This window comes from Coptis chinensis, chromosome 7 (assembly GCF_015680905.1).
Source record: "Coptis chinensis isolate HL-2020 chromosome 7, ASM1568090v1, whole genome shotgun sequence".
NCBI lineage: Eukaryota > Viridiplantae > Streptophyta > Magnoliopsida > Ranunculales > Ranunculaceae > Coptis > Coptis chinensis.
In genome coordinates, this window is record NC_141462.1 from 91,252,322 (window position 1) to 91,324,410 (window position 72,089).

At 36.8% G+C, this 72,089-nt stretch overlaps 7 protein-coding genes, 1 long non-coding RNA gene and 2 pseudogenes across 11 annotated transcripts in view; 5 read left to right on the forward strand and 5 right to left on the reverse strand.

Annotated features, from left to right (window-relative positions):
* The first annotated feature begins 4,535 nt into the window (after positions 1 to 4,535).
* LOC147489915 (ethylene-overproduction protein 1-like) lies at positions 4,536 to 10,924 on the forward strand (annotated as a pseudogene). Its single transcript, XR_015202873.1, has 4 exons — positions 4,536 to 6,414; positions 8,359 to 8,650; positions 8,737 to 9,046; positions 10,296 to 10,924. The product of XR_015202873.1 is annotated as an ethylene-overproduction protein 1-like (transcript).
* A 3,270-nt stretch (positions 10,925 to 14,194) lies between these two features.
* On the reverse strand, positions 14,195 to 21,625 carry LOC147489916 (uncharacterized). The gene is given in 5 exon segments (XM_086574769.1): positions 14,195 to 14,448; positions 17,093 to 17,582; positions 17,584 to 17,601; positions 20,283 to 20,768; positions 21,093 to 21,625. Coding segments are annotated over 5 exon segments (1,689 nt in total). The 5' UTR covers positions 21,534 to 21,625.
* A 105-nt stretch (positions 21,626 to 21,730) lies between these two features.
* LOC147489917 (uncharacterized) lies at positions 21,731 to 24,433 on the forward strand. The gene is made up of 3 exons (XR_015202874.1): positions 21,731 to 22,001; positions 22,531 to 22,977; positions 23,142 to 24,433. It is a non-coding gene; the product is annotated as an uncharacterized LOC147489917 (long non-coding RNA).
* Positions 24,434 to 32,451: 8,018 nt separating this feature from the next.
* On the forward strand, positions 32,452 to 36,029 carry LOC147489918 (importin subunit beta-1-like). The gene is given in 5 exon segments (XM_086572076.1): positions 32,452 to 32,592; positions 33,172 to 34,725; positions 34,727 to 35,604; positions 35,694 to 35,811; positions 35,814 to 36,029. Coding segments are annotated over 4 exon segments (2,622 nt in total). The 5' UTR covers positions 32,452 to 32,592; positions 33,172 to 33,186; the 3' UTR covers positions 35,901 to 36,029.
* A 972-nt stretch (positions 36,030 to 37,001) lies between these two features.
* LOC147489919 (uncharacterized) lies at positions 37,002 to 40,327 on the forward strand. 2 transcript variants are annotated; one of them, XM_086571368.1, is made up of 5 exons: positions 37,002 to 37,235; positions 37,317 to 37,461; positions 37,545 to 37,702; positions 38,685 to 38,769; positions 38,860 to 40,327. In XM_086571368.1, exons 1-5 carry the CDS (start codon positions 37,144 to 37,146, stop codon positions 40,069 to 40,071), a joined length of 1,692 nt encoding a protein of 563 aa, XP_086427494.1. In that variant the 5' UTR covers positions 37,002 to 37,143; the 3' UTR covers positions 40,072 to 40,327. The 2 variants fall into 2 exon arrangements, with proteins under 2 accessions (XP_086427494.1, XP_086427495.1); XM_086571369.1 differs by having other exon boundaries at positions 38,866 to 40,327.
* A 1,180-nt stretch (positions 40,328 to 41,507) lies between these two features.
* On the reverse strand, positions 41,508 to 42,289 carry LOC147489920 (non-classical arabinogalactan protein 30-like). The gene has a single exon (XM_086572515.1). It carries the CDS (start codon positions 42,161 to 42,163, stop codon positions 41,642 to 41,644), a length of 522 nt encoding a protein of 173 aa, XP_086428641.1. The 5' UTR covers positions 42,164 to 42,289; the 3' UTR covers positions 41,508 to 41,641.
* An 8,267-nt stretch (positions 42,290 to 50,556) lies between these two features.
* On the reverse strand, positions 50,557 to 51,363 carry LOC147489921 (non-classical arabinogalactan protein 30-like). The gene has a single exon (XM_086572405.1). The coding sequence runs from the start codon at positions 51,168 to 51,170 to the stop codon at positions 50,658 to 50,660; it is 513 nt and encodes a 170-aa protein (XP_086428531.1). The 5' UTR covers positions 51,171 to 51,363; the 3' UTR covers positions 50,557 to 50,657.
* A 943-nt stretch (positions 51,364 to 52,306) lies between these two features.
* On the reverse strand, positions 52,307 to 58,268 carry LOC147489922 (protein MALE DISCOVERER 2-like). Its single transcript, XM_086571979.1, is given in 11 exon segments — positions 52,307 to 53,032; positions 53,034 to 53,070; positions 53,531 to 53,663; positions 53,749 to 53,939; positions 55,045 to 55,168; positions 55,171 to 55,642; positions 56,551 to 56,691; positions 56,785 to 56,928; positions 57,142 to 57,213; positions 57,831 to 57,969; positions 58,050 to 58,268. Coding segments are annotated over 11 exon segments (2,094 nt in total). The 5' UTR covers positions 58,132 to 58,268; the 3' UTR covers positions 52,307 to 52,473.
* Positions 58,269 to 68,305: 10,037 nt separating this feature from the next.
* LOC147489923 (3'-5' exonuclease-like) lies at positions 68,306 to 69,235 on the forward strand. Its single transcript, XM_086572997.1, has one exon. It carries the CDS (start codon positions 68,355 to 68,357, stop codon positions 68,964 to 68,966), a length of 612 nt encoding a protein of 203 aa, XP_086429123.1. The 5' UTR covers positions 68,306 to 68,354; the 3' UTR covers positions 68,967 to 69,235.
* A 1,508-nt stretch (positions 69,236 to 70,743) lies between these two features.
* LOC147489924 (L-type lectin-domain containing receptor kinase SIT2 pseudogene) overlaps positions 70,744 to 72,089 on the reverse strand; it is a 2,278-nt pseudogene continuing 932 nt past the window's right edge. The window contains exon 1 of the transcript XR_015202511.1: positions 70,744 to 72,089. This exon is cut by the window's right edge and continues 932 nt beyond it. The product of XR_015202511.1 is annotated as an L-type lectin-domain containing receptor kinase SIT2 pseudogene (transcript).

Below are 72,089 nucleotides of genomic sequence, written 5' to 3' on the forward strand. Positions count from 1 at the left end.
AACAGTTATAAATCAACATGAATTGCTCGAAATTGGCTTGAATAATCAAATTCTTACCAAGTCAGCCACAAAATCACTCCTAGCTTGCTGCTCCACCAAAATCGCAGCTCTCCTTCTCCAAACCGAGCTACTGCCGAAGTGTACAACCAACCCATTCAAATATCTTTCATCCAATACCACTAAAACGAGTTTAAACTAATCGTTTGAAACCAAATTACTCACCTTTCGTAAAAACACGACGCAATTCAAATAATTTTTCGACTCCACCACTGTTTCACTCCACTCCAGCTCGTCCAACTGCTATTGCCGACCTTCAACACCCCTAATACAATCCATTTCAGCATCACAACCTCAAGAAATCGAAATTGAAGCAAATTAACTCACCGGCAAACAAGGTACGTGCACGACTTAATTCCAATAATTTTTGAATTCCCAGCTTGGTTGAGTGTTGTTAAGGTTTTCACGCTTAAGTTTTTGAGTGGAATCGATTGAGACGATTCACTCACCGCAAATGGGCGATTTACGCGTCGGAATGCTTCGAATTTCCAAGAGATTTCAATCCTCTCACTTCATTCTAGTGTTTCTAGGTTTGAGGCAAGTATTGAAGTAAAATCGATGGGGAATTGAGAGGATTAGGGTCTCTCTCTAGGGTTTTGAAAGTGCGAATTGGGAAGAAGAAGAGGAAGTTTTCTGTTTTCGCGATTTTGGTTTTGCCCGATTTTTTATTTTTTCAATTTCGCGATTTCGCCGATACTTTTGGGCCCAAGCTATCGATTCAATTGGACTTAAGGTCCTAATACGCCTAACCACCACTTTCGTTTGACGCCGCATTCCGTAATTATTTTTCCGCTCATCCCGGCTAAATTTGATCTTCTATATTCTATCTCTCCGCAGGCTATAATAATAACTCCATGCGTGTAAGCCGTTGCTTCGTGCCAAGACGCAGAAAACCGCTAACCGCCATTTTTGGTCAAATTTTCGCCTATGGTCGCCTACCTAACGTGACTTATGAGTCGGAGTCAAGTTTCGGTAAATTACGTACCTTTGAAATATAAACCCGACGACCAAATTACATAACAACCCTGGATTTGATATGAAATTTACAAAAATACCCTTAATAATAATTCAGGACTTTACATCCTACCCTCCTTAAAAAGAAAATTTAGTCCCCTCGAAATTAAATCATACCTTAGTTCTCGAACAATTCGGATATTGTTGCGTCTCATCTCGGCTTCTTTCTCCCATGTTGCTTCCTCCACGTTGTGATTTCTCCATAAGACCTTTTACCAATGGAATGACCTTTGACCTCGATCTTCTTCTCTCGCATCTAGAATCTGAACTGGTCCTTCCGGATAGGTAATGTCTTCTTCCAACTCCAACGATTCCAAATCAACAATATGTAGTGGATCCGGCTCATACTTGCGTAGCATCGAGATATGGAACACGTTATGAACACGTGATAGCCTTTCTGGTAACTCGAGCTTATAAGCTAGCTCAGAGATCTTCTGAATAATCAGGAATGGTCCCACATATCTAGGTGCAAGTTTCCCTTTCATCCCGAACCTCTGAATGCCCTTCTTCGGAGATACTTTCAGAAATACTCACGCTTCATAAAATTCCAAGGGCGTCTACGCCTATCTCAGATAGCTTTTCTCGACGACTCGGGCTCGTGAGCAACCGATTCCGTATCACACTCGATCTTCGGTGGTGTCACTAACCATCTCGGCCCTAACATAATACTATCTCCGGTTTCAGTCCAACAGAGAGGTGTTCTGCAAGGTCTGCCATACAACGCTTCAAACGGAGCCATACCAATACTAGATTGGTAACTGTTATTGTAGGCAAACTCAGCCAATGCCAAATGAGTCTTCCAACTACCCCCAAAATCAAGCACGCAAGCCAAGCATATCCTCTATGATTTGATGACTCTTTTCCGATTGCCCATCGGTCTCATGGATGAAATGCTGTACTGAATTTCAGTTTGGTCCCCAATTCCCTTTGAAGACTTCTCCAAAATGAACCGGTAAATTGAGTACCTCTATCTGAAATTATAGATAATGGTGCCCCATGCAACCTCAGTACATCTGACATGTAGATTCTACTTAGCTTTTCAGTAAGTAGTAAGTAGTCTTAATTGTATGAAATGGAGACTTGGTCGGGCCTATCAACAATGACCCATATAGAATCCAATCCTGTGGTCTGGGGTAACCGGGATACAAAATCCATGGTTATATTCTCCCACTTCCATTCGAATCTCCAGAGGTTTAAGAAGACCGGTGGTCTATGGTGTTCGGCTTTCACTGTTGGCATGTGGCACACTTCTTAACATATTCCGCGAATGTGTCGCTTCATGCCCGCCACCAAAACCGACGACGCAGATCTCTCAGACATTTTGGTACCACCGGGATGAATGGTATACTTCGATCTATGTGCCTCCTTCAAGATACTATTCGCAAAGAAGTGATCAAAAGGCACCCAAATTCTTCCTTCAATCTGATGCTTCCATCTCCGGATTTTTCCCAATCAACATCCTCAAAAGATTATCCACATATCCTCGGTACCTAGGTCCATCCCTCGATGTATTCTCGAGCATCCACAATCTCCTGAAACCAAGGTGTTTTCTGCCACATCGTCATCCGTGCTAAATAACAGCACTTATGAGGATCTCCACCTCCATTTCCGTGATCAAAACCATAAGCGGCCAGACTCCGGCAATTGCCACTTCTTCATCATCATCCGAGCACGGACATGTTCTCGCTTCCTACTTTCTAATGCATCTGCGAACTACATTTGCTTTACCGGATGGTATTGCAATGTGAATGTATAGTCCTCCATGTACTCAACCCATCTCCTCTCGCCTCATATTCAAATCTTTTCATGAGAACAAGTACTTGAGACTCTTTGTGATCGAGAATATCTCAAACTTCTCACCATACACATAATGCCTCCATATCTTTAGAGCATGGATAATCGCGCTAACTCCAAGTCATGAGTAGGATAATTCTTCTCATGGGCATTCAATTGTCTAGACGCGATACGCTATCACTTGGCCTTCTTGCATTAAGACACATCCTAACCCGTGTTAGAGAGGCGCCAAGATAAATCACATAACTCTTTCTCCGGATCCGAATAGTCAAAACCGGCGCTTGTTATCAATCGCGTCTTTAGCTCTTGAAAGTTTTTTCGCGATGCCTCCGGCCCATTCAAACTTCACATCCTTTCGCGGTCAATCTAGTTAAGGACGATGCTATGCTAGAGAATCCTTTTCTACAAAACGACGGTAATAACCTCGCCAATCCCAAGAAGATGTGGTCTATATTCTATACCATACAAACTTACATAGCCCAATGAGCATGTTCTAATTAGGTGGAATTTGGTGGATTAGTCAAGTTTGATAGAGTAAAACCAGGATTTTTGTTGGTCCTGGGCTAACATGTTAGATAAAGTAGTCAGGACTTGGTTTGTAAAATCAAAACCCGATTCTGTTTTGGTTTGGTTTGGATTAGAATATCAAAACCTAAAACCCAAAGTCCGTAGATAATGTAATCTTTCTATTCTTGTAAAAAATAAGGTTTAGAATATCTATTTTAGAGAAAATAATGTAATCAACAAGGTTATTTTCTCTTTCAAACAATCAAATCTCTTTGATTTTATTAGAAAATTTTAATTTCAATATTTTTTACCTCCTAATTTCCAAAAAAAACCTAAAAAATTTGACCAACCTGACATAATCCGACTCAACCCGAATTGGTCAGACTAGAATTTGCTAAAAGTTAAAATATTTGAAACTCAAATTGGACTCGGATTATGGCCCGAGTTCCACCCCTGGTTCTAATCGAGTCTTAAAATTGACTTGAATATATCGTTTTGATAAATTCCAAAATATCACGGCATGCATCGGACTTTGGTCTAAGATTCCAAAGAATCCAACAGCACAAGATTAGGTGGGACCAAGACAAGAAGAAAAAAAATGATTAACATTTGAGATAAACCATTCTGAATCAGAGATGGTAATAATTGGAGCCAACTCGTTTCAATTTAGGACTAAACAACCGAAAAAAAATGAGAGCTGTTATGGCCAAGCCGTGAAAACTCATTCCGTCTTCCACGCCTCCCTCTCTCTCTCAGGCAGAGCAAAAAGAGAAAAAAAAAAAAAAAAAGAAGATAGTAAAATGTAGAGAGAGAGAACAACAACAACATAAACAAAAACAAAAACAAAACTCTTGCCACCACTTCCCATTCTCTGGTTGGCCGCCAATAACCCATTTATTACAAAAAAGAGAGAAAAAAAAAACTTTTTTTTTTTTTTTTTCGTCAACGTTTTAATTTTTGGTGGTGGTGGAGGTGTTTGCAGGTCAGGTCTAGTGATACATACAATAATACAAGGAAAGATTTTGAAGATGCAGCACAACATATTCACAACGATGAGGAGTTTAAAACTAGTCGATGGTTGTAAAGGCACGCAAATATACGCTTTTAAATACACCCTCCTCCACCACCACAACATCACCACAAACAACAATCCAATATAAACGATGACAATATTAATAAAATCATTAACAACCGAGTCAACTCACTACGATCCAAATCAAACCAATTCAACTCTGTTTTCTGAAAACCTTCTCCCTTATGGTCTGCCCGTTTCTGATCTAATTGAACCACCTATTGAGCCTTTATCTTAAATCTTTAAGTTTCATTGAGACTTTATCTGAAATATCACGTCGTCTCGAAACTGCCAAAGAAATCGACAAGTCGGAGATTTATATGGAGCAGGCATCGTTGTTTCGAGGTTTATCGGACCCGAAATTGCTTCGAGGGGTCTTCGCTCGGCGAGGCAACATTCTATTGATGTACATTCTAAAATTGTTTTATCAGCTTGGCTTAGATTTGAGAGGAGAGAAGATGAATTGGTTGGTTCGAGTTCTATGGATTGTGGTGGTGGTCGGGTTATTGAATGTCCTAAAGCTAGTTTTATAAATGGGTATGATCCCGAATCCGTTTATGATCCTTGCCCCGTGTCGACAGAGTGTAAGACTTTTGATCAGGAAGAAGAGGAGGAGGAGGAGGAATGTTCGACGTCGGATGAGGATGAGGATGGGGATGGGGATGGGGATTTATTTTTGTATTGGGATGAGGAGGTTAGGTGTTATAGGTGTAAGATTGCCTCCCTTTTCGATACCATTAAAGACAATGTTGTATGGTGGTGGGTTTGAGTCGTGGAGGAGAAGATTAATTTTACTCATAATGAGATATCGGTTAATGGGATGAGAGGGGTTGAGGTTTTTTAGTCGGACGAAGAAATTAGATTCGTTTCGGCTGATGTTGTATTGGAGTTGTTATATTTTGCGAATAAGTTTTTGTTGTGAGGAAATGAAAATTGCTTGTGATTTACATTTGTCGTCGTTAGTTTGTAATCTTGAAGATGCATTGGTACTTGTTGAATACGGATTGGAGGAAATGGCTTATTTATTGGTGGCGTCTTGTTTACAGATTTTTCTAAGAGAGTTACCAAGGTCGCTGTACAATTCGATGTGATGAGATTGTTTTGTGGGCCGGAGGCAAAAGAGAGATTGAAGAAAGTGGGGCATGCTTCATTTACATTGTATTACTTTTTGAGTCAAGTGGCAATGGAAGAGGATATGAAATCGAATACTACAGTTATGTTATTGGAGAGATTGGGAGAGTGTGCGGGTCAGAGGGGGTGGCAGAAGCAGCTTGCATTGCACCAATTGGGTTGTGTGATGCTTGAGAGGAAGGAGTACAAGGATGCCCAGCATTGGTTTGAGGTCGGTGGAGGCAGGGCATTCTTATTCTTTGGTTGGCATTGCTCGCCCAAATACAAGAGGGGTCACAAATATTTTGCATATAAGCAGACTAACTCTCTCTATTTTCGAGTATAAACCAATCGGGTTGGATGTACCAAGAGCGGGGTCATTGTACTGTAATGGGAAAGAGAAGATAATGGATTTGAACACTGCTACTGAATTGATCCCACTCTTTCTTATCCATACAAATATAGAGCTGTTGCTCTGGTGGATGAAACCAGATTAAGCCAGCCATTTTCGAGATCAATAAAATCATTGGATTCAAGGTCTCCCAGACTGCCTTGAATTATGAAAGCTTGGTGCTCTATCCTCATTGAGGATTATGACGGGCTCTGAGAGACATCAGAGCATTATTGACTTTGGACCCAAATTACATGATGTACCATGGGAAGGTGCATGGGGAGTACTTAGTTGAGCTCCTACGCTGAAAACATGTTCAGCAATGGAGTCAGGTTGATTGCTGGATGCAACTCTATGACCGATGGTCTTCAGTTGATGATATTGGTTCTCTGGCTGTTGTACACCAAATGTTGGCTTAATGACCCGGTAGGAGTCTTCTGAGATTTCGGCAATCCCTCCTCCTTTTACGGTAAGTATCATCAGTGTACATTATTCTGCTATTATGTTTTCCTCGTGAATTTTGAATACTATTTCTAGGCTGCTTTAAATTTTGGTGGACTTCAAAGTTTAGCTATTCATTTTATTTTCAGGATGACACAGTCTCTGATATTTTCTGTGGGAAACGTGTTCCAACCTGCTTATGCTGTTAAAAGTCTGGTCATAAACTTTCCCAAGAACTTACCTAGACATAGTTGATGATAATTAACTCTACCCTTTAACTTTTTTTTATCATTTTCCCCGTTTAGTACGATTAAAGCATCCATTTGGTCATCTGTGTTTTTAAATTCCTTGCTTCCTCCATTCCAGAATGTGTTTGTCATGTAGCCTTACAGTTTATATGGCATGCTTGTTTTGTCCATTATTGTTGGAATACCTTCTAATTCAAACACCTACGTATATGCTTTTATCTCTCACTTTTGAGCCTCAACGATCCCAAGTGTGTGGAGCCTCAATTGTCCCAAGTGCTTTGTCTTCCACCCAGCTCATTCTGGCCCTTAGACTCATGCGGCTTTCAGAACAGTGTTACTTTGTTTGTTCTTCTTTCCCTGTCCAAATTAAAAACAAGTGCTCTGCCACCTTTATTTAACTCCTTGTATTTGTTCAAGACACTTCTGTTAATGCACTATGCACTTGTACATATAATAATATATCTAACCTCCCCATCTCTCATTTTATGATACAAGTATAAAAATTGATGTCTTATGATCAGATAGAAGCAATCGAAAAGATAGAGTGTGTGTTTTCCAAAACTCCCATGATTGAAACAACTATTAATTCTAAATGCACTTTCACATTTTACTGCGTATTTTCCTCTTAGCATGAATGAGTTGACTCTGTGATATCAATTGCATCTCTTCTTTTAACCACCCTCCTTATGGAAAATAACTGCCATGCCATTGTTAGATGTGTTCAAGTTTGGAGGAGTCGAAGAAGAATAGTTGTTACTCCAACCAAATCTACATTTCATGAAAACTGCATCCCCCCCCCCACCCCACCCCCGCTCTTCTTAATTTTGATTGTACAGCAAGTGGATTTTTATTTCTCACGCCAGCTCAAATGATAGCAAAGCAGCAATTGAGCATGAGCCTCTACTCCCTTGAGGGGCAAGCGAGAAATCTCTAATGTGTATTGCCCCTGTATTATAACGAAGTGGGTCCCACTCATTCCCAAAATTGTTCCCTCTGGTGACGTACAGTGCTTCAAACAAACTTTTGTAACTCCTGACAGATTTGTGTGTAAATAACTTTGAAGGCCCATAATCTTTTACCCAGCTCAAAGGTTAAAGTTGAGCAAAGAACATAGTTAAGTGATTCGAGCGAAACTCGAATTCGGTTTTCAAAAACCGAAATTCCGGTTTTGATAGAGTCGAAATATTCGAAATATAGAATGAATTCAAAATTCGAATTTGATAGAGTCAAATTTAATGGATTTCGGTTTTGGATTTATCGGAATTTCGAAAATTCGAAATCCCAAACTATGGCAAAGAATAAAGTAAAGACATTTCTCTTTCTAGCTCAAGGACTGCTGGTCTTTTATGTTTTTGCACAGCCTCTTAAGACAATTCCATTGATTTTGGCTGCATGAGTTATAGTTTGTGTTGCAAGTTGACTCGATGCTAAAAAACTTGACCTAGTTTTTTTTTTTTTGGTTCATTGTGCTTGTAATTGTTGGTTATCCAATGGTTCTTTTTATTGTATGATTCTAGCTTTTCTTGTTAGCTTACGAAATTATTAGATATCTTCTCCACTTGAACATATATCAGACTTCAGTATTCCTATGGTTGAGTTTTAATGTTAATTTATTAGAACTATATCATTATTCAAAGAATTTGTTTGAACTTTGATAGTTGCTACTTAGTAGTTTTTTTTTCACTTTAGGTAAACTTATTACATGTTCGAACTGCCTTATGTAGGTTGAATTGTCAAAAGGCTGCAACGCGTAGTTTTGCGGCTGGCTCGAATCATTCTAGTTCAGAGCACGAAAGGCTTGTATATGAAGGGTGGATTTTGTATGATACTGGCCATCGGGAAGAAGCACTAGCTAAGGCTGAGGAGTCTATTTCAATTCAGAGATCATTTGAAGCTTTTTTTCTTAAAGCATATGCTTTAGCAGATACAAGCCTGGACTCTGAGTCTTCATCTTATGTCATCCAACTTTTAGAGGAAGCTCTTAGATGCCCTTCTGATGGTCTTAGAAAAGGACAAGTAAGTTTTACCTATCTGTTTATTATGGAGGAGTGCTACATTGGTCCTGGCAGAGTTGTTTTATTTGTGTGCATGTAATTTTTCAGGCATTAAATAATCTAGGAAGTGTATACGCAGACTGCGATAAGCTGGATCTTGCCGCAGACTGCTATGTGAATGCCCTTAATATCAGGCACACAAGAGCACATCAGGGTCTGGCACGTGTGTACCATCTCAAGAATCAGAGGAAAGCTGCTTATGATGAGATGGCAAAATTGATAGATAAGGCACGAAACAATGCGTCGGCCTATGAGAAACGTTCGGAGTACTGTGATCGTGACATGGCCAGAAGTGACCTTAGCATGGCAACACAATTAGATCCACTAAGGACTTACCCCTACAGATACAGGGCTGCTGGTAAGCTCAGTGGTTATTCCTTATTAATTATTGTTTCTCTGGAATTTTGGTCAATGAGAAATTGAGGACTAATTGGTCATAACCATGTGATTGTTCTTCCATGCATAAAGTGTTTGTAGTGGTGCATTTGTTATTGTGACCACAGGGTAGATTCTGTTTACAGCCCTTGAAACGTGACCAATATGCTAGTACACATGGTGTAATACCTGTTTGCTACCCCAATTGCATCACACGCCACTAACATAGTATAATAGTGTTTATTCTAATGACACAATGGAAATGCAATGTTCATATTGTTGTTTCTTAATCATTAATCAATACAAATTACTTGAGTTTAAGGAATATCAGAGAAAAAATAAATAATGAAATAACTACTCCCAACCAACTAGGATCAAAAGCTATATAGATAATATTAGCGTTATTATTTGAGGTCTCAGGACTTGCATCCCTCTTGTGATTCATTTTCGCCTATGGGATTTTTGCATCTTAACAACTGTGCATTCTTATGGATGATCTTTCTACTTCTTCATTCGCAACCAAAGAATGGCAAATGGAGCCAATTTCCATGTATTATACTTGTGTAAAAAAAGGTTTCATTTATCTTTCATGTCGTCATCAAGCCAATTTCCATAGTAAGAAACTGCCTTTGAGTTGTTAATTAGAAATGAGTTTAGAAACACACTCTTCATCTATTTGAAAGATGCATCATCTAGTTCTCTGTGGAAATATTCATTTTTTTTTGAAAGGTGATATGATTTCTGGTCTATATCATATGCCTTGAGCTGATGTGAGAAATAATTACAAAAAGTAACTTCGGCTAGTGAAAGACATATACCTAACTCCTTGATTTCATGGTCTCTTGAATTGTACTTATGCTATGGCAGGAGATGTGGAAAAGATGCATTCAACTGAAAGCTTAAATGGGTTAATATTAAATATAGATTTTTGGAAAAGAAAAATAGTTAAAGTAAGCTTCACATATGTTTAATGCATGTTGTGTTGAATGCTTGTTTCAAGTGAGGAATGTATTGTTTATTAGGTGGAAATGAGGAACTGATACTTACGATCTAGTCTTATCTATTTGTGTCTGTCCCATTTACATATGCTCTGTTCCTCTAGAATTAAGTTTATCATCACCTTCTCACTTGTAAGTGTGCAATCATGATTAATTACCCTTCTAGCAATATAATTTGTTTACCAGTGGCACAATTGAAACTTGCACTAACTAGCAGTGGTTGGGTCTCGACAGTCCTGATGGATGACCACAAAGAAGCTGAAGCAATAGCAGAGCTCTCAAAGGCCATTGCTTTCAAGCCAGACCTGCAGCTGCTCCATCTTCGAGCTGCATTTTACGACTCAATGGGTGATTCCCTTTCAACTCTCCGAGATTGCGAGGCAGCGCTCTGTCTTGATCCCAACCATGCGGACACACTAGAGCTGTATAAAAAAGCACAGGATCGAGCTAATGAACCACTACACATTAAGAGAAGTATTCTGTAGTCTGTATCAGTTTAATGTGACAAAGCTACTGCTGCCATTTTTGGATGCTGGTGAAGCCAAAACTGTCACCTCAAGCATACCTCTCAGGTCTGGGAATCAGGACTTTGTTTTATGAGAGTCCAGATGCTGAATGATCTGACCAAGAGAAAGGATAAACAGCAGACTAAGAAAATATTGAAGAAATTGAAGCAGGAGAGTACTATGTATATATTTACAATCGGCTTATGAAATTGATTAAGTTATAGTGTGCAGTTTCTGCTGCAGTCTGTTGAGAGAGCAAACCAGAGTTGAATGGAACTTTATAAAAGCAGAAAATTTGTACAAATCACAATTTGCGATTGTTTCTTCCATTTGCTTATTTGAAAGGTCTCTTTATTATATCCTTTGAACTGTTCTTTCCTTCTTTCCTGTAAGGTTCCACCCTTAAAGTTTTCCCTTATTAAGACAAGTTCACTCGGTAGCTTCCTATGATTGGAGTCGAAGTATGATTTTTCGCTCCCAATTTGTGTGGGAAAAAAAATAGCTCTTTTGCATTATCTGTCGATTATCCTGATCTGGGGATCATACTTGCAATGCTTTCTCCTCTTCATGTACATATGAATTAGATTGTAACTAGATGTTTCACCCTATTATTCTACGAAATAAGCAGTAGATGGGGGATAAGGAGCTTTACAGGATTGACCATCACCAGCTATTGTCAGGTTGTACACTAAGCAGTGCTTAGTAAGCACCAGTATTATCTATATCTTTGCAAACAAACTGACGAACTAGAGTAGTTCTACACTTCTACCCACTGTAGGAGGTAGAGAATGAACAAGAACATGTCACGCAGGGGTGGGGCTTGTGAATTAAAAACTCTTCTAGCTGCACCTGAGGATTACACTTGTAATTTTCGAGTTGAACTCCTTTATGGTGATTCGGGGCTTGTTTCGGTCGTTAATGAAAGTGATGACCATCTTGTTACATGGACGTGACATGGCTGCGTAGGTGGACCATAGCAAATGCAAGTCTTTCTAGTGTATGGAAATAATGTGGATGCTTATGTAGAAAGACATACGCCAGCTAGAGCCTATAATGGCTCCCTCTACGATTACCTATTGGGGAGCTGGTGAATGGGGATGGTAGCTTTCAGGCCGAATAATTGTACTAAAAGAATACTGATGCTCATTTTCGGTTTTGAAAAGCATAGGAGTAGGAAAATGATGAAGGGAACACATATATACACATAAGTGCAGAGAGAGGTCCTCTGGACAGCACACGACAGTAGCTAAAAGAGACAAATAAGTTCATAGTTCTATGACTTCTATCCAATACGGGGCACTTCGAAAACAATTCCATCTTCGTTAAGGAGAACATGCACCCTATCGTATAGGAGAACATGTTTGAAGTACACCTGCTCCTGACGTGACAATGACAACATTAACCTTAGGGTTCTCTCTCTCAATAGTTTCTGCGGCGATATCCCCGGGCTGGCACCCCATCGAGTTCTGGCCATGCACTCTTAGGGTTGTTCATAACCAATTGCCACAGTAAGAATTTCACGGCCATAGTTGCCTTAAAACTGAAAACTTGAGATGATCGATCATAAGTTCTTAACAAATAGACATGACTAATGACTTACCCTTACCATCATGGCACCATATAGTGATTACTCTTGTAAAATCCATATTCACTTCTTTGCTTTCGGATCCAAGAGCTTTAAGTGGATGCTTCTTTACATAATACTTGTGCTAGAACTCATTATTTGTTTGTTTACCTGCAATATAAAATTGAAGTCTAAGAGCATTTATAGGTGGTGGTAGTATACTTTTCAAATTTGAATAAAAAGTTTGGAGAATATGGTCGCAAATTTCGACCAATTCTAGATGGTCGCAAATATCGACCGCAAAATTGAATGTAGGGTCACCACGCGCGCTATTAGTAATGTCGCGCGCCAGTACCATTGTCACGCGTAGAGCAGAGAATCGGGTCGGGTTTGACCCAAATCCGACCCGACCCGAATCTGAATAGTTCGGGTTCGGGTCGATTTTCATATCTATTTATTTATTCGGATCGGGTTCGGATATATTTTTTGGGTTTTTTTTTGCATTTTTAGTGTTATCCGATCGGGTTGGTCGGATTCGGATATAATATTTCAGTGTTATCTGACCCGAACCCAACCCGTTCCCGGGCCTAATTGCGCGCCATCAGTACCGTCGCGCACCATCGAGTAAAACGTCCGGAATTTCACAAATTGCTTCATTCTCACCTAACACTCCAAAAATATCTCCACAACTATGACTTCTTCTTCATCATTGCAAAAAACTAGCCAACATACCGACGTTGCCGAATCAACTCAACAATTCTGTTATTTTGATACACTCGATCAAGAGAGGTGCCAAATTTGCACCTCAAGAAAACACATTGCGTTGTCATGCAAGTATATGAACAAAAGGTGTCCCAAAACACTAATGCTCATACATAGAAGTTGTAACGAAGATGGTGAAGAAGTAAGATTTTTGAAATGCATGTATGATATATGTCCTGGTATGGAATATATATATATGGCAACAGTTTGTTGATATGCACGTGCTGTGGCGAGGATGATCATTGGTATAGGTATTGCCCCTATGCACATATATCATGCTCAAATGGTTGTGATGGTGTTAGAGAGCTGAAAAAGTTTGCGAACCTTAAAGGAAAAAGTTTTGATCTATTGAAGTGTTTAGTGTGTGGAAAATGTGAGTGGTTAGGTGTTGTAATGGAAAAGATTAAGACTGGTTAGAGTGCTCTAATGTGAGTGGTTAATGTTAATCATTTTATTTTCTATGACTATGTAACTTAATATGTTTTTTTAATATGAATAAATTTTTATTTTATATAAATATATGTTAGTTTAAATTAAAATATATATATAATAAAATAGAAATTAATTAAGATTGTTTATTGATGATTAAGAATAAATATGCATCTACGAAATTAAATTAAATTATAACAATCAACGTCGGTCACCCCTAATCCTCCATAGATGCTCGACAAGGTCGCTTTTAAGTCTATTATGCATAGTCTTTGATTGAACTCGTAGAGTCCCCTCAATGTAGTATTCCCGAGTAGGTGGGATCTGTGGTTGCCCTTTTAGATCAGGAATGTACCCCTCATTTCATAATTTTTATTCTTAGCTCCGATTATCATATTGTGCAATATGATACATGCTCTCATAACAGTACCCATTGTCTCCACATGCCATAATTTGCAAGGTTTTGCCAAAATCTCAAATTTAGCTTGCAAAACCCCAAAAGCTCTTTCAATATCTTTCCTTGCAGCTTCTTGCATCGTTGCGAAGCACTTCGTCTTTAGAGCATTAGGGTTTGAAATTATTTGTATAAATGTCGCATAGTCAGGAAAGATACCATCAACTAAATAATAACCCATATTATAAGCTATGCTGATTTACATCAAAATAAATAGGTGGAGAAGTACCATTGATCACGTGATCAAATACCGGCGAGTTGTCCAACACGTTGATGTCATTGTGTGACCCTGGCATCCTAAAGAAAGAATGTCATATCTACGTGTCTTCGCTTGCGGGCAGTTCGGAATAATAATATAGTTAGTTTTAATCCGACCATCGTAAGCACATTGCCATCCAATTGGACAATTATGTCATTCCTAATGCATACAATCAATGTTTCCCAACATACTCAGCCATCCACGTATGACAGAATGTACAAGCAAGCGTTCTATATCTACAATATTTGGCCTTCGCAAGTAGGCTGAACCGTACAATTTGATAATTGCATCACATAAATGCCTCAATGCCTGGTTTCCAGTTTGCTCAGAAATGTATAATTGATTGTCAAGTTGATCAGCCACCGTACCATAACCAAGAATACGCAAAGCTGCAGCCACCTTGATTAGAGGATCTATACCAAGTTTACCAGCATTGTTAAATTTAGGCTGAAAGTACTTAAAACGAGTCTGAATATCGTTGAAGATGTGAAGAAATAAAGATTTTTTCATACGAAAGCGCCGTTTGAAATCCTATTTCGGAAAGACAGGACAATCGACGAAGTAGTTGGCCTTCAAGAGTTCCAAAGTCAGAGCATAATTTCTATGTTTCACTTTTCGACCCTTCTTTGGACCACCATGTGGTGCCTTCGGAGCATGTACTTGTGCATGTGTAAGTACAGCCAAATGGTGTTCATAAGGGAAATAGCGTTAACAAATTCTTCATCAAGACTATCTATCGAGTCTTCCGCTATAGAAGATGAAGATGAAGATGAAGATTGAAGGGAAAAAATCTCATACACTTCATGATCCATTTTTTGACAATGTGTGTGTGTTGTTTGTTAAGGATTGATGTGAAATGGTTGAGTTGTTTAATAAAAATATTTGAGTTGAGTGTATATAAAATGAATAAGGAAATGAGTATAGATATAGGATGTAGAATTCCGGCCGTTTTTTTTTCGTTGGAGCACGCGACATTGGTAATGGTGCGCGGCATTAAGAGTGGCGCATGACAGTACGACTGGCACGCAGCGCTGGTCAAAGTCAAAAAATAATAATGAAACGACATTTGCAATGGCGCGCAACAGTACCAATGTCGCTCCGCATCCGCATCCAAATTACCAAATTTGCGAACAATAATGCGAACAAGCAAGTGATGCGATCGAATTTGAGACCACCTAGAAATGGAATTCCGAGAAATTTCGAAAATTTTCTTCAAATTTGAAGAATTTAACATGTTATACTACCACTTAGGGATGCTCTAAGGTTCATCATCATCACCCTCTAATGACAAGTTGAGTTAAGATATGTATATTTATTTATTGTTAATGAAGCTGAACTTTGAACAATTCTATGACTCTGGCTCTGGGTCTCTCCTTCAAATGCAAATCAAATCCAAAATCAATAAACTTCAGATGATTGACTAGCTAAGAAAATTCAGATGATTGACTCTCGGGTTGACGGGACAGAGTACACATACCACGAAATAGAGAAGTATTTCGCTAGGAAAACCCTAGTATATTTGTTGTCTTGGATCTTTATATACGTGCATCCAACCTTCTAGGGTGCTTCACTCTCGAAAATTCTTCATAAAATGACTACGACTCGTTATTATTTGGAGAAAATGAATTGCAGAATCAATAACGGAAACATTGTTAAGAGAGTTAATGGAGAGAATTTTAGTGGAGAAGAAACATACGCTTTGTCCATCTAGAATTATAGATATTTAAAGTTGTTTCCTCCTGGTTAGCCTAAAGTTTTGCTGTTTCAACTCTTTAGTCAGTTTACCTGCGATGCTCCTTAAACTGGCAATAAATCCTAATACGAAAAAACACTCTGATAATATGAAGTAAACTTTCACTCTAAGATGGGTTATCTGTCTACTTATAATAAAAATGAGTACTGTGTGCAATCATGGTCATCAGAATAGACTCAGCAAGATTTCCAGCATCTAAAACAACATGCTCTCAAAGAACTACATGTTTCCTAAATCCCCAAAATAATTGTTCAAGTCATGGATGCCCTGAATAGATAATCACAAAATGATTGAACAAACAAATGTGATTTATGGAATCCCTGTTTTTACTGGAAAACTTAACGGAGAACTTTGATGCAACCAAGAAAGAGCTATAACGGAGATGAGAAGCTAAACTGTATGCCGGTCTTGCCGCGGTCATGCTCAAATTGTTTCCGTATGTAGCAGTAGTTAATCTGAAAACATAATCAAATTTAAATCAGGAACAGTTAAGGAATTCTGACAAGTTTTTGTAATAAACCAAGAACATAAATCACTCTCATCTATTTGGCATTACTGAAAACATAATCAAATTTAAATCAGGAACAGTTAAGGAATTCTGACAAGTTTTTGTCATAAACCAAGAAGATAAATCACTCTCATCTATTTGGCATTACAGAAACCGATATTCAAGGTTAAAAAATAAAAACGCATTGAGGCTTAATCCTCAAGGCACACCTAACGAATTTTAAGCGTTTAGCACCAAGAGGCTTAAGCCTACACGTCTTTACATATTTTTAATATTTCATTCTTTTTTCAATTTTTTGATGGCTCATAATTTCTTTAAAGACTACAAACTCCCTATTATCTTATGGTTTGAGCATCAAAACACCTCATTCTATCATAAATTACAACTTCCATCATCCAACCTCATCTTTCCTCATTCTCATTTTTTTTTAAGGGTTAACGAGTATTACCCCCCACTAGATGAGCCAATTAGGATTCTCCCCACCCACACTAGATAGCCCTAAAAAAACACGGTCAACCCAAGTTGACTTTTTTTTTGTGTGTACTTGGGGGGGAAAAAGACCCTACTTTCCTCATCTAGTGGGGGGGGAATCCTAATTGGCTCATCTAGTAGGGGGGTAATACTAGTTAACCCTTTTTTTAAATGAGGTTTAAGCCTCAGGCATCACAGAGGGCATAGCGCCTTGAGGCTTAGATACATTCTTTAAAACACTGCCGCTATCTGATGGGATTCTTCCAGACAACAAGTTCACCTTCAGGGTGATCATAACATGAAAATACTAGGATAAATTACTGACCTCCATTGAAAAAATTGAAGGGAATAATTATCCCAGCACCAATGGAACTCCGGAATGACTCTCCAAATTTCCTAAACGAGAAGTTTTGAAACTCGTTTTCTGTCAGTTTGGTGAGATTTCCAGTAGAAGCAAATATATGTCCATGAACTCCAGCATCTCTCAACACCTTCAAAGGAAGATTGAACGACAGGTCTGCAAAAGCACTACAAGCAAGGTCTCCACCAAGGACATCCCTTCCTGTACATTTAGCCGAATTTCCTGATATATCAATCATCGCCCTTCTTTGTTCAGTAGGACCTACTCCTCGAGACTTGAACCCCAACAATGTCGTTAGGCCACCCAAAGTGCACACTGGAGAAGAATTGCCACCAAGGAAGAATCTCTCAGATATAGGCGAAGGCAAGTTCATAAATCCTCTTCCCCATGGAAGAATAGCACCCACAGATACCCCAAAGTTCAATGCAGCATTATAAAATCCCAGAGGAAAAGCAAAGCTTAAGATCGAACTCCTGCTCAAAATGAATAAAAAGAAGGGAACTCAGTAATTTATAAAAGAGGTAGAACTGGTTCTTTTGTACTATTCTGATAAAAATACATAACTAACTACATACATACACATACAATTAATTGAGTACCACCTGTAGCGAAGTGCAACTAAAAAGATGAACTTAACTTAAAACCAAAAATGACGGAATAATAAACAGGGATCCAAGATTATAACAGCATGAAAACACTTTCAGGATAAACAATAAAGATGACAAGCTACATAATTGGCATGTATGGGTCAATCACATAAAATGAATTAATCGTTAGTAATTCAAAAACATCAGAATTTGGCACTTCAGCCACCCGCCCAGTCTTCATTCCTAGGACAACATACAAAAAATGCTACCACCAGGATTCCTGGAATGTAACAGAAGATAACAGATGGAGATTCCAGTTGTACTAGTGGCTGCATTCCTAACATTTATTCTATTTTCTTCCAACTCAATTTATGCTCTCGAGATTTCCAATACAGACTGCAACAATAACAAATTGCTTATTCTTTTCTGGTGTAAATAATAACAAATTGTTGCCATATTTTCCCTGCTCCCTCACTAAGCAGTCAGAGGCTTAGTGATTCAGTCAAACACATATTTGCCTGGAATTAGGCGCAAATGATCAACCCGAGCCAAAATCACCTAAATTTATTTTTTGTTTTTTTATGACACTTTTTCACTTCTCATCTAAGCATCTCTTAATCTTGTTAAAAACTGTTGTGCCCTATAAACCATTATTGAACAAGATCTCACTTAGACAAAATTGTTCAAATTGTTCAGCCCAGGCACTGCCCCTATACCACCGTTAGGGGGGGCTCAGATAAGGTCCGTGCCCCAAGGCTCAATGTGGCCATCTGCATAAGGCTCCACATATCTCCAAACGATCTCCTACTTGGAGACAGGAAATCTGAAACTAAACTAATTACCTAAGAACTTAATGCATTCAATTCTATAGTCTTCAAGCAAGAAAAGCAATTCAAGTTGAGCATGTCTTCAAGCTGATTAGTTGTGTATACATATTAAGTAGGTCATAATGTGATATACATCAAAACTTTCTGTTTTTCGAGATTAAATATTGTGGGAAAAAGGGCAGAATATTCGTATTAGCAGCCGGGGCATGGCTATGCAACCTAATCTAGCCATTGCATGCGCCTGCGATGACATAGAAGCTCCCTCATTACAAGATTTATATTTGCTCTCGATTTTCCTTTTTCCTATTCATTGTATTTCCTAGTAAACCATGGATAAAGGGATGCCAATTTAGCATGAAACCTGACCGGGTAAAAGCCAAAGCTAATGCAAATCATTAGAATTGGATCGTGGACAGATCCATTGATGCCAGAGCTTAAGGACGCCCAAGTTCGATTTTAACACGAAATACTATAATTGGGGACTATCGATAGGCTCTGGCTTGACGCCTATATATCGCCTGTGCATGTGACTACATATCAAGGACATGTGCTAGGCAATTGCTCACGTTCTAGGCCCAGCCCTAGCACCTAGCCATTTCCTGCACAGGTAACTACATAGCTCCCTCACACATAATCTATATTTCAGTTCTCTTTTCCTTTTTGATATTTTTATTTCTTGATAAATCAGCGACTTAGGGATGGTAATTCAACCCAAAACCTGACCAATTCAGAGCCCAACACGAGTCATTTCTATTGCAGATCAAGCTTAAAAACACACACAAGTCTGATAATAACCCCAAAATGTACAGCTGGTAGGACTTTAACGGTATTAGCGACACGTGGGACTATAGGATACACAATTTTGATTTACATGTGCACCATGTACGAGCCCAATGAGATAATAAACTAAAAAGCCCAAGTGCTTAGCGAAGGTGTACATATATTTGTATTACTTTTCGGTAGTGATCAGCATAGGAGAACAGAAACAAACAAGTTATGGCTTAAACGTTCCACTTTCTGTTCCAACTTATTATGTGGAAACTGGGAAGTCACACTCAGACAACAAGGTCATGCAGAGTAGCAAGGTCACTGAGCCCAAAAAAGGAAAAATGTAAAACAAGGTCATGCCGAGATAACCACTAAGGAAGCAATGACGATACAACACATAATATGGATTGAAGGTTTTGTTCATCTGTTTACACCGATACAATAATAAAAGTCGATTGGTATTTAGCCACTTCATTGAAATGCTTTCCTATTGTATTGTGGGCTATATCAGCCTATTTTAATATATTAAAATAAGTAAATATTGACCGAGCAAAGAAAAAAAGTAGATTTGCTATAAGTCCAATATGAAAGCATGTGTCTCAACCCCTTGTTGAATCCAATAGGTCTGAAAGAACAGTACCCAACACAGTATCATATGCCATCCCACCCCCGCCCCCCCAACCACACACACACACACACACACCAAAAGAAAAATATGAGAACATAGACACAAACACACACATTCAATGAACGTCAACTGTTAAAACGTGGTATTCATAAAAAAAAAAACAGAAGATCAGAGGCAAACAAACAATTGTACAATCAAATATAAGATCAGAGGCAAACAAACAATTGTACAATCAAATATCCAACTTCCAATGAATAATAAGGTTATAGCAAGACACTACTCGACAGAATCACAGAACACAACTACGCTTTAAAGTAAACAAGAACATAGAGAAAGAGTGAGACCTGGCGTAAAAATCGCAAGCTCCGACTATCAGGTGAAAACCCGCCAACTTGGGTACTGGAAACAAAAGCATATCCTCGTGTTGGCCTCTGAGGAGAATCTCTCCTATCGATAGTGAATTTGTACTTTAGCGATGAGAGCAAACTATGCCCAAGCTGCTTTCTAACCGACCTCGAGGACATTTGTGATGGATCTGTTAAATTACGCCAAGTGAGATTGTACGCCAAATCATGATGCCTCGTTGAAAGTAAGCCAACTGAAAGACCCAACATTCTCTCTTTGTAAGAAGAAATCTTCAACCAATCTTGAGATAGTAGCGATATCCGAGCCATTATAGGGTTTGATAATCGTTTAAACCTCGGTAAATAAACTCCTACACTGATATCTGAAGCTTGTTCCCAACCATAAGCCCATGTACTATCCCATATGTCACCATATCCAAACACGTTTTTCAACTTTGCTGTCCCCTCAAGAGAATAAGACCTAGCCTACAAAAAATAATGTCATAAAAGAAAACAAAGTGTGAACGTAAATATTGGTAAACCATTTCAACTTGTTTCACATAAAATGTTTTGCTTCCCTGCACATGCATACCAATGACTGCTCACATCGTATATCACAGCTAGGAATATAGAGGTTATGCACAGCTTATATCAACACATCATACCCTGGTTGTTTGCCACCCTTATTAAATAATATGTGAATAGCTGTAAGAAACACTCTAGCCAGTAAAACATATACAACATTTTTACCCTTGAAACAAACATATATAATAGCAATCATACAAATACTACATTGAGCAGAAACAATACCTGGGGTTTGGAGTACATGCCGATATTGCCTCCAACAGGGTTTTTATTTTCGACAACTTCAATAGTAACATTAAAAGTAGCAGGTAACTCGAGTGGACCAGAATCAATAGTAATATTAACAGAATCAAAAATATCAAGATTCTGAAGACGTGACTTAACTAAAGCAGCAGCTTCAAGTAACATTTGCATAGTCGTAGCAGTTTTTAAGGATTCAACTTCAGTTTCAAGTAATGAGTCTTTTGTTTTCTTGTTTCCTTTAATGATTATGTCGTGGACACGTAAATTGACTTCTTCTTCTTCTACGGTGTTGTCGTTTTCTTGATTTTTGTCGTTTTCGGTTTGAGGGTTTTGGTTTTCTGAGACTGAGTCTGGCATTGCTGTTTTTTCGGTCTGAGAAAAAAATTTGTTTAGGAAAGAGAAACTGAATGTATTAAGAACCATAGCTATAGCTATTCAGAAACAATTTTGGAAGAATTTAGAGGTAAGAAGATTCATAAATTTCTCGTTTATTATATAGTAGATGAACAAACCCTTGCTTCGGCTACAATTCTAAAACTAAAATACTTACTAAAATAAACTAACTAGACTTCAATTCAAATAGAAATATCTAACACCGAACTTAATAATACTTCCTAAATAAGAACAAAGGGCATCACCAATGCAGGCCCCTAAAACCCAGGCCCACATCATTTTTTTAAAGGGCCACGTTGGATTAATCAGGTCCATTTAAAATAGCTAGAACTCTAAAAAAAAGACGGTGTTCCAACGCTAGAGCTAAACACCCTTCAAAACACACGCTAAATTTATTCTCATTCGCAAAAAATACCCAACAACTTGATTGTGGTGGGAGCTCTCTTTCGAAAGTTCTATTGTTGGTCTCTCTCTTTCACTAAAGCAGCTCAAACTTCTGTAAACACTTCTTCTTCTCCCATTCTTCACATATATTTATTTATATTTGTGTTCACTTTAGGATGAAGTGGCTTCGATTTGGGTACTAGAATGTGAAATATTGAATCAATATGGACAGTTTAGATATTGTGTACATTGAATGTGAAACTTGTTACTGTTGTTGTTGGTACGGACATCCTTTAATTTGAGTAATTCCATGTCAAGTTAATGCTGATATTGTTTTGATTCAAGATTATTGTTGGTGTTTGCGATTTTGTTTTTTTATTTAGTTTGTGGGTATTTGTGTTTAAAGTTATTGCAATGTCAACTCTAGCTATGAACTGGAATCACTAGGCTTAAAGAATGTTGTTTTGTGGAATGTCGTGATTTATGTGTATGCGCATAACTGAATGTCCTTTGAAGCTTTTGAAGTTTATTGGCAAAATTCGATATCTTGCTTTTGTTGGTTATGAACTATTATATGCTATTATGATTTCTATACTTATCTCTTTCTTATCCATTTGCATTTGATGTCGTGTGTTTTGCATAGCAAGTGATTGAGTCCAGACATCTTCCCATGGCACTTTACCATGGTTCCTCTTCTCTCTCTCTCATTTCTTCGAACTCTTCCTCAGATGATGAGTTTGATGAATATCAAAATATTCTCAACCAAATTGCAGTTTCAGTGGTGCCGCTCCTACATCATCATATAAGAACCAATGCGTGCTTCATGGAGATGCAAAACCAGAAGGGTGAAGATGGTGGGTCTACTGTTGGGAGGATTTATAAACATCGTGCAAGGGTTTCTACTGCTTATCAATTGGAGCAGGACTACTTTGTTGAGAATTCAACATACTTGGATGCTAATTTTCGTAGTTGTTATCGAATGAGCAAAAAACTTTTTCTTCGCATACTTGCTGATGTTGAAAAGCAAGGCCAATATTTTGTTCAAAAAAATGATGTTATAGGACAACTAGGCCTGACATCGAAGATCAAGGTGAGTACATGTATTATCAATTAGTTTAAGCAACTAAATTATTAGGACTTAAATTAGTTAGTTGTGTTTCTTTGTATGTTTTTCAACTCCCCGGTGCACTGACTCAAGTGATTTGTTTAATATATCTCTATGTATTTCATTTTTTACACTCTTGTGTTAATTAGGTGACAACCACTATTCGAATGCTTGATTTTGGAAGTCCAGCAAATCATATAGATGAACAATTCAAAATTGGAAAGAGTACTATCTTGGAGAGCCTTAAGCGATTTTGCTTGACTGTAATTGAGCTCTATGTAGAATAATATATGAGAGCACCAACAGAAGTTGATGTTCAACGCCTACTAAAAGAAGGGGAGGAGAGGGGATTTCCTGGAATGCTTGGCAGTTTGTACTGTATGCATTAGACATGGCGTGCTTGTCCAACTGCTTGGCATGGTACCCATGTCAGTCACAAGCAAGAAGCTACTGTGATATTAGAGGCAATAACTTCCAGAGATTTATGGATATGGCACGCCTTTTTTGGCATGCCTAGATCTCATAATGATATTAATGTCTTGGACCGTTCTCCACTTTTCAATGATGTTATCAATGGGAGAGCTCCTACTTGCAACTTTGTGTTGAATGGTCCTGCATACCACATGGGATATTACCTATAAGACGGTATATATCCTGAATATGCAACCTTGATCCAAAGCATATCTCAACTAGTTGGGAATAAATGAAAATATTTTGCAAGAAAGCAAGAGGCTATTCGAAAAGATCTTGAGCGAGCTTTTGGGGTGCTTTAATCTCGTTGGACAATTATCAGAAATCCAGTGCGCTTATGGAGTAAAGAAGACCTGGCTTTGATCATGAAAACTTGCATTATCTTGCATAATATGATCATAGAAGATCAACTTGAATCAAATATGAGGTTTGCTATGGACCCACGTGACTACACTAGTCTCATTCAACTTGAGGGCTTTGGGCAAAACCAAAAGCTTGTTTTGGGTCGATTCTTATCTTGTCTGCAGCAAATTCACAACAAGACAACACATGAACAATTAAAGAACGACCTTATTGAGCATCTATGGCATAGGAGGGGTGACATTTCTGACGATGATGATGAGGACGATATTTGATTGCAGAGGGAAGAGTATCTACAGGTTTTAACTGCCAATTATCCTGCTCCTCTGATAAAGATTTTGCAGTTCTCAGTATCGCCTACCACTTATGATATTGGGCTTAGTCTTTGCTGTCCGACACTTCACCAAAAAAGAGGATTAGCGAAAGGGTTGCCAGAAGATGCACAAGTAAATCAGTAGCTTGTGTTGTCAGAGTTGCTCCAAAACAATATATTTGTTACTTATTAATTTAGAGAAACTGCCCCACTAAGTAAATCAGAGTTGTTGTTTCTTTTTCTTATGTAACTTGAAGTAAACAGAAAGGAAATTTTATAATATTTTATTAGACAACATATAATTACCACTAGGAGATTTGATTGTGGTTTGTGGTTGCTAGAGAAATAGGACCATATATTTGGTGGTTAAATTCAATGATTATACCTGTTGTTGATTGTATCCCTCCTGTTGTAGACAAGAACAGTGAAAGTGAGCCATGTTTCCTTAGGTGCGTCCAATGCAGATAGGACACTGCCAGCTGTGAGGAAATTTTACTTATTGTTGCCTAATCTTCCGCATCCTTTTCAGTTTCATTCCTTCATTGTGCATAAAAGAGGGGTGTGATCAAATTCCCTAACCATTATTAATCTTATTTTTGCTACAAGATATTTGGTCTTCAAGTAGTTTTTGCTCGCAATTGATGTGTTCTAGACAGTTGTTGAATATCTACATTGACAAGTATTTTTGAAATCCATGTTGTTCCTAGTTGTATTTTATATAGTTCAATTCTTATGTAAGTATATCTTTTGTAGAATTGTTCGGATCAACTTCTATATATGCCAGAGACTAGTACAAGTGAGGATCAACTTCTATGTCAGAGACTAGTATATCTTGAAGGAATTCTATTCCATTGATATTGAGTCCAACAAGCCAACGATATTGTATGCATGTATGCATAAAGTATTTCTTAATTCTAATTGTGTTACTCTCTGACTATCCACTTAGCCAGTACTGCTACATACTACCATAAATTCTATGTACTATTTCAAAGAATTTAAGTTTAAAGAGGTGGAGAAACTGGCAAGCAAAAAAGTAAATGATAACAAAAGTAAGGAGTTCTATGAAGATTAAGGTTTATCCAGAGGATGGCTTAGTCCAGGTCTCCTGCAAGCATGCAAAGAACCTGTCAGTGATTTTCCTCTCTGCCAATAAGAACTGAAAAAATAAGAGTATATACTGACAATTCCAAAAGAACTCCTCAAGTATATATTAACACTCTGAAGTATATAACAACACCATCAAAGCTCATCCAAATTGCAAGAAATCTAAAGTTATCAATCTATGTTTTACTGATGACCTTATGCTCTTCTTCAGAGGTGAAATTCAATCAGCCATAGAGATCATGAAGGTCCTAGACAAGTTCTCACGAAGGTCTTTGGGCTGAAGATCAATACTCAAAAGTCTACCCCTCATTCTGGGAGGACTGAAAGTGAAGATGAAAGTACTCTTATAGCAGATACATTAGAAGTTCAACTGGCTACACTTCCTATAATCTATTTGGGACTGCCACTTACGTCCACAAGACTTGGGATTAGAGATTGCCAACCTCTAATAGAAAAAATCACTGCAAGGATTTAGAATTGGAAAAATAGATGTTTGTCACATGCAGGAAGGCTACAGTTCATCCATTCAGTCTTATCTTCTTTTAATGTATACTGGGCTAGAACTTTTGTGCTTCCACTCACTGTGTTGGAACAAGTTACAAAAATATGTAACAAATTCCTTTGGAATGGTTTAGACATGGGAAATAAAATGCATCATGCTAGTAGGGGTCGCACTGCACTTCTCAAGCAAGAGGGAGGACTGGGAATCTTGAATCTAAAGCTATGGAACCAAGCATCATACTGTGGCCTAGTGTACAAGATTGTTTCAAGAGAAAACAGCATGTGGGTAACGTGGGTTTGGAATCATCACATCAAGGACAAGTATTTCTAGGTTATGACTACTCCAAAAGACTGCTCGTGGGTGTGGAGAAATTTACTAGACGCAAGGAAAACAGCAAGGAGGTTTATCCGATACATTATTGCTACCGGAGCTGACACCTTTTTATGGTATGATCGTGGTGTGGTGAGGCGCCTCTAATAGAAGACAGGTTTGCGAAAGCTACTCTTCAGCTACCCCTCACTGCAAAGGTTAGTGCCTTGATAACTAATGGCGAATGGAACCACACGGTGCGTGATCTACCTACATCTCCACTGAAAAGTGATATCCTTAAACCTGAGATCAACTATTACTTACCAAAAGATGATGTGGTCTGGACACCTGATCCTTCTGGCGCATTTACTTCCAAGACAGCTTATGATGTCCTCAGAGTTCCATGAGAAAGGGTCAGATGGTATAGTCTGGTATAGTTCCAAGACATCATAAAAGAACCAACTTAAACTGCACAATCCCCATAATTATCCTCCATCACTTTATTAAGATATCATTCGTCCAAAACAAAACACCAACCAAACTCTAAGAATAAAATTCCTCCCTACCATGTTCTCATGTGATGCTAAAAAAATGTAAACTACGTTATTACATCTTTTCAATAAGAATCAGACCTAATAAAAGAACTAATGGACTGCTCCAAGCAAGAATCCAAATCACACGACGCGGTTCCACTGCCTTCCACCTATGTTTCCAAGAACACACCCACATTTCCAAAACAACGCAAACATGGGTCAGCAAAATGGAATTTGCTGGTATGAGTAGACTAACCACATATAAACATTTCCAATCTTTACTTATCCAACTAACACTTTAAATATATCATAATTTAATTATTCTCAGCTTGGGAGACAGGTAGTTCCGTCATTTCAACCGGCATAGTTTCTTCCCAAGCAAGACTTATATCTTATTAACTCGTTATAATAACTTGTTTTAATAACTAAGTAAGTGAACTAAAACTTACCGATATCCACTACTGTATAAGGGTAGGACCGCGTCCCTGCACAAAATATTATTAAGTCCTACCCTCCTGCAAAAGAAAGTTAGAAATTTTATATAACATATGTAGATATCCTATAGGTATTCAAATGTAAGCCCAAACACACTCGCACACTCAAATCAATTTCTTTTATAAATTAATCAATTATTTTTCTTATACACCCACCCTTTAGTACCTACTCCACGATTTGCACTCCACACATTTGCCAAATCACACATTTCTGTGTGCCTCTCTCCCACCGAATACCATAATATCATAGCCATCTCTGGGCTTCCATACACATATTTCACAGCCTCTTAGGACATAAAACTCAGGTCATTCATGGCACATTCAATGAATACCTTAGGTCATTCCCGCCACATTCAAGGAATACCTATCATATCACTAACGGGCCATTCATGGCACATTCAATGTATGCCCTGGGTCATTTCCGTCACATTCAAGAAATACCCAACCCTACATTCCCATACACTCAAGGAATACAACTAACCCGCAAGGCGAATACATTAGTTCCTCTCTAGGGCAGTCCAAACAATCTGGTCATTCATGACACATTCAATGAATACCCATTTATAACGCTAACGGGCCATTTGTGGTACATTCAATAAATGTCCACCTAACATATGACATCATCAGTCATAAAACTCATTTCCAAAACTTGAGGCGTGGAGAGTTCTAAAAGGGTGCAGTAAATTTGTTTACACATTATTGAACTTTATTGCATATATTATTTCAGAGAACGAAGGAGTATCTTGTTTCATGTATTTTTGGTTTACGCATTATTAATTATATGGATGTCTAAGTGTCATAACGTTGTATATCATAAAAGACTGAAATATCACATAGTAGTTAATACATGTACACACATATATATAAAGGTCTTAGCCTAAAGCCAAGCACGCTAATAGCCCTAGACCTATCCTAATAGACCAAATCATAATCCAAGTTAAAAGTCAAACTGGGTCAACTAGTCAAAGTCAACCCTGGTCAACAGTCAAAGTCAACTCTGGTCAACAATCAAAGTCAACTCGGCTCAACAGTCAAAGTCAACCAGTCCTAAAGTCAATCCCACTAAAGTCCCAAAGACTAAGGCCCAAAACCCTTAGCCTTTCTCAAGCCCAATCTACTTAAGCCCATGAGTGAATATCCAAAAAAACACTCAAGCCCACTAGCCTGTTTCGGCCCAAGGCCAAGCAAAACTCACTGTTCATCTTATCCTTCCTCACAGCACCTCTCCTCCACCTCCAGCCACCACCAGCCATCTAACAAGACTCGTGGTTTGACCCAAACAACACTATGAGTGGTTCGGCCCAATCTCAAACCCAACCAAGGGTCTCCCTCACCAGCGCCATCAACTCTCTCCACCGATCAGCCACCACCGGATCATCCACTCGCCAGCCCTCCCCACCTAACCGAAAATACTTCCCTTCAAAACCCCTATAACATTAACAAAAGCAAGAACCTCAATTCTTAAATTCAAAATCCTTCAACCAAAACTAGATTTAGAATTTCTCGCCACCATTAATGTTCCTCCGGAGCTTCAACAGCACGCCCAATCTCAACCCAATAGCACCCTACCACCGATTCTAAACCCGACAGCCATCTCTAAACCCCCGACATCAACCAAATCAAAAACACAACCCACACAACCACAGTATAACAATTTCAACGATATATAGTACAAATGTTAGTTTGGGCTAGCGCAGCCATCAGCTCTCTCTCTCCAGCGCCCATTCAAACATCAACAATCAAAATCAAACTAACAGTATAACATCACAACAAAATTCCAACAAACAATTCATTCAACCAAAAACAAAACAGTGCGATTTGGTTATTTTGGCGAAAACGCGTACCCAATACATAAATCGACCAAATTGGTTTACAGCAATCATGATCGATTTATTACCCTCGCTGTATCACGGATATAGACAAGTTTTTCGGAGACAGACATTCTTCAAACGATAGTCATGTACACACAATTAACACTAAATGTGAACAGTATGAACAATAAAAATCAATAATATATTTTTTTTCCTCATATCATACAATCTATAGTAAACGAGAAATCTACAAACCGTAAAAATCTACTCACTTGTAGTACGCTCCGACTATCAGAAAAACTCTTCCTTTTCTTCTTTCAATAAAATTCATTTTTTTTTCTTTCCTCTGTATAAAACTCTCGCTGTGTTTTTCCCTCAAAAATTCTACGTGAGAATCCCCTTTTTTAGTTTTTAAAACCTCACCAAAAACAAGGAGGAAACTTATCTATTTACCTACGGGGTTTTTATCCTCAACTGATAGTTATCATATCTTTGTTTTATCTATTATTATTATTATTATTATTATTATTATTATTATTATACTAAGAAAATAAAATAAAAAGATGGGGTGTTATACTAGTTATTGTTGCATATCATTTAAGTATAGAGCAAAATATGTTTGAGTTTATGATGGAGATAGAAGAGGTGGCTTTAGATTGTTATGCCAAGTTTTAGAAGCTGCTAAATCAATTGATTTATATCAACGTCTAAAAATAAAGAGAATGGTAACTGATTTTGAGCTCAACAAAGACAATCAAGTAAATTTTTTTGAATAAGGGCTTTTGGAGAACTTCAAAAGAAAATTAGAATTCAATGGTAAAGATGACTCGGATGGGGAAATGTCAAACTCTCTAAACTTGGATACATGTTATTTTACCTATTAAAAGATGTAGAAGACGATGTTCTTAACGCTGCTATCAACAAAGGTAAAAATGTATGTTTACAACGTGGAGACTCTTCGGTTGAGGTTTGTTAAAGATTTTTGGATTTTAAGTAATGATTTTTCTTATCAAAAAGTTTAATTTCAAAAAGTTGTTTCTATTCTCTCCCTGTCTCAATATCTCACTTTGTTATCGAATCAATCACCCTCTTTGTTAGTGAATCAATCGCAAATCGACAAGTTATATGCATACATTCAATTATCTATTTAAATGCATTCGTAAAATTGCGAACTTGCTAACCACCTTGTTGTAACTAGTTTGTTTTGTAACCCTACGATTCCTGCATGTCTAGCAACACAATTTTTTTTGAGTAAAAAAATTTGTCGACTTGCGCAACACGTTGGGAAATGTACATGAAGAATGAATAAAGAATTGAAGAAACACAACCCAAGTTTAGATGAAACTCTAACATGTTGCGAAAATTTGCATGGGAATCACAACGAGCAATTTAAATCTTGTTTATCTCCAAAATATAATTCATGTTTACAAATAAACTATAATGACTTGATTATGAAACTCACGTGGGGTTGCCGAAGGGGATGATATTTTAACTTCCTCCCGTGAGATAAATCTTGAAATTGAAATGAGCACGCATGATAAATGTGCTATCTCAATATATATTTATATTTGATTTGATAAATTTGATACCTTAGGTGATATTTAGTATTAAAAAAAAAAATTATACAACCTTAATTAAAAGTTATCACATTAGAGGTTTGTTTGAGTATGTGGATTGAGGTGGTGACTGGTAATGATTAGTCATCAGTACAAACAAAAATCGAATCCAAACCTCTCAAATTAGTTTTGTTATACTTTGGGACTATGGTCTGTTTCCAGTCAGTGGAGTGCTCATGCAGCATCGGAGTAAAACACATGTCCGTTCATTTGATTACGTCACATAAAGAAATTGGTAATTATTAGCTAGTTGAAAAGAAATTATTCGGCCATAGTCGTTATACGAAACAAAACTAATAGTACAAACTACAAAGTAGCTTGTTGTAAATAGTTTGTTTTTTACTTTTGTAACCCTACGACTCCAACATGTCTAGCAACACAATTTTTTTAAAGTAAAAATAGTTTGTCGACTTTCGCAACACGTTGGGAAATGTTCATGAAGAATGAATAAAAATTTGAAGAAACACAACCCAAGTTTAAATGAAACTCTAACATGTTGCGAAAATTTGCATAGAAAACACAACGAGCAATTTAAATCTTCAACGTTGTTTTGTTTTTCTCCAAAGTATAATCCATGTTTCCAAATAAAGTCTAACGACTTGAATACAAAGCTTACATAGCGTTGCCGAAAGGAATGATATCTCAACTTCCTCTGGTTAGTCAAATACTGAAATTGAAATGAGCACGCATGATAAATGTGCTATCTCAATATATATTTATGTTTGATTTGACAAATTTGATACCTTAGGTGATATTCAGTTCTTCAAAATTTTACATGATCTTAATTAAAATTCATCACGTTAGAGGTTTGTTTGAGTACGTGGATTGATGTGGTGACTGGTAATGATTAGTCATCAGTATAAACAAAAATTAGTTTTGTTATGACACAAACGACTTGGCCACACCGGTCAAGAGGCCAAAAAATATAACTTTATATTTTTTCAAAATTCAAATCCCAAACGGTGTGACACCGTTTGGACTAAGTCTCAAACGCCAAAAAACATAACTTTATATTTTTTCAAAGTTTAAATCTCAAACGGTGTGGCCACATCGTTGGGTTTGCACAATGAACGACTTAGCCGGGTCGTTTAAGTTTGGGGTTTTCGAATTCAATTTTTTGGGACCAATGACACATTTGTAATATATATTTTTTTTTGGGATTTTTTGGGACCAATGACACACTTGTAATAATTGTTTTTTTTGTTGGAGTCTGCCAAACACAATATGGGGTCTGTCAATAACAAATACCATTAAAAGTTATCGCATTAGAGGTTTGTTTGAGTATGTGGATTGAGGTGGTGACTGGTAATGATTAGTCATCAGTATAAACAAAAATTAGTTTTGTTGTGGTTGTTTGGGACTATGGTTCATTTCCAGTCAGTGGAGTGCTCATGCATCACCAGAGTAAAACACGTGTGCGTTCATTTGATTAAGTTACACAAAGAAGTTGGTTAATTATTAGCTAGTTAAAAAGAAATTATTGAGCTATGGCCGTTATAATAATAGTACAAAGTAGTAAAGTGCATAAAAATATCTAACATCTAAAGTGCAAAAACTAACATAGTGCGTTTCAATTCCAATACACAAAATGATACACACACAAGTGACAAGTCACAACTCAGTGCACCTCCACAGCATGTACACAAGGAAACAAAAATGGCGTGTCCCAAAAGTTTGATCAAACGACCCGTAAACTAACTACACACAAAACGTGTGCAAGTATAGCTAGCGTATTTTGATATCCAAAAGATTTTTTTTATGGCATTTTAGGGTTTGGTAGTCGGTGATCACGGGCAGACATTTCGGGCAGGTTAAAATAGACTTCGGGTTGCCCGAAAGACTACTACTTGTTTTCTCTTCTCTCAAAACTCAAACCTTACAAAAAAAAAAACACACTCACTCTCACTCCCGCTTCTTCCAAGTAATTCGAAATTTTGGAGGCGGAAGAATAAATCTCAAAATATCGTTTTCTCGATAAACGAGAAATAGATTCAAAGTCTCGTTAACCCTAATACAATATCTCTCTCTTCTTTTCAGTGTCTTCGTTTCATTTCTCAGCAGTTATTATTCATTTTTTTTAACCTAAGGTAATATATTTCAATTTTATACTTTGCTTTGTTAATAGATCTGTGTTTTTTTTTTTACTTTATTTGTTGTTGTTTATGCTGGGTTTTGAGTTTATAACCAGTGATTGAGACTGTTGAATGTTTGAGTAAAATTTTAGGGTTTAATTTGTTATACTATGAAATCTACTGGTTTGGATTGTTGGTTGTTGTTATGTATAGATTTATTTGTATTTGGAGTTGAAAATGAAGGGTTTTGATGTTCGATTGGGGATTTACCATTTTTTTTGTTGGCATTTGTAAGTAGGGTTTAAGCTTTTGGAACTATGATTTATAGATTGGGGCTTTTTTCTTGTATGTTGTTGTGGATTAGGGTTTATATCAGTTGATACGCATTTGGTGCTACTTTTAAGACATGGTTTTGGTATTGGGTTTAAAAATTAGCATTTGGGGGTTTTGTTTAGTTCACTTCTGGAGCAATATCTTTGTTTGCATTGTTTTGTTCTTCTAGGCTGCTATTGCCTTTTGTTTTCTCATGTTTGTTATGGTGCAACGTTTATTTTGGTTTGGTGTTTGATTTTATTGGTTTGTTGTGGTGTGTAGTTTGGAGAGGAGAATATGGCGACAGAGATTACTCCATTCCTTTTGTCAGCTCAGTCGCCTGATGCGAATATCCGAACTGCAGCTGAAGCGAGTCTTAAGCAGTATCAAGAGCAAAATCTTCCTGCTTTTCTGTATTCTTTATCAGTTGAACTATCAAAAGATGATAAACCTATTGAGTCACGAAGATTGGCTGGTATTGTGCTTAAGAACTCGTTGGATGCTAAGGATGCAGTTAGGAAGGAACAGCTGATTCAACAGTGGGTGGCTATTGATGCTTCGGTGAAATTGCAGATTAAGGAACTGCTTTTAAGGACTGTTGGGTCTGTTGTGGCGGAGGCAGGTCACACTGCTGCACAAGTGATTGCTAAAATTGCTTCGATTGAAATACCAAGGAAGGAATGGCCTGAACTAATTGGGTCTTTACTTACCAACATGACACAACCCGATAGACCTGCATCCCTGAAGAAGTCTACTTTGGAAACTCTTGGTTTCGTTTGTGAAGAAATCTCATATCAGGATCTTGGGCAAGACGAGGTGAACTCTGTTCTTACAGCTGTTGTTCAAGGGATGACCCTTGCAGATCATGGCCCTGAAGTTCGTCTTGCTGCAACAAGGGCTTTGTATAATGCTCTTGATTTTGCACAAACTAATTTTGAGAACGAGATGGAACGGAATTATATCATGAAGGTGGTTTGCGAGACAGCAGTGTCCAGAGAGTCTGAGATTAGACAAGCAGCTTTTGAATGCCTTGTTTCAGTTTCATCTACTTATTATCATGTGCTTGAGCCATACATGCAGACTCTTTTTGACCTTACATCAAAGGCAGTTAGACAGGACGAAGAGCGTGTTGCGCTTCAAGCAATTGAGTTTTGGAGCACCATCTGTGATGAAGAGATTGAGCTTCAAGAGTATGATGTAGAGAGTGAGGAATCTGCTTCTTCCCATTCCCACTTTATAGAGAAGGCTCTGTCGTCATTGGTTCCTATGTTGCTAGAGACCTTGTTGAAGCAAGAAGAGGATCAGGATCAGGACGATGATATTTGGAATCTGTCTATGGCTGGTGGAACATGCCTTGGGCTAGTTGCAAAGACTGTCGGTGATGCAATAGTGCCCCTTATCATGCCTTTTGTGGAGGCGAATATAACCAAGCCAGACTGGCGTAGCCGTGAGGCAGCTACATTTGCATTTGGGTCTATACTAGATGGCCCTTCTGTTGAGAAGCTCACCCCCCTAGTCAATGGAGGATTAGAGTTTCTCCTTAATGCGATGAGTGATGCAAACAGCCATGTGAAGGATACAACTGCTTGGACTTTAAGTCGGATATTTGAGATACTGCATTCCCCTGCTACTGGATTTTCTGTGATATCTAATTCAAATCTCACGCGGATCATGAGCGTCTTGTTGGAAAGTATAAAGGATGCTCCAAATGTGGCTGCAAAGGTTTGTGGGGCAATCTACTACCTTGCTCAAGGATATGAGGATGCGGGCTCACGTTCCTCTGTCCTTTCACCGTATCTTCCTAATACGATAGCTGCTCTTCTCACGACAGCCCGTTTTAACAGATGCCAATGATTCTAGGCTTGTGGCTTCTGCCTATGAGACCCTTAATGAGGTTGTTAGATGCGTAAATATTGCAGAGACATCCCAAATCATTGCGCAGCTCCTCCCGGTCATTATGAATAAGTTGGGGCTGACAGTAGAGATGCAGATCATATCATCTGACGATAGGGAAAAACAGGGAGACTTGCAAGCTCTGCTTTGTGGTGTCCTCCAGGTTATCATCCAGAAATTGAGTGCTGCAGATGATACCAAGCACATTATCCTTCAGGTGGCTGATCAGATGATGGTATTGTTTCTTAGAGTCTTTGCCTGCCGCAGCTCCACGGTGCATGAGGAAGCGATGCTTGCCATTGGAGCCCTTGCTTATGCCACTGGGGCTGAGTTTGGCAAATACATGCAGGAATTCTACAAGTATTTAGAGATGGGTTTGCAGAATTTTGAAGAGTACCAGGTCTGCTCTATTTCTGTTGGGGTGGTTGGTGACATATGCCGAGCGTTGGATGACAAGATCCTACCATACTGTGATCAGATTATGACCAATCTTCTCAATGACCTGTCAAGTGGGATACTCCACCGGTCTGTCAAGCCTCCAATATTCTCCTGCTTTGGTGACATTGCTTTAGCAATTGGCGAACACTTTGAGAAGTACTTGCCTTATGCAATGCCAATGATGCAGGGTGCTTCTGAGGTCTGTGCTCAGATAGACTCGGATGATGAGGAGATGTTAGATTATGGCAACCAGCTCAGGAGAAGTATCTTTGAAGCCTACTCAGGTATTCTCCAGGGTTTCAAGAACTCAAAGGCAGAGCTGATGCTACCTCATGCTGGCCATCTATTACAATTCATTGAAGTGGTTTTCAGAGATAAGCAGAGGTATGCATGTCTTTCACTGGTTTTGTATCTTTTACTTTGTTGTTTAAGTGCTTTGCACGCTTATTTAACTGAAGACACAATGCTTGCAGGGATGAAAGTGTTACAAAAGCTGCTGTTGCAGTGATGGGTGACCTAGCGGATACACTTGGCCCAAATATGAAGATAGCTTTCAAAGATAAAAGCTTCTATGTAGATTTCTTAGGCGAAAGTGTCTTCAGTCTGATGATGACCAGCTCAAGGAAACTGCTGCTTGGACACAGGGTATGATTGGTCGCATATTGGTTTCGTGGAGGTGAAGCCAATGTCTGTCTTGGGTGAACAGGTCTTTGTTTTTCTTTCTGTTTCAAGTATCTCATTATTCGAATGGGGCAGTAAAGGTTGGTCGTCTATCATGTATTAAGTTGTAAGTTGTAGGTTGAGGACCCCTAGTTTTATATGCTGCTCTTTTTGGGGTTCAAGAAGAATCCTTGAAGATTTGTAGTAAGGTCACTCAGATGAAGTTGGGTATGTTCAGTCTCCCTCCACTACTCGGTGGTTGATTGAGTCGGTAGCCGTCCTGTTATTTCACTCATTAGTCATTACGCTGTTGTGATCCAAGGTCTCATGTATTTGCAACTTGCAAATTTATTAATACAATGAAAGTGAACCATCCAGAACTCGTCTCTTTCTCTCTTTGTGGGTGTATGTGTGTGTGTTTGTTTCATTCTTCTTTTGCTTTTGAAATGCTGTTTATTATGATATATTATATTTGATTGAAGAGTCCAACTTTGTTCGCCAGCACAGTAACCATGCACTCTAGGCATTTTCATTTGTCAAGTGAAATATGATTGAAATGAAAAGCTTGGGTGAATAAAAATGGATTCTCTATGTTACACTCTGCTGAACTTCTGAAACCTCCGGACCTTCCATAAAAATGGACTCTCTGTATGTTGCACTTTGTATTCACAGACCTCATCAATGCATTGGGGAATTCAACATTACTCATTTTTGGTTAGATGGGAAGTTTCTGTCTACCCGCTTAAAATCCTATCATTCTTTAGAGGAATATTTATAGGCTAAATCTATGGTGCGCGAGATGTATGGTACGCCATTACATCTCGGCCACTCATACCAAGGGGTGCGTGTGTATTTAATGGCAAAGTACTGATCCAAAGGCCCAATATTACCTACGCACCATACGACCTGCGCACTGAAGACATACTCATATTTATATGCTTCTTGTCTCTTGAAAATCCTGGAGTTCAACCAAACTTTCTCAACGCTGCAAAATCATATATATTAGTATCTTTCTAAAACGTTTTCAGAAATAGTTATGCAATCACGAATCTTTACATCATACAGCATGATTCGACAAAATCAGCCTGCATTTTCCTAAAGTTTTGTTTTTTAATTGACAACAAAACATTGGACCCGGAAAGAGCGCACACATGACCAATTTTGACCAAAATGCCCAACCCTAAATAGAAAAAGAGCGGCCTCATTTTTCAAATTCAAATAAAAATTTCTTCTTCCTTTCAACGTCTTTCTCAGTTCAAAAAAATGGCCAACACTTCTCAAAACGACCTCTTCACATCATTAATCTCAGAGATAAAACAGTACAATGGCAAAGACCCACTTCTTCCATGGCTTCGGTAAGCCATACCCATTTCTTCATTGCCCACATTTTCACCTTCTTTCTACAAATAAATAACCTTTTTTTTTTTGGAAAACAGGGGAATCAAGAAAATGAGAGATTCTCTCCCTCCACACCTTCTCAAAGAGAAACTCCCTCGGTTTCTACAGAAATGTGCTCAGAATTTTCAGACTGATTCGAGATATCGAAATGACTTACGATATGTCCGAGTCTGGATTCGATTGGTAAGTAGTAGTAATAACTCATTTCTTGTTTATTTGGGTTGATTTACATAATATTTTTTGTTGTTGGTGTTGTTGTGGAGTAGATGGACTTTGTGGATAATCCAAAAAGGGTATTGAAGACGATGGAAATGAATAAGATTGGAATAAAACAAGCTTTGTTTTATCAGGCTTATGCATTGTACTTTGTCAAGCTTAAAAAGTTTGAGGAGGCCGAAAAGATTTACCATTTAGGAGTTCACAAGTAAGCTCGACCTTATTGATTTCATTTATAGTCTCATTTCCCTGCCTTATATTTGAGCCATTGTCCCTTTGATATACATGTATTTTCTTGAAGAGTTCTAGCATGTGTTGGAAATTGGAGAGTGTTTATATGAAGTGAGAAATGGTGCACCAATCTATTATTGTTTGATTAGTTTAACTGGGTAGATTAGAATGCATGATATTATTTCAAATTCGATGGTTACGTTTCACCTTCTTACTTGGGCTGGTGGGATTTTGTTTACACATTATGCTTTGCATACTTCAGTGACTTTCCCAAAATGTGCAAATGAATTTTGAGAGTTTACGTATTTCAGTGTGTGATGAGAAGATTAGTTATAATGTCTTCAGAATGGCCAACTTCATTGTACTGCTTAAGCACTTCTGTTGTTGGAGATTAGGATGTGGAGTCTTAAAAAAACTGTAGTACTTAGTCTGTTGCATATGCAAAATCTGCTGCAAGGACACCATGACCCCATGTCCCTTTTGGTCTTTTATCGGAAAATACTTTTTGACACTTGACTTTACTTCTTTTTCTCAATGATATAGTGTTTCTGTAAAATTTTGTTCAACTTCTACAGTTTTACGTGAAGTTTTTTGTTATCAGCAGCCATTGGTTTCCAATTTCATCTGATTCCACGGGAAAGGATTACAAAAATATGTGAGGTGTCAGCCATACTTGGTTCACTACATATTGGTTGGAGTTGTTTGCTACATATTTGTAATCTGTCGACTGTGGTGTCTTGGCAGAAGGCCACTCTACGATGCACAGTTTTCATTAAAGAGCATTTTTGACCACCTTCATCTCTTTTTGTTTCCTTAATTTTCTTGGTGAAGTATAATAGGTTTATAGAAAGATATAGCCTGTGGTTAATAATTATTGGTTTATTTAAATTTTGTATTAATCCGTATGCATCAGTAATTGTTCCACTGAAGAATTATCTTTGTCTAAAGCGCTTGACCAGTCTTGCAGAGCCAGCTGGAGAGTTGCAGAAATCATATGAGCAATTTCTTCTTCATATAGAGCTGTACAGGAAAAAGAAAACCAGGGTAATGCCTCTTCTTTTCTTTGTTACCGGCTGGTTTTCGTTCTATCTTCTCAATATTATTATAATCTAACCTGTAGCTAATGCACTTCAGCACCAGGAACGAAGAGCTACCATGGCTGCAAGGAGCACTCACTCCTATAACAAGGAAAATGAAAAGACCAACCAAGTAGCTTGCATAGCTGAAGCTAGGACCACAGGAGATAATTTGAAAGTAAATAGTGATTTTAAAGGTGTTGATGCCGAAAAGTTTAAGGAAGACTTTTCCATGGACAAGCGGAATGGGATATATGACTCAAAGGCTCTCTTGTCTTCTAACCATTTATCAAAGCAAAAAGAGAGCATTGACGTGGAACCAGATAAAGCTAACATGGGTGGCAGTGATGAAACAGTTGTGTTTAAGTTTGTCGATACTGCCATTGTTGGAAAGTTTGAAGCTGAAGATGCTTGTCACCATGGTTTGGTAGATCCCACCATTAACATGAAGGAGGCCATGAATGCCATCAATAACATGTTTCGGGAACCCTTAGAGCTGGAAGCATTACATAGGAGGAGATCACATAGGACTCGACCCAAAGTTAGTGAACAGAGAATTAGCAGCGGGTTTGAAATTTTTGTCGACGAAGACTTGGATAAGGGACTGGACTTGTCTGACGAGAACAAAGAAAATGGTGCTCTACCCTCAAGTTCAGCATTTATAAGTACTACAAAGCCAGCAGCATCTATTGGACTTGAAACCAAAACACGGTCGCCTCCTCAAGAAACTTATAAATTTTTTGTTGATGATGAATATAGTGAATGTAGTGGTGGAATTGATGACAGCAATTGTCAAGATGCTTTCATATTTCCAAGTGCAAACGATCTTCTATCTCCTGGATCTGATGGTCAGGATGTGCAAGGCTCGCCAATCATGAAATTCAGAGAGGATACAGTTGTTGGTAGGTTTGTGGGATCTGCCATTCTTGATGAGCCTGAGGTGGAAAATGCTTGCCACCATGGACTACTAGACCCCACAATTAATTTGAAGGAGGCCATGGATGACATAAACAGCATGTTTGGAAAGCCTTTAGATTTTGTGAAGACAAATAGAATAAAGAATCAAGGGAAAAAGGTGGATAAGGAAAGAGATTATGGGGGATTTTCCGTACTGCCCGATGAAGATTTGGAAACACCACTTCTGCCACAGACATCATCATGTTCATCCAGCAAATTCGGCAGTGAAAGCGATCTTTTCGAGTTAACAATAAACACAAAGAAAGCGATGGATGATATCAATGAGATGTTTGGAATGCCATTGGATTTCTGAAAACATGTGAGGAACCTGTCTTTCTTCTTGGGTTTCTAGTGTAATTGGAACACAAAGCATCTTGTTTGTCAGCAAGGATAATTCCATCTATATTCCTTCCATTTTCATGGGAAACCAAAACATAAAGAAAGACTCAGAGACAATGTATTCGTTCCACCACCAGTCCATACTTCAACTGGTGTTTCCTCAAAAATGTTATCAACCAACCTGAAATTGGATTATATTTGTTTTGAATAAAGAAGCGCGTGTTTTTCTCGGTTGATGGATGGGATAAATTTCATAAAAAAAGGTATGTATATGCTCTGGAAGCTCCAGCAGGTACCATTTTGGTTGACCCCAGGCCCAAAATATCTGATTGCTTATTCGAGTTGAGGAACTTCATTTTTGAATAGCCAGAAATTGCAAGATGCGCCTGTATTTAAGTGAACCAAGTCAGTTATAAATAACAATATATAATAGCAACAATAAAAATTCGGGATGATGACAAGAAATGCAATTTGCATGACTAGAAAGTAACAATCATATACTTGATCACTTTGCAGGTAGTGGTAGTTCTCAGCTTATGATGAGACTTGGAGTAAGTACTAAACTGAGCATTTATTCTCATAAACAGAAGATCAGTGTTTGCCTATAAGAACACAATCCACTCTATTTTAATTTCAATAGCTGACTTCTGTAAGTCTGATCATCAATGACTTCGTCGTGGCACTAAGATGGGCAATTACCTTTGTGACAGAACATGACAAGCATTGACAATATGCAGAATTAGACAGTCTCCTTTAATATGAAGAATACACGAATTATGGCATATAACGAGTTGCTAACTTGCTATGATAAAATAAAATAAAGACAGATTGAAACGATGAGTAGAAACTTACATGGTTACATGTGAGGTTTGTCGTAGGGTTAGTGTTCCCAACTTTAATATTTTCTCATCAGTTTTTTGGTTTCCTCACAATATCTCACTAATTTGCTAGTAAACATTGATGAAACCAGCATCAACCCAACAGTTAGAATACAAAATTGTGTATCTACTTTGGTTTTATTTCAGGCAACACTTTAAGGGCTTAAGTTACTCATATAAAGAACATTATATCAAGTGTGATTTACTTGTGTCATATCTACTTGTATAGGCATAGGCCTCATACCAATTGCATTTCATTATTAGTTTGCAACAAACAAACGTGTGATTCTATTTTTTTCCGATGAGTAATGTGCACGTGATTCGATTTGAGCGATACGTATGTTTGTTTTTAAATTGAAAACCATGATATGTCACATTTTGAGCATCATCATCCTATTTCAGACCCAAACACGGATTTAATCTTGATTCTGAACTAAGCGAGGTTCACTAGATTTGTGGTGTGAATTGATATTTTATAACTGTTAAATTATAAAATCAAAATAACTGTGCTTTGAGAATTCCCTTTGATCCATGTACTTTGAAAATTCACTTCATAATTTTGGATAAAGTAAAAGACACCAATTTATTCAGACAAAAATGGTAAAATCAACATTCCAAAAAATCAACCAAAAATTACAACGCCAAGAAGAAAGTACAACCAGATGATCAATAGCAGTGACTAGGACGGAAGGCCAATGGTCCTGCAGAATACACCACAGCTTCATATTTCTTTCCAAACAATCTCTTGTTTTCATACCGAAGAGGGGCACCATCAATTCCATAATTGATATTGGAGATGTTGCTGCAGTTAGAGTCGGAAGAGGAAAGCAAGCGCACAACACAGGCATGGAGGGGATGGTCTAAGATGTGCTGGTCCATTTTGAATCCATCAAGTTGGCCATAGAAATAACCCTTCTCATTTGTGGGAAACACCTTGTACAAAGATACTCGGTTCTTATGGTCTCTGCAGGTAACACTCACCTTGGCTGAAGGGAGGGGTTTGGCCCCAGTTAAAGACCATGTCCCGTAATGCTTGCAGCTCTGGCAGTAAACCATGCCTTCCACCACTACATCGACTTTGTTCTCTTCTGATTCCAAGTAGGAGGATTCTTCGACACCATTAACGAAAGCGAAGGCTGTTGATAAAAGAAGCAAAGAGATAGCAATGATGTGCTGTTGTCTCGCCATATCTTCTTGAAGGGTAGGCGATTAAGAGCTAAAAGGCTAAAGAAGATACGTGAAGGATGAAGAGAAAGGGAATGTTCGAAGCTTATATATAGTGTTGCATAGTTCATTTTTTTCTCACTACGTGATCAACACATTCATTTAACTATTGGTGTTGGAGACTTGGAGCTCATCTATCTATACGTGAAGGCCATTTTCATTTGTTCAAAACTAAATAAGTGTTTCTGGTTGGGATTGGAATCAATTTAGTAGACTTTGTACTTATTTTAACAAGGATTATTGCTGTCAGACACAAAGCCATTGATATAATACACATATATTGTAGTAATTTAGAGTACTATTTTTGGTGCCACAATTGTTTAATAAAGAACCATGGTGGTCATGGGCCAATAATCCTCTTTCCTCATCGTGGGAGATTTGTTGTTGTACGTTAAAGTGGCACCCATGGCTTGCATCCCTAGCTTATTGATTGAGATCAGACCAAGGTAGATTGCCTGAATCCTGTTCACAGTAGATTTGTTGTTGTACCCTCAAGTTCAGCATTTATAAATACTACAAAGCCAGCAGCATCTATTGGACTTGAAACCAAAACACGGTCGCCTCCTCAAGAAACTTATAATTTTTTTGTTGATGATGAATATAGCGAATGTAGTGATGGAATTGATGGCAGCAACTGTCAAGATGCTTTCATATTTCCAATAGCTCCTGGATCTGATGGTCAGGATGTGCAAGGCTCGCCAATCATGAAATTCAGAGAGGATACACAAAAATTCCGTCCATATTCCTTCCATTTTCATCGGAAACCACAAAAAGTGAGTATAAGAACTGTAAGTTAATTATTAATCCATTTTGAGTTGTTTCGTACTTTTTTGAACATCATTAGTTCTTAGTGGTTTGTACAGGTGATAAGGTGATTTATGGAGTATGCAATCTATGTTGTAATAAGTTTTGAATGGAAAAGAAGAATTAGAACAACTAGTGTACAACTATATCATGTGAAGAAAAAGATAATGAAACTTTTACTCTCATGTTGATGCTCTGTGCTTGTACCTTCTACGCGGAAGTGTAATTCTATGAAGACCGTCAAGTCTTTAACTAACTTATGTAACTTGGTACATCTCTTTAACAGGACCTCTGTCAGCATTCAGGAGCAAAGTTAGCTCCAATTTTCTCCTCCCTGGCATGAACCATCGAATTGATTACTCAACCTTTAGAAATGGACAGTTTCCTTACAACCTTACTGGGCTTGCTTGTGTTTGAAAATTTTGGATGATATTTGAAGCCAATACTATACATTCGGATAGGAAATATCTAGTTTATTATAGCAGTAACAGTAACAACTAACAAGTAAACATCTTACCCTCTGATCATTATTATAGGATAATTGGTAAAATTTCTCTTTGCAGTTCCTCAAGTACTCAAGTACTCCACTGCCTTGCATTGCAGTTCTACGGAGAGGAGAATTCGAATGTGTGTTGTGGGCTGTCCATCATGTGAATTCAGGCGCATATTCACGTGATGTTGCATTTACATGTGAAAGAAGTATGGCTTTTGTTATAAAACTTATTGTTATGTTTAATGGTTCTTTTTCCCCTTTTACTTTTACTTTTATTTTGGGCGTCTCACGACTGTGTTGCAACGTGCATGAAGAAGTATACAGTTAAGTTAAGGGAGGGGTTCTAGGAATATATTTTATCTTAATACTTAAACAAACTCAAAATCGTTAGGACATTTATAAGTTTTGGATTAGGCTAATTTTTTGTAGATATGATTTCTTAACTATTCTAAACATTGTCACAAATAATCAAAAAAATCAATAAATTTCAAACTTACCGAATATAGTTAGCAATTTACAAAATTTGACTAATTGTAGACCATTCATTTTCACTATTTTTGATACTATATTTGACAAGTTTAAATTTTTTTGATTTTTTTGATTATTTTGTAACAATGTTTAGAATAGTTATGAGATTATATCTACATAAAATTAGTTTAATTCAAAACTTATAAATGTCCTAACGATTTTGAGTTTGTTTATGTGTCAAGATAAAATATGTCCCTAGAACCCCTCCCTACAGTTTATATATAGATATGTATAGTTTCTTTGCATCTTACATTGCAATCTCTAAAGCACGGACGCATCTCCTAATAGGTTGTGTTCGCGTTGAACGCGGACACGGACGCGGTATGGACGTGCGTCGGACGCGGTTAACATGGTCAAGACGTGGTCAACTAAATCGGACGCGGGTCAAGACACAGTCAGGACGCGATCAATATGGTCAGGACACGGATTTTGACCTAAAAAAATAAAAAATAAATCAAAATAATATTAAAAAACTCAATTTTTTCATTTTTTTTGTTTTGTTAAGACTTATGACATGTTTTTAAAATTTGATTAGAAAATATTAAACTTAATTTTGTGGCTATTTATTTTTACTAGTTTTGAATTTATGAATATTGATACATTTAATTTAGTTTTTAATGTTTAATTTATATAAAATAAATTTATAAATATTAATTAATTTCCGTGTCTTTTGCCGTTTGTCGCGTTTGCGTTCTACTTTTTTGAGATATAACCGAGTCGCCGCGTCCGTATCTGCGTCAGTATCTACGTCCGCGTCCGCGTCCGTGCAACATATATTGTAATCGCAATCTTAATGCAACCAATGGCAGGAGCCTTCTTGCTTCTCGATACACATAGCATTTTAGTCTAGGCACTGCCATCATTGGAGTATGTACGGGAGCTAGCGCCAGAGCTGTCTCAATGACTGAACTTTTTGAAACCAATAACTTCAGTTTCAGTTTGAACTACTAGTAAGTACGTTGCACGTGTTATGAAACTTAATAGATAATCACTTCAACAAACAATATTATGGAACTACAGATTTCCACCAAAACCAATAATATCCTATAATTTGGTGGTTCAAAAGAAAATATGAGTCATAAGTATCATTTTTCATTTGCAAATCTGATTCAATGTTTGTAACAATGAAATTGATTAAACTAAGCTGGTAGTGGAACGAGCGGGACTGGGGAAAAGAAATGAATGTAACCAACATCAGGAGTAGAGACCACATTGCTCTAAAGATAAAAAGTAAAACCAATTTTTATAGCATCTAAGTTGCGACTGAACAGGATAGCCACTTTCGTCGACCTTATTCTTATTGATTTAGACATTCTGCGGCATACTGGTGCAACCTAGGGTGTTCAAGAAGATCGATATGAAAATATTAGTTTGTCAATATCAATATATATCTCCACGGATGTGAGTACAGATCTAATATTGATTTCAGTATAACCAAGAGAAACCATGGTTAGTTCAGTGCATGATGAAAGCAGTTAATATACGACGCATGAAATGAGAATTTGGAGTTACAATTGCCTAAGAGAGTCCCTTGCGGCAATTAGTTTTACTATTGATCAATTATATCAAGTACATTGAGCATCTGCTGATTTAAATACCGAAATAACAACTGCATTTGAAAATAGCTTAGTATCACTAAGTATGCAAATGCATTCACCAGGTGTGGAATAGCAATAAAAACCGTGATATATTAAGGAAACACATAAATTGTACCCATCAGAGCAGATACATGCTTAAACTTTGTTTTCCGACTCTTTTTCTATCCCATAAATGTTTTATCTTCCTTGATCGTAAAGACACAAAGCAACTCCAGGATTCACTGCACATTAGTTAAACAACGCAACCAATAGAAAGTTTATAATAAGATAACATGTCGGTATAGGTGAGGATAACACAGCAAGGGCTTAAACGAAAAATAAAAATTACCTGCTTTCTATTTTTCCAAGTACATGAACATTCAAAGTCACAAAAAAAAATTGCACTCATACTAACTGAATAAATATTTTTTGAGTTGCTTTTGTACCTTAGTGAATTGCTTTATGTCTGTCATAGTAGTATACAATGTTGGGAAAACAGGATGAGTACTAAAACAGAAGGTATATAAGCCAAAAACTGTAGGAATTTGACCAAGTTCAAAACCTTTCCCTTTTCATGAAATCCAACTCCAACAACTGCACCAGTCCAGAGAACAGCAGCAATGACGATAACAGAAGCTACGACGATAAATAAGATAGCTTGCTCAAGTCGCACTAACAACATCCTCCAACTCCATCAACTGCACCAGTCCAGAGAACAGCATCAATGACAATAATAGAAGCTATGACGATAAATAAGATATAGCTTGCTCAAGTCGCTTAACAACATTGAAGGCATAATTATTAGAGTCACTATTATCACATAACCAACTTTCTCACTAACGTTAATCCATGAATACTGAAATCTAGTTTCACGGAATAGGTTATGTAGGTTATCTCTTGGCTAGTATTAGGAATCCCATGGAAGCAAAATAAAGTACAGGTGCATGAAAATTGATAGCACTACCCTCCCAATGCACCTTGGATAAGTTTTCATTTTTGTATCAAAATCCATGCAACTTCGGATTAGCAACCATATGAAGAAACCCGAGGCAGCTATGGTGAAGAAAAGTATCGAGCTTAATCACCCTCCACAGTGACAATGTAATAAAAAAGAGGAGTAGAATCAGATTATAAGGACAAAGAAAATGAAAAGAAAGAAGAGAACCTGATAAAGCAACAGAAATATGAATCCCAGATTATTGTGAACTTGGAAATCACTTAAGAAATAAATGTATGCAAGTATGCAAAACCAAACATGATGAAATAAATCAATCTATTAGCAATGTATTATGCATCCATCTTTTGTTGTTAATCAAACAAATAATTGGAAAACACAATGAAGTTCTTGCACAATATGCCAGCTTCTAATTTGTTATTGTACCAGGTTTCACGTATGTCTTTATATATCAGAAAGTACATATGGCCTAAAACAGTTCAGTTTCCGAATCCATGGAATACTGGAAATATACTAGACTTTGTAATAGATGACAGAAAAATGTGTGTACATGCTAAACAAAAATTTGCAAAACATAAAACATGTCGAATACAATTAAAACTAGGAACCGAAGATAGTTAGGAACTGTTTCAGCAAGATTTGCCAAAACACACCAGTTGAGGGTTGGAAGTAATGTTTTTTTTGGAGATGGTGATTGGGGAAAGATGAGACTGGACTTCGGTTTTGAAGTTGCCTACGTACCCAAAGATATTGCTTGGGATCAAGTCTCGTTTGCGTAGTTCTGGAAAAATGACGAAGATTGGATTTTATAGGTAGGATTGGTGATAGTTACTTCCTCGTTCTCCAATATTCCAATCGTGGGATAAAGTTGGAGAACTGGCGGGAGAACCGGCCCAATCATGGGATGAAGTTGGAGAATTGGCGACACATCTGTCACCGTGGAATGAAATGGAGAACCGGGCGGGACATCCGGCGGATCGTGGGATGAAGTTGGAGAACTTGCGGGACATCTGTCAGCTCGTGGGATGAAGTTGGAGAACCGACGGGACATCCGCCGATCGTGGAATGAAGTTAGAGAACTCATGGGACATCCGTCACTCGTGGGATGAATTGGAGAACCGGCGGGAGAACGTGAGCTCGTGGGATGAATTTGGAGAACTGGCGAGAACCGCCGGTTTCGTGGGATGAAGTTGGAGAACCGGGCGGGGAGCTGTCAGCTCGTGGGATGAAGTTGGAGAACTGGCGGGACATCTGTCAACTTGTGGAATGAAGTTGGAGAACTGGCGGGAGAACTGTCAGCTCGTGGGATGAAGTTGGAGAACTGGCGGGACATCAGTCAGCTCGTGGAATGTAGGCTTTGAGCATGGGCTTTTTCATAGATAAGCTCTGAGCGTGGGCTTGTTTATAGTTGGGCTCTGAGCGTGGGCTTGTTTATAGTTGGGCTCTGAGTGTGGGCTTGTATTGAATTGGGCCACATTTGTGGGGGCCGGAATAGGAACCAAAGATAGTTAGATGTGAACGGCATGGTAAGAGAAGTAAATGCTAAACTGATCGAGAAGGAAATTATTTTAAATCGTTACATAAATGTTGGTGAGCACTTATTACCTAAATTTATATGATTGCGAGGCACTTCTAGAACTGGGGTGTTTGTGTTCTAGGCTGTCGCAATAAGTTGATACCCCGCCGTGTTTGGGTTGTAAATGCACAACTTCGGGAGAGTAAAAGATTACTAATTGAAAAAAAAGCAAGAAAAAAGAAATTTAATGTTATAATTTAGATAGAAATTTCTATAAAGTAAACTACGTCACATTGTGAAGCATTGTATGTCAATTTCCTTAGTTAATATTTCAGTGAGTATTATCAAAACGATAATTCTCTTATCAGATTTTTAGGCTACAAAACCAAATAACAATATATATAAAAAATAAAACAGTAATGAAGCAGATGGCAGAAATAGGAATAGAAACAGAACAGCAATGAAGCAAAATGCATGAACTACATGAACACTCCAATAACTACAAAATTTGAGAGAAACAAAAGAGAAATCTTACTTCTTCCATGGCGAATTAATGTGTCGAAAGCAAGTTTCCGCATTATATATAAGATAATAACCTAATTGTTGCCAACTGTTCTGATAATTTTCCAAAAAAAAAATCAATTGATCCATTCCGGAGCAGTACCGTTTTAGTTGGGTCCATCCGAATACAAGATGCCTCTCTATTTAAGTGAACCAATAAGTAACAATATGATAGCAACAATAGGAATTCGGGAGGATGACAAGAGATGCGTTTTGCTACCAGAAAGGAACAATCATATACTTGATCACTTTGCAGTTAGTGGTAGTTCTCAGCTGAGGGTTGGAGTAAATACTAAACTGAGCATTTATTCTTATAAACAAGAAGATCAGTGTTTGCATATAACAACACAATCCACTCTATTTTCAATAGCAGACTTGTCACTTTTGTAAGTTTGATCATCAACTACTTCATCGTGGCGCTAAAATGGGCATTTAGTGAAAGCGTGACAGCATTAGACCCTTAATAGTTCAACTTGATACAATGATATTAAAAAAAAAAAAACCATTGAAAAGATAGAAACTTACCTTTGAGTTTTGTCCTAGGCTTAGGGGCTATTTGTTTTTTTGTGTTAAGTTATAAGAGGACTTATAAGACCATGTGTTATAAGAGGGTCTTATAAGATGGTCTTATAAAGTGGTTTGTTTTTTATTTTAAGTTCCTCTTATAAGCACTTGTAAAAATAGAAAAAACAAATACATGACATCTTATAGATGGTTATTTGACAAATATAACCTTACTTTACATCACATTTAACTTGAATATACTAATTTGAAACAAACGTATAGTTTGATTTTCGGTTTCAAATCAATTTTAATAATTAGAATATCGATTTTAGAAAACTACCTTAATTGGCAGTGGTGGTGGTAGTGGAGGTGATGATATTGGTTTTAATAGCACGGTGATGGTGATGGTAGTAGAAGTGATGGATGTCTTAATAGCACGGTGGTGGTGGTGGTGATAGTCTTAATAGTACAGTGGTGGTGGTAGTAGAGGTGATGATATTGGTCTTAATAGTACGGTGGTGGTGGTGATAGTTTTAATAGTACGGTGGTAGTGGTGGTGGAGGTAATAATGGTGGTGGTGATGGTGGTGGTAGTGGTAGCAGTGGTGGTGGTGGTGGTGGTCGGTGGTGGTTAGGGTAATGAAGTTATTTGGAAAATAAGATAATGAAAAGAGAAAAAGAGAGAAATGAGGCTAGGAGTATATGGGCCGGGGGTGTTTGTGTGGCGTTTTTGAGTTATAAGACTTTATAGAATTGAAGTAGATCTAATTTTGATACTTATATAATTAGAACCTCTTATAAGACATTTCTAGTAGAATGCCTCTTATAAGAGGCAAAAAACAAACAAAAAAAATGTCCAAAATCACTAGGCCACATCTTATAAGAGGTTATAAGACCTCAAAGTCTTATAAGAGGCAAAAACAAATGGCCCCTTAGTGTAATCCACATTGGTTTAACTTCTATATTTTTTCGTCATTTTTTTTTGTTTCCTCACAATATCTCACTAATTTGCTAGTAAACATGGGTGAAACCAGCACAATGCCGCAAACAGCAACAGTTACAAGATTAGCTAGCAAAATTGTGTGGTGCCATTTCTGGTAACACTTCAAGTTACTCGCACACGTGCATTTCATTAGTTTGCAACAAACGTGTGATTCAATTTTTTCCCGATATGTAATGTGTGATTTGATTTGAGCAATATTTATGTTTGTTTCTAAATCGAAACCCGTGATATGTCACATCATCCTATTTCAGACCCAAACACTGATGTAATCCAGATTCTGAACTAAGCGAGGTCCAGTAGTTAGCTTGTTGATGTGAATAGATATTTTAGAACCGTTCAATAAATAAACAAGATCCATGTACTCTGAAAAATCATTTCATGTTGTAGCAAAAAAAAAAATCATTTCATAACTTTGGATAAAGTAAAAGACTCCCATTTATTCAGACAAAAATGGCAAAATTATTAAAATCAACCAAAAACTACAACGCCAAAGAAGAAAGTATGACCATGATATATGATCAATAGCAGCGACTAGGAAGGAATGCCAACGGTCCTGTAGAATACACCACTGCTTCATACTTCTTTCCAAACAACCTCTTGTTTTCATACCGAAGAGGGGCACCATTAATTCCATCATTGATATTGGAGATGCTGCTGCAGTTAGAGTCAGGAGAGGAAAGCAGGCGCACCACACAGGCCTGGAGGGGATGGTCTAAGATGCAATTATTCATTTTGAATCCATCAAGTTGGCCATAGAAATAACCATTCTCATTTGTGGGAAATGCCTTGTAGAAAGATACTCGGTTCTTATGGTCTTTGCAGGTAACACTCACTTTGGCTGAAGGGACGGGTTTAGCCCCAGTTAAAGACCATGTTCCATAATATTTGCAGCTCTGGCAGTAAACCATGCCTTCCACCACTACACCGACTTTGTTCTCTTCTGATGAGGATTCTTCGAAACCTTTAACGAAAGCAAAGGCTGATGATAAAAGAAGCAAAGAGATAGCAGTGATAAGCTGTTGTCTTGCCATATCTTCTTGAAGGATTGGCGATGATTAAGAGCTAAAAGGCTAAAGAAGATACGTGAAGGATGAAGAGAAAGGGAATGTTTGAAGCTTTTATATAGTGTTGCATAGTTCATTTTTTCTCACTACGTGATCAACACATTCATTTAACTATTGGTGTTGGAGACTTGGAGCCCGTCTTTTTTCTTTCTCAGTAAGCAAAATTTTGTATTGATGGAGCTCATCTATCTATACGAGAAGGCCATTTTCATTCTGGTTGGGATAGGAATCAATTTTGTACTTATTTTAATAAGGATTATTGCTGTCAGACACAAAGCCATTGATATAATAGACATATATATTGTAGTAATTTAGAGTACTAGTTTTGGTCCACAATTGTTTAATAAAGAACCATGGTGGTCATGGTCCTCACTCCTCATCGTGGGAGATTTGTTGTTGTACGTTAAAGTAGCACCTATGGCTTATCTTAGGTTTATGTTCTTTTTAACATGTTAAAGGTGGATGGCTTGCATCCCTAGCTTATTGTTTGACATCAGACCAAGGTAGTTTGCCTGAATCCAGTTCATAGATTTAGGTTACTGTAAATAGTTCTTTAGGGCAGTTGCAGGTGAACTGATTAATTGATCCAGTTCAACCTCAAGCTGACGGAATAGGTACCGACTATAATTCATGATAGTAGGCCAAGTTCACTTAAAACATAAAAAGATTGTTAATAGGCCGGGTTATAAACTTATAACCATGCTAGAAAATCCAGAAGTTATATTTCAATACAGCAATACTTTGGTCTCTGTAAAGTAATCTGTTCAAACTACGTTTACTGTGTTTCCAAGTAATCTTTGAAGAGTGGTCACTAGGTTGCTGAAAGCCAGTACTTGCATATAAGATCCTCCCTGGATTGTATGCCATATATCTGTACCTGGGTTCCGACAGAAGTGGTTATTGAAAAACAATTTCAGCCTAATATAAATGAGGAAGTCCACGCATCCACTGTAGAGACAGCTGAAATAGAAGCTTGAAAGTAAACCCAGATTAGGTGATACGCGAACTTGACAAAAAGGGAACAGTGAGTGACAGTTGAAGATAAAATCTTGTGTATTTCGTCTATACATTTTTGCAAACTTCTACAGAGTATGAAAGGTACATTAGTATACACAACACAATTCTCTCATTTATATACATTAGTTACATAACATCTTGTTACTCCCACAAGGTACAAGTAGTACCAACCTAATACAGCTGCCCGCAAACAGAAAAAAAGGACTACAGGACTATAGCAATTCCACAATTGAAAGGCATAAAGTTACACCGCTTAGCCTGCTGCTTCAGAAATAATCTCCAGCTCTGCCCACCATAGAGGAGATATTTTTGGTGTAGCTCCATCTGGTGTAATTGCGGCAATCTCTCTCAAACGGGCTACCACTTCTCTTATTGTTGGTCTCTGCTTGGGGTCACCATGGATGCATGACATTATCACCTCACATAGTTTGTTGAGCTCATCCTCTGAGAAAGATTTCAGGGTTGGATCTACCATGTCTCTAACAGGTGACCCCTTTCTCAAATATTCTGATGCCCATTCTACAATGGGGTTATTCTCAGCCGAAAATGGAAGCTTACCTGTTACCATCTCCAGCAATATTATGCCGAAATTGTAAATGTTGGTCTGGAGATCTGGTGACAATGTGTCAATTGACTCTGTCCCTGCTGACCCCATCTTGGCCATAGCTGGCTCATTCCATACACTGTGATCCGAGATCTTGGCTGCATAATCTTCAGTTAAATACACATTGCTAGATTGCAAGTTTTTATGGATTACAGGAGGGTTAAGCTGATGCATATGCTCAAGGCAATATGCAATCCCCATTGCAATCCAGACGTACACCCCAGTCTAAGTGTTCTGCTTCTTTTACTGCAAACAGACAAAGAAATGGATAAGCAACTTTAAGAAACTTCAGATTCTAAAACTGTACTTTCATAGTTTCATGGGACAAGAAGTGAAATGCCTTGGCTCATGCTTAGTGGTTAGAGACACTAATCATACTTTTCTGATCCGGAAAAAAAATAAAAATACTAATCAACCCTTCGATACCAAAATACGGAATGATCGTACTACATATTTGTAACGGCATAAGACATGAAATATAGTAATCTATTCAAAATTTTCATTTGCTTCCAAAAGAGACTTAGTCGTTAACATTTCAAAATATAGTATATTGAACCAATCATACATAAATAATACACCAGGCCACTAATAAAATTAAAGTTGACTTGGCAAACAACTGATAGAGAAAGTACAGACTAAATATTGGATAATAAGTACATATAGTATTCCTCTATAGAAACCATGAGGACTGAAAAAGGATACTCACTATGCAGATGCTCAAAGAGAGTTCCATTAGGAGCATACTCGAAAACCATCATCCTGGTAAAAGGTTTAACCTCCTCGCAATACCCAAGAAGGTTCATGAAGTTCTTGTGGTTAACTTTTGATAAAGTATCTATCTGAAACCACAATAAAAATAGAGTTTGGACTCTAGCTAGAGTATATACATTGCAAAAGATTTTTTGAACTCTGCTGATGGAATACCTTTTTCCTAAATTCTGCCTCAAACTGTTTGGACCAATCTTTGGCAGATGTCACTGCAGTGGATGCTACTGCTATCTCAACTCCACTCGATAGCGTTCCTTTGTACACTGTTCCTTCTGACGAAGATCCAATTATATTACTGAAATCTTCACAAGCTGCTTCAACCTCTGATCTCTTGAGATTTGGAACACCTAATTGCAGCCCCCATCAATTATATGTAAACGGAGAAAAATATATCTTACATAAAAGTATAAGTGTGCACCTATAAAGAGATAGAGAGCAAACAAAGCACGACGGATACATGCATTAGGATGGGATAAGAACCTATCTGTGCACATGCCTTGCTAAAAGAGACTGGTATTAAAACTAACTTAGATGCGGGCCTATTGAAATGATTTCAAGTAAAGCAACTAGAGGTTTACCACTTGTTGCATGGGTTGGTGTGGGTATGTGAGTTACAGTCTGAGCTGCTAGCGAGCGTGAGTCCCTTCATTGCTTCTTTTGTTTACCATATCCCATGTGGTTGAAGCTGCTGGGGCTAAAGGGTGCGAGGTGGATATAACAAAGGTAAAATTTAGGATTCAGGGATTGGGGGATCAAAAGCTATCTCTGCAAATGTTAATTTATCTTCAACATATCACTAAGTTTAACAAGTAATAAATATTGTCAGCATTTCCTCATGGACTCAGGAGTCCAAAAATATCCTTGGCCCATAATAAAATGGCTGGGAAGAACAATTAAGTGGTATTGAAATGCACCTCTTTTTCATGACAACTACATATATGAATAAATTCTTTATAATCTTTAATCTTTTATAACTAACTAACCATTTAGTCAGAAAAACAACAACAAGTGAAGTATATGTCAGGAAGTGGTAGTATTTTGTGGTGTTAAGCAAGAAAGAAGGATGTTGGACCTTCACTCTTGACTGCAGATGATCTGGGTTCTAAGTCGAAACCTCACACTTTAAACAAAGCCTGGTGATTGAATTCTCTAAAAGGATTCAAAAGTCGGAAGATGAATAATAGTCTCTCTCTCTCTCTCTCCAGTTTCGAAGATACAAAACAGAAACATGCTGTGTCGGAGCTAAATGAGAGTCCTATATCTGTGCGAAATAGTTTAAAATTCTTTTAGGATTATGTGGAATCCATACGACCAAGAAAATGGCAGAACCTTCAGTTGCACTTAACAATATCTAGTCACTTCACTGGCAATTGACTTAATATTAGACATATCAGTATATCACTATCCAGTAAAGAAACAAATTGCACTGAGGTAATTAGAATGAGGACGAACCTGTTACAAATGCTTTCTGCAATTGCCCACTTAACCCTGTGGCCCAGGGTCTAACAGTAACCACCTTCTTCCCACGACAGAAGCATAAACCAATGACTGAAATGAGCAGGAAAGAAATTCCCGCAGCTCAGATAGAATTCTCCATTGCATTCCTTGTTTTGAGTGTGAAACAGTCCCTCTTGCTTGCGAGGGGCTATCTGAGGGTGGCAGTTGTGGGGACATACGGTGAGATGGAGGCAAAGCAATGACAGTGGGAATATTCTTTGGAGCGGCAGAAGTCAAATCTGGGGTTGGCGCAGGTGAGGGTGCAGGAGATGTCAGTGGGGATGATGACGGAGATCGGGAAGGAGAAAATGGTGACAGTGATGGCGATGAGATGAATGAAGGTGACACTGGTGGGGAACGAGAAGGTGATGTTGATCGTGATGATGCTGTGGACTGTGAAGATGAGGATTTTTGCCGTGTTTGTCCGTTTGAATCAGAAGCTGATCGTGACGATGCTGTGGACTGTGAAGACAAGGATTTTTGTCGTGTCTGTCCTTTTGGTACAACTTGTAGCATCCTAACATGAAGTAGGTTGTCATCTTGGACATTGTTCCTAAAAGAGATAAGATCCATGTCAGGAATCCCACTGAAAATAAAATGCTCACTAAGATCTCTGTTAATCATTACACGTAAATCCTAGTAAAGAAGAATTGCAGAGCCTGAAGGACAGATAGCACATGTCTACCTTCCAGACCCATACAAATGGGTGATGGGACAAATGAAAGTGCTTTTAGACAAACTTTCGGTGCCACAACCAAGAGATCTCCTCAACTAAAATCTAATATGAATGAGCATCAGAGATACATACTTTCCTGAAGACTTGGGCTATTATTACTTATTCTTACTTGCTTGTTCTTTATTTTCTAGCTAGTGTGCGCATATGCGCTTTGCATGTGTTCCCCAAATTAGTCTATTTAAGTGAGTGTTTCAACAAAACAAATTATTTACCAAGATAATAATTCTTGAATTTATTCAATATCAGTGTTTTAACGAAATGCCAACAGCACAATGCGTCAATAAAATGAAAGTTGCTACAATCTGAACTTCTAATTACGTCAAATGGTAATGCTCAATACTTTCATCTGTTAAAGCACTACAATATTTAAGTAGAACCCACAACACAATCACAGGTAGTGTTCATTCTTCATTGGTTTCATTATATTTAGTTGATTATGAAGATACATGTGAGTTGCAAATGCTCCACAAGTAGAACTAATTTTTCAAGTTGGCAGTCGAAAGAGTGGTGCGACATTTCTATATGATCTAACACTCTTACCACACTGTATTCTTCTCCTTTCAACATATTGAATTTCTTTTTACCACTTGGTATATGAGAGTTCTTAGGTGAGACCAATTGAGATTGATTATTATCATGAACCTTTGTGCTACTTGTACCATTAAGCCAGTGGTAATACATATGTGCTTGTGTTTTCATAAGAGAAAGCTTTCATAAGAACTTACCATGCAAAGGGTCTTCTATCACAAGATGCGCTCATTGCAGCATTGAACAGTAGGTCTTTATCTACTTGAAGCTCAGAAAGCTTATTAAGCTCAAGCATTTCAGAAGATAAGGTATCTAGGAAATAGTTGTTGTCGAGTAGGCTGAAACAGATTTGAAAAATGGGAGTTAGTTTAAGTACAGAGAAGAAAAGGAGTCTAATTTATGCTTTTTAATAGCTGTAGGCATTAGCTTACAGGATAGTCAAGGACGGGCTAGAGCTAAGGATGGCTGGAATTGATCCTCTGAAGTTATTGTATCCCAAGTCCAACATCTCCAGTTCCTTCAGTTCACCAACCTCTTCAGGGATGACTCCAAAAAAAGAGTTATTGCGTAAAACACTGCATCAAAGCACAGCTCCCATATTAAAACGAATGAGTAAAAGAAATGTGTGTCCATTGTTCTTAGCAATTTTCGTCATTTATGCTTCAATAAAATTTGTAAGGATGCAATCATAAACACCTGATATATGTGATGCACATGTATACCCACTGAGCTGGGATCAATATGAATATTCATTGTTTCAGACTTCGTTGCAACTTTGATATACTTACATAGATGTAATGTGTACAAGATTCCCAAGTTCAGAAGCCAGCGTTCCACCAAGACAAAGATCCTTCAAGTTCCTGTAAGTGTAAGTGTGAGAAATATTTCTTCAGAGACCACATTATACACCAATATAGCACTATGTCATACTTCATGTACCATTCATTGCTACACAACGGTTTCTTAATTTGTAATGATATGTGTTGTTGTTTTCAGAAACTTGGTAGAAGTCCAAGCATACTTTTGGCTTCTTTTTGAAGAAATTCCATTTCTTATAACCAATTCCTAAAAATCCATAACATGTCTACAGACTTTAGTTTTTTTTTTTTTTTTTTTTTTTTGATAAGCCCTTTAGTGTCAATCAACTTGCTCATTGCTGTTAAAATTTTCAGAATCATAACAAACCTAGGATACACGATTTACAAAGTTTCCAATTGGGGCAATTAGAAAGAAATGCACCAAAGTTGGATATGTTACACATCCAATAAATTAGAATAATGTACCTCAAGTCCACAACAATATATATATTCAAAAAACACAATAAACCAAAAGGTTTATCGACAATGGACTAGCTAATTTTGTCTAAAATCAAGATAATCAATGTATACAGAGATATTTCTGCTTCTGGACTACAATGATCATCTCATTAATTAGGCTATCACTAATATAATACCTTGCAATCAGCAATTTTACTTACAAAATCACAACTTTTCCATCAGAGCATTCAACACCAAACCAAGAACAAGGATTCTCCTCCCCATAATTCCTATTCCAATCCAACAAAGCACCATAAGGATCACTCACCACTCTCTCTCTAAACCTCAATAATGCCAAACCTGCAAAACAAATTCCAAACCATCTCTCAAAACACATTCATCTAAAAGCCCAACAAACTAAAATCATCAAAATCACTAACCTTCATCATTTAGAGACCAACAACACTGAGCCAACAAACATGTAGTAATCAACAACAAAGCAATCCGAAACTCATCATCCATAGCTTCTTTAACTTAATCTGCATGTACTCAAAACAGGAAAAAAAATATCTCACTTGTTGGATTTCATAGTAAATAAGTTGGCAGGAATATAAGTTTTCGGCGCGTTCACATTATTGCAGACTTATTTAGACTGAAAACGCGTGTCTATATCACCGTTTTTGTTATTTTATGTACTTTGACTTAACTAACAAGTGACAAACCCGATACATACAAAATAGTAAATCTAAAAAGTATCAGGTGCCGGCAGTGACTATTTCAGAAGAAGAAGACAAAAGAGGACCATGGTGTTGTGTTAAATTTTCACGTTTATTTATATAAAAAGCGGCCGAAGACCACTTGTTCCATGTGATGTTTAATTGTTTTTTTTTAACAAGGACGGATTACCGATAACATCGGGCCAAAGGTCCAAACGCAATATTTTGAGTGTTTTGTGAGCTATCCAGTATTTAGCTTGTGGTTGTATTAGTATTAGCACAAAATGGAGTGAAATATTGTGTTGAGGTCTGAAACAGTATAATTAATGGGGGTCCTGTATTGGGCACTCATCAAATGATTGGGCAAATTTGCTATATTACAAGTTTGCCATCAAAGTTTAGGTCCAACAACCAATCCAACCATAACGAATCCTTCGGATCGTTTGAGTGAAACGGTCTCTATAGCTTGAGCGTACACTTAAACGATCTCACCATGTAGTTTGAGTGTACACTCAAGTGGTCTGCGGGTGTCGTTTGAGACAAAACTCTTTGTTTTTTGCTAGACGATATGGCGGGGTCATTTGGACAGTCTCCAAGATAATATGGCGGGGTCGTTTGGGGACTCTCTTGGACGACATAGTTGGGTTGTTTGGACTTAAAAAATTTAATTTGTTTGTCACGATGTTCATTTTAAAAATCAACTTCTACTTAATCAACCCAAACTCAAACTCAAATTTGAAAACGACATCATCAAACTTGGGCAAACTCGAACTCAAATTTAATCAATTCAATCTTTCACCCAAACTCTAAAAAAAACATCAAGTTTGAAATCATCAAGTTTAATCAATCCAATATTCTACCCAATCAAATTTAATCAACCTAATCAAGTTTAATCAATCTAACCAAATTTATACTCAAACGAGACACAACTCGAATTGGGTGAAGTCGCCAACTTTAATTCTCATTGATTTACAACTCGAAGTATGAACATGACAGAAAACTTAAAGTTTTTGTTTGTTTGTTTTTTTTGTTTTTTTTTTTTTTTGGGTTCAGTCTCGCGAAAGAGATGATACCAGCTAAAAAAATTTGAAAAAAATAGTAGCTGGTATGCGTTAAGGGGAGTGTATTGGATTATTGTTGTTGGACTTTGGAGACTGCTCAATGCATTTTGATGAGCTACCGATTAAATCACCTAATTAATTGCTGTGCTGACTGTTGTAATTATGGGCAATCAGAACTTTTGAAGATTGAAATATGGTGTTTGAATATTCTCGTCATTTGTGCACTGGAGTATCAAAATTCAAAATAATGTTATAATAATGTATATAAGTATCCATCTGTTTATACTCTTCCAAGCAAATTACTATAGCATTAGTCGTTTCTGTGTGCTGATTGATTGCTACTATTTCGACATTATTGTGTGAAACTTTGTATTGCTAATTATTATCCAAAGAAAGTACACTTTCAATATCAGAGCATTCATTCCCTTGAAAAGTCAATTACATGACCCCAGCCACATAGAGTAAGTTGAGCGCTAACCGTCGTATCCTTTCATCACGTCGTTTTGAGATGGACTTTTTTTTCGATAATAGTTTTGAGATGGATTTCACAGCTATTATATGCTTCCGTTAAATTAAAATTAGCTAAATTATCTTAAAAACAGAAGAAAAGTCCCCTTTGTGGAAAACCGAGAGCTGAACCCCCTTAACCCAAAGACAAGTGACTAGGCATCTATTATCGAAAAAAAAAAAATTGTCTTCGCAAATGACCCCAGGCGGCAGGGCGCTAGCACATCAAGATTCGTAACCTCGTGGGCCACATAAAGAGAAGAAAACGCCATTGTGATACCTATCCATTATCCATTTTCGGGTGAAAATCACTATCGGAATCAATGTTTTTTCTTTAATTACCTTCAAACACAATTTTCGAGTGAAAATAAGGGTATTTGTTACTGCCCGCAGTAATAGGACTCAAAATAAGTCTGAAAACCAATTTTAGAGTTAAAATTACCTGTAAAGACAAATAGTCCGGATTTGAAATAAATATTTTCCAATTTTATCATTTATGTTGTTTTAATATACTTTATGTTGTTGTATGAATATTGACTATTCATACCCAAATATGTTAACATATTTCATACACTATATTGATGTATAAACAATCATAGTTTATATTGAGGTATAAACAATAATTATTCATACTATAATATGTCACACCCTGAATTTCCAAATAATTAAAATAGATAATTTTTTAAGATATAAATATCTCAATCGCCACCCTATTCAATCATCTAAAAAGCAAAGGGTGAAACGAAAACCTAATAACTTATTATCAAACACGATAATAAAAATGATATCAAATTAAAACAAAATTAACAATTTGTTCATTACTTTATTTAAACAAAAAGAAACTAACCAACCTTATTATATCTGTTTCAAAACAAAATTGTACACTTTACAAAAATTTAAACCAGTAAGCCTCTAAAAGCGAATCCAAATCAAACATCTTCATCCACTGTATTCTACAATCTATGTTTCCAAAAATACACTAACGTTGCAAAACAAAACAAACATGGGTCAGCAAATTGAATTTGTTTGTATGAATAAGATCGACTAAAATAAAATATACAGTACTTCATTCAATCTCTCAAATAAATAAATATAATATTACCAACAATTTCAACTTGGAAAACAAGATAGTTCTGTTTTCTCAAAACAACGTGTAGTTTCTTTCCAAGTAAAATTTCAATCCCAATATTTAGTAAATTAATTTAATTAAAATCTTACATATAACCACTTACGTGTTAGGGGTAGGATAACGTCCCTACATAAGATGTTAATAAGTCCTACTCTCCTACAAAATAAAGTTAGGTTTCTCAAACATAAACACTTAAATCATACATCTACTTCTTTCTCATAACAACTATGAGAATACACAATATGGCATAATATATTATCAATATTAACATTCTTGTCTTACCACCATATTCATCATATCATGCCAACCACATTCACATTCCTTCATATAAGAAATCATATGTATCATATCATAATACATAACCAATCATATCCAACAAACTTGCTCATACATAGAGCCAATATTTTACTTAAAAACCATTCGTCTACTTACGAGAATGGTAAAATATCACATCCAGGGAGTACATTCATCCCTTGTGAGTATTAACACACACAAACCACATAACCATTTCTTTGTAAGAAATAATGTATTTCATAATACATAAATATTCATATGCAATAACTCCATCATACGTAAAATAAATATTTTACTTTTCTTATTAATTATCTCATTGACTCATTTATTACTATACATAATTCAACTGCTAGTTCCTACTCCACGATTTGCACTTCACACATTTGCCAAATCACACATACCCGTGTGCCTCACTCACACCGAGTACCACTACAAGACATATTTCTCAAGCTGGAATATCAGCTCCAGGAACATATTTCCATATTGTAAACTCGTAACTTGTGAGTCACATCCATCTCTAGGCTTTCAATGCACATAAACAAAGCCTATTTTGGGCATAAAAATAACAACAAGTCATTTCCGTACATTCAAGAAATCCAAACATACATAACACAAACAAGTCATTCAAGACACATTCAATGAATACATTGGGTCATTCCAACTACATTCAAAGAATACCTATCATAACACTAACAGGTCATTCATGGTACATTCAAACAATACCTTGAGTCATTACCGCCACAGTCAATGAATACTCATCATAACACTAATAGGTCATTCATGACACATTCAATAAATACCTTGGGTCATTCTCCTCACATTTAAGGAATCCAGACTTATATTCCCGTACATTGAAGGAATACAACCAGCCCGCAAGGATAATGCGCTTTAGTTTCTCTTTAAGACGGCTTTTCACATGACATCATTAGTCATAAACAATTTTTTTTTTCAACAAAGAGGCGTGAAGATATCTAAATATGTGGGCGCGACATATTAAATTTTTACAAACACTTTTACACCGAATTTTAACACTCAAGAGTTCTCATTTATTATAATACTTTCATTATAAAATAAACATCATCTCAAACAATATAATCATTACTAAATATTCCAAACACAATAACCAAATAACTCACCTCATTATAATCAAAAGTTTCAATCATGAATAACACATTAGTTAAACTAAGAGACATGCAATGCATTCCACGTAAAACAAAACAATATAAATTATACTATTAGATCTACAAGATCAAACGAGAATAAACTAAAATCTTTAGCTACCAATATACGTTCTATAAATACAGTATTCATCAAACAATTATGCATGCAACTCTCATTCTAATACATGTAATCGAACTTTTTAGACAAATAAAATAATTACTCCTCCAATCAATATACATTTATTTGAAATATTAATACGATATAAATTGCATGATCATTACACTTTTCTTATACAACTAAAACATACGTTAATAAGTTACGTATATTGTTCTATGGATGAGAAATTGGTTAGGACAGTTTGACTTTTGTCCATTCTAAAAATCATAAAGAATTCATATAATCAAAGTTTTGAATCAATTATACCATTATAAAAATTAGACAGAAAATCCATTTCAATACAAAAATTCCTAAACAATAATTCTTTTAGTATGTACCTTAAACTATGTGATGGGGCATACCCACAACTTAAATTATGCTATTCAATTTTTTGACGCAATTTCTTGTAAAATTCACATCAAATAGAATATAAACTGGAATCGGTCAAGGCCAATTGGAAATGAAAGATGATTCAGAGAACTAAAATAGTTTAGTTCTGTCAAAAAACTAGTTACATCATATATTTAGTCGAATTCAAGTCACAAGTCAGGACTTGTGTAGAATTCTGCAAACATATATATCATCGTTCCAAACAACAATTAAAATTACAAAACTAATAGTAAACATTCATAATTAAAAATGGAACTTTTATGAAATGATAATGAAACATTTATATAATTAAAGATGAAACTTTAAGCAAATAAGATAAAAATCACATAAAAACGATTTATATATTTTTTTGATAAAAATATGTCTACTCACTTGAAATTGAATTTGTAAATGAATATCAATGCTTCATTTTCTCCAATCCTTACTTTTTTTTTCTTCTCTTTAATATATATATATATATATATATATATATATATATATATATATATATATATATATATATATATATATCCAAGTTTCTTTTGTTAATGGAAGGTAGGATTTTGTTTTTGAATAAAAATAGTTTTACAGAGGAAATTCGTAGGTTTTGTTTATTCAAAATTTTAAGTTTGTTTAGCTTAACCTATAACCCTCAAATGGGTCTAAAAACACCCAAGGTCCATCCATACCTATATGAATGGGTACATTTTAACAATGTTTTCAAGCCCACAATGATTCTCAAATACCCATAAAAGTTATAACAACAAATTCAAATAAAAACAACTTTGTAAAAATCAACAACATCCAAACAAATTCTATAATAAGCTAGACTTCATAATATAATAGTTATTTTCAATTCAAATAATGTAATTTATGTTGTTTTAAAAATTGGTGTTGTTATATAATGTGTTCTCACTGATCATACATTCTGTTGAGGTATGAACTTATGAACAATGATTATTTATACCCCAAATAAGTATGATAATAATATATTATTATATTATTACTCTAATAGATGTTCATACTAACCATACATTAGGTATGAACAATGAGTGTTCATATAAACAGTGATTGTTTATACATATTTGGGGTATGAACAATGATTATTATTACTCTAATCGGTGTTCCTACTAACCATATATTAGGTATGAATAATGAGTGTTCATATGAACAGTGATTGTTCATACCCCAAATAGGTATGAAATGATTGTTCATACTCATGTCCTAAATAGGTATGAATAGTCATTGTTCATTACCCCCATAATAATAATATACATTATGTTGAGGTATGAACTTATGAACAGTGATTATTTATACCCCAAATAGGTATGAATAATGATATATTATTATATTATTACTCTAATAGATGTTCATACTAACCATACATTAGGTATGAATGAACTTATGAACAGTGATTATTTATACCCCAAATAGGTATAAATAATGATATATTATTATATTATTACTCTAATATATGTTCATACTAACCATACATTAGGTATGAATGAACTTATGAACAGTGATTATTTATACCCCAAATAGGTATGAATAATGATATATTATTATATTATTACTCTAATAGATGTTCATACTAACTATACATTAGGTATGAACAATGAGTGTTCATATGAACAGTGATTGTTTATACATATTTGGGGTATGCACAATGATTATTATTACTCTAATAGGTGTTCCTACTAACCATACATTAGGTATGAATAATGAGTGTTCATATGAACAGTAATTGTTCATATCCCAAATAGGTATGAAATGATTGTTCATACTCATGTCCCAAATAGGTATGAACAATAACCCCCACCCCAAATAGATATGAATAATCATTATAGGTATAAACAATCGAACAATGATTGTTCGTATGAACAATGATTGTTCATACTCCAATAGGTGTGGACAATGATTATTCATACTTCTTACTTACCACACATTATGTTGAGGTATGAACAATGTAAACACCGGGTCATACTATATATACCTGGTCGTTTCGGTTAGGCCAGACCGTTTATTATTTCGCGTCAGGGATATATTTGATATTTCATCTACTCGAGCCATTTTTAATTTGGCATCAAGAATATACTTGACTTTTCATCTACACCGTTTTTGTGAGTGCTTAAAAAAAAAAAAATTGGTTATGCGAGTTACTTTCTCTCTCCCAATCTGTTCTGAGAGTAACTCTCTCTATATATTTATTTTGAAAAACATTGTGATACCTTATATATATAAAAAGTAATAAATCATACTGAAATATATGGGTAAACACTGCTTTTTATGATAGATTGGTTAGATTGAAATCATTGGAATATGAGTCGAATGTTGATTCTTCTCAAAATGTCACCATATCTAGAAGATCCAAATCACACACGCACAAAGAATCATTTTTGAAATACGAAAAACCGACTGAATCTTTCCTTTATAGGAACAACTAAGATTTAAACTTCGTAAGGGACACAACTCTTCATTGGTGTAGAGTAATGAGCAGTGTTCTAAAAAACGCTAGGCGGTAGTCGGGCGGTGGGAGAGCGCCTAGTGCCTAGGCCTTCTAGGCAGTGCCTAGACGGCCAGCGCTAAAGTTTTTTTCCTAATATATATAGTAATATACACATATACTACAAGAAATAAAGAAAATCATTTACCATAATTCAAAAAATAAACACAAACAAAAATACTTATTACAAAAATGTGTAATAGTTGAAGAATATTGACTTCATATAAAAACATACTTTGTTATTCTAAATGACATAATTTACATTAGACTTAAGTATTTTTAAACTCATTTAAATCTTAACCTATATATCTGCGGGCCTTTTTTTTTCGACATTTAATCATTAAAAAAAAAAAAAAAAAATTGGGCGCTTAGAGCCGCTTAGACTGCCTAATCGGTCCATTGCTTTGGGCAATGGGTTCACCGATTTTTTAAACGATTAGGGCCTAGGCGAGTCGGTTGGACACCGCCTAGCGCCTAGAGACCGCCTAGGCGGCCGCCTAGACCGATTTTTAGAACAGTGGTAATGAGTAATAGTTAGAGCTTCACATCCAAATTGGGTCTACAAAAGGTGGTCCTGGACTGCAATGCAGACCACGCAACTTATCTGAACAGAGGTCATTCTCCTTTATCTAATAACTGACTTTATTTGGTGAGGGGCCTACTATTGGACCCACGAATGGGCCATTTCAACTTTTACATCTTAACCACTAGCATGTGAAGTTCGGCCCCTTCGATCACTTTGTCCTTTCTACCTGTCAATTTTGCCTAGGTGCCTGCCTTTCGTCCTTTCTACAGGCAAAAGGTTTGATCCAGCGGTTGGCCGGAGAGAGAGGTAAATTTATCTTCTACAAGTTTCGTGGGGTTTGATATGGTGTCGGCCAAGTTTCGACCCAAGCATGCAAATTTAACTACAAATTAAGATAAATTCAAGGCACAATAATGCAATTTTTAGTTAAAAGATAATTCTTTACACCAAACGCAGCCTACAAATTTTCATTATGCTCGTAAGAGTGCTTCACATTGCAAATTTTTCAGCTGAAATAACAATTCACCAATTTAAAGGTTTTCTCAACTCTCTCGGGCACAAGACCTATAATGAATGACGTGTAAGTACTAATTACTAGGTATCACCCAAGCCGATAGGCAAAAGAAAGGCTGTGTTTGATAAGAGCTGTGGCAAATACAAATTTTGTCACCATTTGAAACTCATATACTACGCATATCCAAAGGTGGCGAGACTATTTTGAGTCTTTGGTTCATTCGGCACATGTACACAACTATTTCTATATAAATTGAAGGAAGCGAATTTCATTGACAAAACGACTGAAAAAAAGTAAATACCACATTTTTTTTTAATCACTCATAAGGACGGGGTAAATGAAAAGTCAGGTATACTCTTGACGTGAAATAAAAAATAGCTTGGGTAGACGAAAAGTCAAATATATTCCTGACGCGAAATAATAAACAGCCCGGCCCAATCGAAACGACCCGGTGTATTTGGTATCTTCATACTTATGATTGTTCATACCCCAACGTAATATATGATAAATAAGAACACATATTGGAGTATGAATATTAATCGTTTATATATATCTATTTGGGGTATGAGCAATCACTGTTCATACTTCAATATGAGCTATGTATAATCACTATTCATGCCTCAACATGAAAAATGAACAATCATTGTTCATACTTCAACATAATGTATAATCAGTAAGAATACCTATAAATGAACATTGATTGGAGTATGAATATTAATTTTAGGTATGAACAATTAATGTTCATTCATCAACACTGTTCATAGCTCAAACATGAGCTATGAACGAATATTGATTGTTCATACCTATTCGGAGAACACTGTTCATACCTCAAACATAAGCTATGAACGAATATTGATTGTTCATATCTATTCGGAGTATCAACTGTTTGTATGAACAATCATTGTTCATATTTCGACATGAGCTATGTACAATCATTATTTATACTTTAACATAATGTATGATTAATTAGAACACCTATTGGAGTATGAACAATAATTGTTATACATATTTGGGGTATGGACAATACATCAACATAGTATATGAGGCATGTTAACCTATTTGGGTACAACAATAATCAAATTTTTATGGCTTTATAAACATAACACAGAGGGGTGAAATTTATATTTAAAAAATAAATAAAAATGTATATGTTTTATATCTATAATAACACGAATGGGTAAATTTGGTATTTTTAAAAAAGTAAAAAGTCTAGGCCAACTTATTTTGTCCTTGATGATTACTAAAATTGAAATCGTGGATTCATGAGTTACTTAATGTTGAAATTTGCCCATATGAGTTACTAAAAAAACGGTGTCCTCTAAAGTTGTTTTTTCTCAAATTAGTCATCCGTACTCTTTTTTGTATGGATTGGCCGAGTAAGGCACTAAATCTGTTACAGATCTGGGTGTTTGGGCTTCTAAAGAGCACAGGCCCACTCCTTTTTCTCTGTTTCGGTTATTGGAAAAGTTTGCGCAAGTAATAAATCCCTGTTCTTTGATGCTTAGCTAAACATTAGTAATTGAGTTTAATGTGGATTTTCATTAATACGTATGTCTTATTGGTAATCTGTTAGAACCAAACTCCAACATTGAAAGTTGAAACGCCCTCTTCTTGACGCATTGAACTGCAAGAGAATACAATTTCCTAGAGCAAAAGTAAAGATTGACAGATGGCCTGGAGTGGAAGTGCAATTTCCAATAAGATAGTTTAAACTTTGGAGAAATAAACGTTCGATCTCCTTTTACTATATATATATTACATTGTGTTGCAAACTCAATAACAAGGCTAAGAATAGAGCAAGCTTGAGTCATGGCAATGATTTGTACAAACAGTGATACACAATACATAGTTTATTTCTCTGGGAAGACAATAGAGACCACAGTCACAGACAAGGCATCTGTGGCCCAAGATTGGATTCGTGACATTGTTTCGATACACCAACATAAGACACAAGTTATTGTTGGCTTGGACATCGAATGGAGGCCCCATCCAATCAGAGATCTGAGCAACAAATCGGCTACTTTGCAACTATGCATCGATGACAAGTGTCTCATCCTTCAGTTATTCTACATGGATGAAATTCCTAATTTACTCAAAGATTTCCTTGGAGACTCTAAATTTAAGTTTGTAGGAATTGAAGTTGGTGATGACGTTCAAAAGCTTCGAAATGAGTATGGCCTTATATGCAGCAGTCACTTGGATATCCGTGAGCTGGCTAAGACACGTTATCCTGGCCGTTTTAGGCGACCCGGTTTGAAGGATCTTGCTCTTGAAATCTCGGGACTTCGTATGATGAAACCTGAACATGTGTGCTTGAGTAACTGGGAATCAAGGATCTTGGATGTGAATCAAATTGAATATGCCTGCATTGATGCTTATGCTTCTTACAAGATTGCTCAAGATTTACTCTCCAGAAACTAGATTAGTATTGAGGAGGCGTGTCTTTGAAAAATGTGGTTATTTTTTGGAGTGTTCAAATTGCTTGTGATGTTTGGATGTCTTTTTATTTCGTAATTAGTGAAGCTTTGGTTTTTGATTTATTTTTAACTTTCTTAGACTTGTACGTAGTAATGATGTTCTTCTCTATGGGTGTTATTATTGTTGCTTTGGAGTCTCCAAGTGAAGCAATTCAGTAGAATATTGTGATGTCATTTTTCATGTTTAAACGACTTAACATAGTTAGTATTGAATATCATGGTGGATCTGTGGATTAGAAAATGGCAGATATGAAGTCTGTGTTCGCATTTTAGATTTTTGCTTCGACCTACTTGGTGACTGAGGATAAGTAAAAGCGCCTGTGCACTGTACAATTCGGTGGTATATAATTGGTGTCAGCAGTCTTGAAAATTAGTAACCTATATACTTCTATAGATTTGAATACCTGTTATATCCTATATAGCTGGTAGAATCGTATGTAGAAGGAACACACTTACACACATTTATTCTTATATTTTGATTTTTTCCTTTTATAATCTTGAACAATTTATTTCCTTTTTACAGGATACAAATATATAAATTCATAAAAAATAAAGATCTTAATGCAACTAATAAAATCATTCTAGTTCTTCAGTTTCATACATTTTTCTTGTCTTTCTATTCTTACGAGTTATGAAGATTCTTCATGGCGAAGAGACCATTCAGCTAAAAGCCTAATGCGAAGGATCAGACTTAGTACCTATTCTTCGGTATGAATAAGGGTGATGTTCCATAGGCAAGCTACTGCTATTATTCCATCGGTAGTTGCCTCGAAGGGCGGGGTTGCTTACTGGGGAGTTTCTTTGCGGTCAAGTTCCTCTTTAGGTATATTTGGAAATGTATTCCAACTTCCAAGGGGTTAGTTAGACTGAAAGAGAATAAAAAAAAAAAAAACTGGACCCTTAGTCAATCATTGAATTCTTGTACGCGCCCTCCTTCCATGTCCCGTGACAGTGTCTACCCAGAACTCCAGAACCATTCTTTGACATTTGATAAGTAAACTGACGAAAGTCAAATCTTTAAAAACTTAAGTAAATGCCATGTATGGAGGGATTGGAGGCTGACCTTTATGTTTTATGTGATGTTCTTGTTTCCATTTAGTTTCGAAACTGAACAGGCATGCATGTATGACCTGTTCACAACAACTTTTGTAACTCTTTGTAAATTTTAATATACTATTTTTCTTACCAAGCGAAAAAACAACCTTGTTGACAAAATAGGACTCATCTCTTTTTTATTGCTCACAAAAAAAAAATAAATCTCTTTTTTATTGGTCCACATAATTATTTGGCCCTACAAATTATCAAAGCTCAACTACTAGCTCACAAGTCACAAATCACAAAAGACAACAGTTTCCGTTGGAAGGCCGTTTGCACTGCCCATTTTCCAATTATTCAAACTAATTATCAGAATTTACGTACTCACAATAGACGACAGTTTCTCTTAGAAGGCAAATGCGCGCAGTTTGCATTGCCCATGCACATATGTTCCAATCATTCAGATTATCACAACTGAACTACTCACAGTAGAGGAGAGTTCTGTTAGAACTTAGAAGGTAAATGCAGTTTGCCCATGTTCCAGTTTCTGTTAGAAGGTTGATTAAATATAATATTGAAAATGATCTGATCGCCATAATATACTTCATTTTTTTTTAAGAGCTACGTTCGATATTTTTGCTCATTCCATCAATATGTTTATTCTTTTTCATGAGAAATTTATTGACGGTATAGTAATTTCCCAAACAAGGGTAATCAAATCATGTTCGCTATGACTATGGATTATTGGATCACAGATTCACAGTGAGCTACATTAGTGTATTGCAACGTTACATTAGGCCTGAGAGAAATGTTGAGTTGAAAACTTGAAATACAAAATTGGAATATACAAGTAACTTACAAATATACTATCTACCAGCTTCCAGTGAATTAGTGGATATTCGACCATAAGAAGAATCTTGTGACAGCTGCGTGCTCTCATTCTTTGGGTCCATACCTCGGTAGATGGATTTAACACTATCAAGATGAAGATAAGCATCAGAGGCATCGTCGTCGTTAGGAAGCAAATCATCGCCATTGAGATACCGCATCACTTGCCTCATTGAAGGTCTTGAATCAGATTTTGGATGACAGCAAAGAAGACCCAACTTCAATACCAGATCCAGCTCTTCAATAACATAAGATGAGTTGAGTTTAGGATCAACGACGTCCATAATTTGATCAGAACGATAGCATTCACTCACCCAATCTAACAGAGTCAAATGACCCAAAACTGGATCTATGGGACCTTTGCCACAGGCCACCACAAGTAGCAGTGTACCATAAGCAAACACGTCGGAACTCGCAGTGGCCTTGCCTATACGTACCAATTCCGGTGCAATGTATCCTAACGTACCTACCACGTGGGTAGTACGTGGATTGTCACCATGATCATACAGCCTTGCTAGGCCAAAATCGCCTAATCGACCATTCATATCGACATCTAGTAGCACATTGCTAGCTTTGATGTCTCTATGAACTACTACTTGCTCCCAGTCTTGGTGCAAGTACAACAGTGCAGAAGCAATTCCTTTAACGATATTGAATCGTCTTTCCCAGCTAAGAACAAAATCATCTCGTCGGTTGAGGAGGAAAGCATCAAGACTTCCATTGGGAACAAAGTCATAGACTAATAGGAGATCAGCTTTTCGCTTGCACCAACCAAGGAGATGCACAAGGTTCTTGTGTCTTAGACGTCCTAGACTCTCGATCTCAGCAACAAATTCTCTAACCCCTTGCATTGAATTATGCGATATTCGCTTCACTGCAATTTCTTCACCAGTTCTAGGTAACACACCTTTATACACCGTACCAAATCCTCCTACTCCAATTATTTCACTTGGTTTGAAACCCTTCGTAGCAATATAGAGGTCTTTGTATCGAAATCGGTGTGGACAATCCAGTTCCCATGCTTCTAAACACTCGGACTGCTTTTTCCTTCGCATTCGATACTGGTAAAGCAGAGCTGCTATTGCTACCATTACAGCTGTCACCGGGATTACTACAAGAAGTTGAAGGTTTCTTTCGAAACTTG

Bases quoted from the DNA above. Each gene is read 5' to 3' on its own strand.
- LOC147489920 (XM_086572515.1), bottom strand. From the start codon at position 42,163: ATGGCGAGACAACAGCACATCATTGCTATCTCTTTGCTTCTTTTATCA.
- LOC147489923 (XM_086572997.1), top strand. From the start codon at position 68,355: ATGGCAATGATTTGTACAAACAGTGATACACAATACATAGTTTATTTC.
- LOC147489921 (XM_086572405.1), bottom strand. From the start codon at position 51,170: ATGGCAAGACAACAGCTTATCACTGCTATCTCTTTGCTTCTTTTATCA.
- LOC147489919 (XM_086571368.1), top strand. From the start codon at position 37,144: ATGGCCAACACTTCTCAAAACGACCTCTTCACATCATTAATCTCAGAG. The intron at 37,462-37,544 runs GTAAGTAGTAGT...GTTGTGGAGTAG, and splicing joins TCCGAGTCTGGATTCGATTG to ATGGACTTTGTGGATAATCC. The intron at 38,770-38,859 runs GTAATGCCTCTT...AATGCACTTCAG, and splicing joins ACAGGAAAAAGAAAACCAGG to CACCAGGAACGAAGAGCTAC.